The sequence below is a fragment of the Osmerus eperlanus genome, chromosome 26, assembly GCF_963692335.1.
Source record: "Osmerus eperlanus chromosome 26, fOsmEpe2.1, whole genome shotgun sequence".
Lineage (NCBI taxonomy): Eukaryota > Metazoa > Chordata > Actinopteri > Osmeriformes > Osmeridae > Osmerus > Osmerus eperlanus.
Genome location: NC_085043.1, coordinates 8,608,313 through 8,678,851, shown reverse-complemented (window position 1 = coordinate 8,678,851; position 70,539 = coordinate 8,608,313). Strand labels below are relative to the sequence as shown.

The 70,539-nt window shown below is 44.4% G+C and overlaps 5 protein-coding genes across 11 annotated transcripts; 1 reads left to right on the top strand and 4 right to left on the bottom strand.

The window, feature by feature from the left end:
• Positions 1–25,994: 25,994 nt before the first annotated feature.
• LOC134012818 (volume-regulated anion channel subunit LRRC8D-like) lies at positions 25,995–33,731 on the bottom strand. 6 transcript variants are annotated; one of them, XM_062452428.1, is made up of 4 exons: positions 33,560–33,731; positions 31,426–31,536; positions 30,925–31,008; positions 25,995–30,818 (listed from the first exon to the last, which is right to left on the bottom strand). In XM_062452428.1, the coding sequence occupies exon 4, from the start codon at positions 30,814–30,816 to the stop codon at positions 28,282–28,284; it is 2,535 nt and encodes an 844-aa protein (XP_062308412.1). In that variant the 5' UTR covers positions 30,817–30,818; positions 30,925–31,008; positions 31,426–31,536; positions 33,560–33,731; the 3' UTR covers positions 25,995–28,281. The 6 variants fall into 6 exon arrangements, with proteins under 6 accessions (XP_062308412.1, XP_062308413.1, XP_062308411.1 ...); XM_062452429.1 differs by lacking the exon at positions 30,925–31,008; XM_062452427.1 differs by lacking the exon at positions 31,426–31,536.
• A 1,328-nt stretch (positions 33,732–35,059) lies between these two features.
• LOC134012866 (volume-regulated anion channel subunit LRRC8C-like) lies at positions 35,060–42,711 on the bottom strand. The gene is made up of 3 exons (XM_062452522.1): positions 42,553–42,711; positions 40,257–40,399; positions 35,060–38,907 (listed from the first exon to the last, which is right to left on the bottom strand). Exons 2-3 carry the CDS (start codon positions 40,392–40,394, stop codon positions 36,637–36,639), a joined length of 2,409 nt encoding a protein of 802 aa, XP_062308506.1. The 5' UTR covers positions 40,395–40,399; positions 42,553–42,711; the 3' UTR covers positions 35,060–36,636.
• Positions 42,712–42,812: 101 nt separating this feature from the next.
• On the bottom strand, positions 42,813–47,087 carry LOC134012865 (volume-regulated anion channel subunit LRRC8B-like). The gene is made up of 2 exons (XM_062452520.1): positions 45,002–47,087; positions 42,813–43,570 (listed from the first exon to the last, which is right to left on the bottom strand). The coding sequence occupies exons 1-2, from the start codon at positions 47,081–47,083 to the stop codon at positions 43,199–43,201; spliced, it is 2,454 nt and encodes an 817-aa protein (XP_062308504.1). The 5' UTR covers positions 47,084–47,087; the 3' UTR covers positions 42,813–43,198.
• Positions 47,088–47,958: 871 nt separating this feature from the next.
• On the top strand, positions 47,959–52,640 carry LOC134012648 (kynurenine--oxoglutarate transaminase 3-like). Of its 2 annotated transcripts, none has more exons than XM_062452175.1 (14): positions 47,959–48,116; positions 48,378–48,460; positions 48,554–48,618; positions 48,709–48,853; positions 49,084–49,233; positions 49,572–49,658; positions 49,772–49,897; positions 50,006–50,126; positions 50,231–50,307; positions 50,436–50,525; positions 50,681–50,867; positions 51,612–51,685; positions 51,824–51,910; positions 52,009–52,640. In XM_062452175.1, exons 2-14 carry the CDS (start codon positions 48,380–48,382, stop codon positions 52,066–52,068), a joined length of 1,350 nt encoding a protein of 449 aa, XP_062308159.1. In that variant the 5' UTR covers positions 47,959–48,116; positions 48,378–48,379; the 3' UTR covers positions 52,069–52,640. The 2 variants fall into 2 exon arrangements, with proteins under 2 accessions (XP_062308159.1, XP_062308158.1); XM_062452174.1 differs by having other exon boundaries at positions 47,959–48,120.
• A 1,630-nt stretch (positions 52,641–54,270) lies between these two features.
• LOC134012647 (serine/threonine-protein kinase N2-like) lies at positions 54,271–64,854 on the bottom strand. The gene is made up of 22 exons (XM_062452173.1): positions 64,553–64,854; positions 62,216–62,516; positions 60,660–60,814; positions 60,100–60,223; positions 59,781–59,935; positions 59,102–59,315; positions 58,619–58,801; positions 58,383–58,492; positions 57,727–57,870; positions 57,515–57,590; positions 57,253–57,427; positions 56,783–56,921; positions 56,535–56,665; positions 56,377–56,446; positions 56,196–56,287; positions 55,868–56,044; positions 55,716–55,778; positions 55,536–55,612; positions 55,297–55,439; positions 54,966–55,073; positions 54,741–54,821; positions 54,271–54,652 (listed from the first exon to the last, which is right to left on the bottom strand). The coding sequence occupies exons 1-22, from the start codon at positions 64,574–64,576 to the stop codon at positions 54,449–54,451; spliced, it is 2,946 nt and encodes a 981-aa protein (XP_062308157.1). The 5' UTR covers positions 64,577–64,854; the 3' UTR covers positions 54,271–54,448.
• Between the last annotated feature and the right edge of the window lie 5,685 nt (positions 64,855–70,539).

Sequence of the window (70,539 nt, the reverse complement as noted above, 5' to 3'; positions counted from 1 at the left end):
TTAGAATGCTGGACAGCTGGAATGCACAGACAGAATGGCTGAACTGCGATTCCATATTCTACCCCACACGACATGCGACACAGAGTAACCTCAGTAGATGGCAGGCACCATTTGCATCAAGTCTTTCAAGGTGGAACATTTCCTTCTACCCAGAGTGAAAGGCTCGTTTAGGTAGCATCCTTTAGGAGCTTGTCTCTGGCTGTGGCTTTGGGCTCCCCTGAAGCTGAAACACAGATCCTTAGCCGACACAGTCAGGCTCTGTGTTTAAATGGTGCTCCAATACCAGGTTCACTCTCTGCTGTGGAGGCTCCTGTCTGTGCTTGTGACACGGGGATACTTCCCTCGCATCTATCGAGCACTGTTACCAGGCCCGCCTGCGACTAAGTGCTGCGCAGTTACCCCAGCTTTAGTGCATTACCCTCTGCACAACCATGATCTTAATGAACCCTCCGGCTTCTTACAGCAAATCAATAATTAAACGACCTCGAAAGGAGCTTTTCTCCAGAGCTATTTGAGGAGTGACAGAAGGTCGGAAAGTTTACCAAGCTTCTTACAGCGCGCGATGCGAAGCACACATTTCTACAAGTCCCGTTCACAAGGGTGGAAGCATATTTGGAACCGGATTTTTTTGTTGCAGTTGACGGTCTTGGCAGATTTCCCCACACATATATACTGTAGATGCAGACATGCATACTAGTATGTGATGTATAATGTATAATAGCACAGCCACCCTAGCAGTAGATGAACACAGCTACATTTTGTAAGTGCACGGTCTCAACGCCATCACACGCAACAGGAGCGACACACAATCGCAAGGACTTGCCCAGGTTTAATGGACGGTCTCAGCCGCGGTGAGCCGGCCTTCATTTTCACCTCCTTCACACCTATTGATGTATCTGACTGGCATTAACATGAGGTCGGTGCCCTGGCCTCTGAGGCTGCCCCCTGCGGCCGTCAGGAGAGGCGTCGGTCTCATCCCCTGGATGAAAGTAGAGGACATCCTCCTCGCTCAGACGCGAATGACACTTTACAGGGGATGATTACAGAGCTATGGATGTCAAATGCCTGTATTTCGACCGATCTTCACAGATCGACAACAACACAGTGAAGCTGCACATGATACCATACAGTACTGCATGACGGATAACAGTGCAAAGAACCGTTGATTTATGAGCCTATATGCAGCATAGTTGTTGATAATTTGGCATTATAAACAGAGAATGCATGCTAATGTAAAGATTGCATACTATTTTAAAGCTTTACGTACAGAAAAAATTCAAGATCAATATAATTTGTGATATTATAATGTGAAATACATTTGACCAAGCCAGCCTTAGCCTGTTTATATATGAGTCAAACTGGTTTTCATGATGTTATGGAACATCCAATCTGCTGGACCAAACACAGACATACCTGCTTCAGAGCGTACTAGGAAGTGATAAATTGCATCCCTGTGTTTACATTGACAGTTCTATTCAAATGAAGCATGAACATAATGAAGACTTCACGTTTGAGTGTGATACCTGCACCGTCGGTTGGCAGCAAGCAAGTTCTCTCGGTGCTTCCAGTTGAGGAGGTTAAGGACACCGACTCCTAGCCGGTATTCCCCACAGGCACGGCTAGGTTCCTCGGTTCTGTTAGCCCTCTTTATCCACGTACTCTGACGGACCCAACCTGACCCAGCCCTCAGCACCTCTGTGTGCCGTCATCATCCAGTCACCAGTGACATGCAGATGCACAGGATGGGAGAGGATCTCCGCGTTCATCCATTATGGATGAACACGCGGTAAGGGTATAAACGCTACCGCCTTGTTGCGGAGTACTTGGCCTTTCCTACCCCATCCGCAAGACAGTGAGATGTGCTTATGGATGGAGCTTTCGGGGCTTTTGTTGCTCAGGTTTTGAATGTATCGTCTTGGTGAGAGTCTGTGGACAGGAATGAAGCGGGTTAAAGTTGCTCTTACACGTCGAATAAACTTCTTCTCGTTCACGTGCAGAAGCATGATGTCGTGAACGAGCTATAGCGCTATCTTCCTTCAGCTTTTGTCTGAGTGGAGTTTCCCAGATGTGCACCTGTGTCCCTGGATGAAGTATTATCCTGGGTATGGTTTGTCCTCTGTCCCCCCCTCCACCCCCCTCCACCCCCCTCCCCTCCTTCCTCCTCGAGGGAGCGGCAAATCCATCTCCACACAAACTTCCCCATAATTAGCTGGCCTGCGTGTAGTGGCAGAACAGGAGGGATGCTGTGCCGGGAGTGGGAGTTTGAATGACAAGGTCCTGCTCTCGCCTTTTGTTGAATTAAGAGAGGATCGCCGTCAGAGGTTTTGGTAATATTGAAACGGCCATTTGCATATTTGCGGCTATATTAAAGGGATCAGTTTTAGCCAGTGAGACACAACAAACAGACCGAATGAGGACAGCACGGTTTAATATCACAAATGACACCCAGAGAGCAACCCCCAACATTCAAGCCTGATTACAGCTACTTAATTAGGAAGACTGCCCAACGCTCACATCTCTCTCTCTCTCTCTCTCTCTCTCTCTCTCTCTGTCTCTGTCTCTCTTTCTTTCTCGCTGCTCCACCATGTATGCCAGGAGTTTAGTCCTAGATTCAATATTTACCCTGCACTCCTGCACTTATACCAGGAGTTTCTACTGAGAGGACTTTGGGGGGGAAGAAGGGGTGGTGGTGGGGGGGGTAATATTAATCATAAAATCTACTCCCCACATGCAGGTGCAAACCAATTAACTAGCTGGCATTTAGAGGACTTTAATTAATATTTTGTCACAGATGAAATCGGATGTCTGATGTGTTTAAACGCCTTAGCCATGAATAATCAGACAGTGAGTGCTGAGTAGTGCATTGGCAGCTGGGGGGGTCAGGGGTCGGGGGTATCAGGCTCCTTCTGTTGAAAGCTGGTGCTCTGTGTGTTCCACAGGCATGAGGAGGACAAGGTCTGGACACAGTTCAACAATGATACATGAATGTCCTTTTTTTTTTTTAAGAGGCTCCATTTCTAGGTTTGAGGACCGTTCTGAGCCTTCCAGATGTCTGGTTCTTGCACGCAGTGCGACCTCAAACCCCGGATGAGAAACAGGAGGAAGGAAAATGAAGTGAATTGTCTTAATCGATGTCTGTTAGTTGGTGACCCAGTGCTGTTCTGATTCCTCAACATACCTAAACTTACTACAGATACACCCTCCACCAGGGCCGTAATCATAATATATATTGGGGGGACACATACCCAATATTCAAATCTGGTCTAAATGTCCCCCCCAATATATTGATATAAAAATATAAATAAGATATAAATGTGCTACGCTACGACAGGCAACCACGCACGCTGTCCGAAATTCTCTTAAAAAATGTAATCATATTCGCTACTAAACGTAGAGTCTGAGGGGGACGACCCTCAGACTCCCCAGCAGATTTCATCCCCCCCAATGTTGACTCCATGGTTACGGCCTTGCCATCCACACCATAGTGCGGTCTTGGGTGGTCCTTCAGATGAAAGCTTCACCGCTGCCTGCTCCTGTCTGCTCCTGTTCAGGTTTGAGCAATCGGCCAGGAGCTGCAAACTCGCTAGGATTGGATTTGAGCGGGGGGGGGGGGGGGTGCTAAGGGTCATAGGTCAACAGTCACAGAGGCCACGAAGGACTCTCCTGAGTAAGGATCCGGGATACTTTCCCCTTAAACAGACACACTATGGACAGGTTTCATAGGCCAGCCCTCCAGTCGCCCTGGGGCTTGAATGCATTGTGAGGTTCATGAGATACTGGGCTGCTGCTGTCTCAAGCCTCTCTATCAGTCAAGAGCTCTTGGGCTACCTTCCTTGTTGATGTCTGCTCGATGTTTCACCCGGGAAACACGAGTTCTGTGTGTCTTGCTGTGTTCAATGTTTACAGTAGCGACATCAACATTCTCCAAGTGTTGATGTAAGGTGTCTGGTTGTGGTAATGAGCCTCATGGCTTCGTTTCGTGTGATTGAATGGATTGTTCCCTTGGTCCAGGCCTTGCTCTGTATTCTGCTTGTCAGAAACCAGCTGCTTAAAGAACTCAACAGTGCCTGAAAATGTTCAACGTATGTGAGGTAATATCACAATGTGTTAGCCCTCAACATCCTATCTCACCAATGTACTAATTGCTAAGCATCTTGCTGGAATGACCACAAACGACCATTCATTAAGTGTCTAATTCATTTAAAGGACAGTTCATTTGCATGTTGGTCTGTGTGTGTGTGTAATGCCTGCGTAAGGACTGATTGGGAATCCACTCAGCCAGAACTAAATCGTATTTGCTCTATACACAGTAGGAAAAAAAAATCGTATTAGCAAAAATAAATGTCGGTGGGTTGTTAGAGAGTCTGATTATGTGTGTCCCTGGCAAATTGGCGGTAATGAGTCAAGAGACTGCACTCGTTCACATACATTAAAACAGCGATCATTACGAAATTAGGGCCTAGATTAATCCTGTTAATGACACGCTGGTGCTCGTGGGAACAGAGACGGCCCCAGATGGCAGGACACGCCGTCGTGATGGAGCATACACTCTGCACCGAGGCTCCTCCTCTCCCGCCCCTCTCTCCCTCTCTCTCCCTCCAGCCCTCTCTCCCTCGCTCTCCCTTGCTTTTCCTCTCTCCCTCCATCCCTCTCTTGCCCGTCTACCACCATCCCTCTCCCGCTATCTCCCTCCTTCTCTCTTTCTCTTTCCACGTCTTTCCCTCCCTCTCTCTTTCTCTTTCCACGTCTTTACCTCCCTCTCCCTCCCCATTCCTCTCTCCCTCCCTCTCGGTCTCCCTCTCCATCCCTTTCCCTCTCACCCTCTTTCTCTCTCCATCCCCCCTTCTCTCTCTCTCTCTCTCTCTCTCTCTCTCTCCCCCTCTCTCCCCTCTCTCTGATGCTAATGCAGGCCTGCTCCTGCGCTGCGCCGCCACTTGAAATGCAAACGAGGGGTCCTCCGTCGACTGCTAATGAGAGCATATCCCCGCGATAAGGAGGGAGAGGGGGAAAGTGCATAAATTAAAAAAAGGAGAGATCTGAACTGGGGATAAGAAGCGGCATCAGGAACTATGATGTCCCCAATTAGGAGTGATGTCACCCCCTGTCTGGGCCGCAGTAATAAAGCCCTCACTCTGTATTCCAAATCACATGGGCTCCCACACTGTTAACATTCTAATGTCTTGGGCGTGCGCGGTAACATTAATTACTTGGCCATTTGGATGACTCTTGAATCTCCTTTATGTTTGCCACCAAATGGAAATCTGAGCTCAGGCTTAGGACTGTTACATTGAAAAATAATAAGTCATATTTACCCAACTGGCGAGCAGTCATGCCTACGATGCGATTGATTCAACTTTTCTTATTGACTGTTTGGATATACTGGCACACAAAGTACATTATTCTGTGAATTCTAACAAGGACGTGATCTCTGCAAATCGAGTAGTTTCTGTATTTTGTGCGTTTGCTGCTGAAACTGAAGCTCTATGTTTTAAGTGAGGCCATGGCACATTTAGATTTCATTACAGGTGTTTTAAATCAATGCAAATCCCGCTAAGCTATGCTTAACAGGCAATTCCAATAATTTAAGTCAATCTCCCAAAACAATTTCCACTCACATTAAAATTTATGGTCACTTGGAGAATTCCAAGCACATCATGAAAGGCATGTGTGTGTCTGAAAACCCCATCTTTCTTGGCGCTTCTCTTTCTATCTGTGTCACTCTGTGGAACAAACCCTCTTGTCCTGTGCTCGCTTCTCTATCCTAGTAGATACGAAATTGCACGGGAATGGACATTCTTTGGGATTCACTGACTCCAAATTGACAACTTTCATCTGGTGGAAGTCACGACTGCTGTTTTCAAAGTGTGGTGAACCCAAACAGAAAAGGGTAAACCTATTTTGCTGTGTGGTATATGCCAGAGATGTGGTCTTTGGGTGGTAATATACAAGAGAAGACCTAGATAAAGGAGAGAGATTACAATTCCTCCCCCTGTGTTGCGCGCAGTGGCAGAGTCAGCAGCGAGGCGCTGGAGAGGAGAGGGAGAACGTAATGGTTGTATTACTGCATCCGGCCATGCATTATTAATGCTAACGTGATCAAGGCAGGTGGACAAGCCCAGGAGAGATAGCACTGCTTAATGAACAGGCCTCTCTCTCTAGGCGGAACAAGGCCTGGCAGCTGTTAGTGTTGCACTGTGAGGTGTTGGCTCCTGTGCCTTTGTGGCTGAGGTAGCCTCTATTTAATTTACAAATAATCTACAGCCGCTCCTAATTGACTCTGTTCATGTGTCAGTTCTGCGGTCATGCACTCGGCCCATATTAAATGAGGAAGTAATCAGGTTTGGGGCTCTGTTTGTATATTTCGTTTTAAAAAGCAGGAGAAAACACGTAGAAAATTGTGCAAGTCAATAAATTACCCTTCCATGTCTGATGCTCACTGTTTTCTCACTGTTGTGACCCAATGCAATTTTCACAGCTTTTACCTCACACTAGACTTTTTTTGTTGTTGAAAGCACCATTATACTGTTTATCCAGAGCTAGTGTTCAATAGCTCAGAATTTCTTTCTAGTTACATCAGCAAGTTCTAAAGAATGACATTTTGTCCATTTACCGTTGTATTTATTTTTTATCAAACCAATACATGGAAAATAACTGCAAAGTGTACCAAGTCATTTGAAGATGGAGGCAGGACAGCTCACATACTGCCTCCATTTTCAAATGACTTGGTACACTTTGCAGGTTCGGGACAATGCTTGTCTTCGACAACAGTGTCAAACACACAGACACGACAGGGCTCACTGACAATGAAATATATTTTATGGTAAAAGTAATTGTTGTTGTATGGTACCGTTCCCTTAAAGCTTGGCCCAAATATCCAGCAGGCCTTGTTATGATATCAAAACTAAGATCAGTCAGATTAATTAAGAACCAGTGAAAAAAATAACGTGATGATCCAGGTGTTTCGTGTGGTAAAAACGCTATTTAAACATCAAATTACTCTGCGAAGTGCCGGATCCTTCCAGATTCTTTGTGAAGGCAACTGAGCAGAGGAAGTCAATGTGTAATCTCACTATTTTAAATCGTACTAATTTAGGAGACTTTATAGTCTAATTCATTCATCAGTCCAGAAAATAAGGTATCATAACAAATATGGATAACTGCAATTCTTTCTGAGTAGCCATGTTAGCAGTACACATCAGATACTCTGATTTGATCCTTCAGAGCCTATTGAGTGTGTTGTAGTTTATGTTTTTAGGTCACATACTGCCCCCTGGTGTACATTGGCCTTATTTCAGGCATAAATCAGTGCTTTTCAGTGATGGCAGATGGCATCTGCAAGTGTTCTGAGGCACAGAGCTGAAAGAATGAACAACAGCAAAAGGGTTGGGCATCTGACACGAATAATTATTTTTTCGAAACAACTGATGGACGGGTGAAATTAGACTGAAAGACAGTCCATGTACATACTGTTGACTTTATTATTTATTTTTGTTTGACAATTAATCATGGCTTGTTGTCAAACCCTAACCAAATGTCCCTGTCTTTGAAGGGTATTCCCTACTAACCACAAACGAAAGTAAAAGCAGCCCTAACCCGTCTTACCCCCCAGCCCGTAGCCTCCCTGGTCAGGGTGAGAGTGATCGGTAGTCGGGGCCTTGGAAGGAGGTCTCATCCACGAGAGACATCCGCCATTTTGTAATGCAGCTCAGTCCCTGGTTTACTTCAAGGATCTCTATTCTGATGAGGAAGGCAGCAAACATAATGCATTAGGACCTAGGGATGGAGAAGAGCTCCAGTCAGGTGTACACACACGCGCGCGCGCGCACTCACACACACACGCACGCACATCCATTGATTCACTCACGTTCAGCTCTTCAGACAGGTATGACTGGGGTTAATGTAATACTTATTGATGTGCTATGTTTGAGACTGAGAGAGAAGGATGGGGGGGTGGGGGGGGAGGAGGGATTTGGGGGGGGGGGGGGTTGTGATGCCGCTTGGCGCCTCGGCCGAGCCCCCGCTAACCGGCAGAGCGGCGCTCCTCGTCAGGCCAGATTAGCGGCACGCCCCGGCCGGAGGAGTTGGGCGGGAGCCCGGTGCGTGCGTCACGCAGGTCGGACACACTGCACCAAACCTGGAAGAAAAAAAAAAAAAAAACACTTCTCCATTTGTGTTAGGCTTTAGTCACGGCGCCGCGAGGTTTCAGAAGCGGCAACGGGGTGGACGTGAGGAAAACAAGGGCTGGGATTAGGTTTGCTCTCTGTCAATGTTCTGAATCGGGCGATCGCTGATGGAAGGGATGCAACCGCTCTCCAGAGGTCGTCTCTGGTAGGATGCCAAAGCTACGGTGTCTGTCGTACAACATGTCAGATAGCTTATAAAAATTGCACTTTCAACTAGTTTAATCAAGCTGGTACTGACAAGCCGGTGCAAGCGCTGGGCGTACCAGTCAGATCTGTTCGTTGTGCTCTAACTTGAGGTACAGTCAGGTTTCTGTAGTGTTTAGGTGTGGGGCCTTACTGTCTTGTTATGAACAACTAAGAAAACGATCCAGCATCATCACTCAGAACTATTTAGAAATATTTACCCGGAGAACTATCTTCATATTTCAATAGTTGCAAAAACCTAAACATTACGACTGTGAAGCCAGGAATTGATTGTAGCTTTCAGGAGGGTAAGACTGTAGGTTTGCCCGAGGCGGAAGCTTACCACTGCTTTTATACATACTTTATTCTTACCTGTTCTTTCTCCATGTCTTGGGTCTGTGTGAGAGGCAAGGCTTCTATTCCCAGCCTGAACAATCTGTTTGAATTCACAAGGTTGTGAATAAAACAAGTCTGTTTCTCGTGCTCAGCTTAGTGTATAATTCAGGACCTTGCCATTGGTCATGAATTGACAAAGTCCACATAGAGCTGTATACCCACATACCTGGTAAACAACACAGGCTGCGCAAATCGCGATGGCCGTTGACCGAGTTAAGGAGTGGGATTTTGTTAATTGGGAAAATGTTACAGGTGTACAGGAAGTGATTTGGGAGTGGCCACCTGTCAGTGCCGTGTGGTTTGCGGTGAGGAGAGGATGGTGGCGTGGAGCTGGATGTGGTGAGCCGTGGGAGAGAGCTGCCATGCTAACAAAGCCACCGCCACCACCCTGGACTCGGGGAGACGTCGATCCTGAATATTTTATGACTCCTCCGAGCTCAAAAAGACTACAAAACTGGGCTGGCTCGATTGGAGAGAGGTGTGCTCACTGAAGGTTGGGACCTGGAGCGGAGGATGGGAGGCAGAAGGCTTGTCCAGGCAAAGGCAAAAACAATACAACCATTTGAAGACCAGCACATAAGACCAGGAAAATTGTGAAGTTAGTTTTTTTGGTGTGAAAAATGTATACATTCCTAGCAAGTACCAAAAAAAAGACATATTCCACCTAACACCACCACCGGAGAACGTTAATTTGCGTTACGTGAAGTCGGAGAAGAAAGAAGACAATAACTTAGATATGTCTTGATGAGAGTGTGTTAAACTCACACGCATCGCACAATTCTCACCTCGAAAAGAGAAACAACAGCGTGGGCGCCAAGCCCCACGGGGCCTAAGAGAAGCCTGCAACGTTTGTGTGCAAAACCATCCCGTCTCGCCACGCTCCAACATGGCGGAGAACAGCGGAGAAACTCGAGGGCTGTCGACGGCGACAGGGAGCTGGGCGTAGAGCTTCCTGGAATCCCTGCGTTCCTCTTCTCCTCTTCCCTCCCCTAATCAATATCAAACACAACCAAAACGCAAGTGCGAGGAAAGACGCACGCACACACACACACACACGAACCAGGCAAAAGCAAACAAATTCCTGTTCAGTGGGGGGAGAATATTAGAGCTCTGTGGGTGTCTTTGTCTTACCTGTCGTTATCTGCTTTAGCACTTAATGAGAGCTCCTCTATTGTCGGTCACATCACATTTGTTTTATACAAGTCCCTTTGAACAGCTTAGATATTGAGCCGCCTTTGATCATGGAATCCTTCTGAATTTAAAATCAGAAAGGAACCCCCCTCCCACCACCCATCTCAGGCTAGGTCGTCTTCCCTGTTTGCTGTGACTATTTTGTTTGTTTACACCCCAACCAATGCCAGGAAGAAGGGGGCGAAACGAGAAAAAGAGATGAGAAAGAATGAATCTAACGAAGAAAGGAACGGGGGGAGAGAGAGAGAGAGAGAGCAGTGGCAGAGAGACCAAGGAGACGAGGCGGCGTGGGTTGTGTAAATTTTCTTCATTAATGTTTATAAATTTAACAAAGAGAGAGAGAGCAGGGTTGGAAAAGCTGAAAGAGAAACATTGCCACAAGACTCTCTGGCGCATCGTCCTTTTTTTTTTTTTTGAAGCCAGACGTTTTCTAATGATGACCCTTGGCGGCCAGTGGCACCTGGGACTTCCTCCCCCCCCCCCCCCCCCCCCCCCCCCTGCGTGAGGGAGCCTGATGAAAATTAGCCCATTCTCATTTCAAACAGAATTTCTCCCAGCCCCTGATCACAGTGGAGGAGGGGGTGGGGGTGGGGGGGGACCTCGCGGTCCTGGGGAGAGCACACGCACCACCAAGAAGCTCCCCTCCCCGCCCCGGCCGAGGCCCCCCTCCCCTGGCCATTGTGGCGGGGAACATGCGGTGACATGACTGGGGGGACACGAGGGGTCTGGATGTTCTCCGGCTGTTATTCCCTGTTAAAAGATTTAAACCATCGGGGTATGATAGGTCCCTTTGATGTTTGTTAAGCACAGAAGCCAGGGAGCGGGAGAGAGAGAGAGAGAGAGAGAGAGAGAGAAAGAGAAAGAGAGAGAGAGAGAGAGAGAGAGAGAGAGAGAGACAGAGGTTGAGGGAGAGAGAGAGAGAGAGAGAGAGAGAGAGAGAGAGAGAGAGAGAGAGAGAGAGAGAGAGAGAGAGAGAGAGAGAGAGAGAGAGAGAGAGAGAGAGAGAGAGAGACAGAGGTGAGGGAGAGAGAGAAAGACAGAGGTTGAGGGAGAGAGAGAGAGAGAGAGGTTGAGGGAGAGAGAGAGAGAGAGAGGCATGAGGGAGATAGAGGTTGAGGGAGAGAGAGAGAGAGGGTGAGGTGGTGGGCCATGGGTTTCTTACCAGAAGGCGATCATCTTTTCTTTTCTTTTTTTTCCAGAGCCACAAAGAAGGAAGGAGGGAGGGGTTGTTGGGGGAGAAGTGCAGCCACTTCAACAGAGGAGAGATAAAAGTACAGAGGTTGAAGCAGAGGCCAAGGCCCACTGTGAGGCAGAGATTACTGGCAGAGACGAGAAGTTGTGTCACTTCTACCACTCGGCAACCTTTCGCCTCCTTGTAATCCGACTTTGACTTTATTTTGGTTGTGTGCAGCCCTGTGATGGGTTATTAGCATCGACCCTGGTTTATACACATAAAGAAAGTAGCCAACATCTAATGAAAACGTTGAATCCCCCCTTCTCTTTGATGTTCCACATATATCAGTTGCATGAATACGCTCTCCTCCTGACCCACCTTCCCTCGAACCAGTCAGAGAGTGGAAGCCTCACCAGTCGCCTCTTTTATGAACTCACCTGAATCCAGCTTGTCTACTCCCTCATTGTGTCATTCCCCAGGGTGTGTTCAAACTACGTGCATGTGTGTGTGCACGTGTGTGTGTGTGATCTGAGTCCCGTATCAGTGTTCAGTAGACAGATGGAATCCAGTCAGCACAGGGAATACCTATAGGGAAGCGTTTTCGAAACAATTAAAATCTTTGATGGTTTAATCTGTTCACATCAAAAGCAGCAATCCCTCTGTTTGATTTCCTTTTGATGACACAGAGTATTCAAACTGATCCTTGCCAATTGTCAGCAAACACGGAGCTGCCGGGAGAAACCCTTGGAGAAGAACGATCCACACATTGAGGAACATTCTAAATGACGACGAACCAACTACACAAGAGCTTCTGCACGTTGAATAACGTCTACGCAACTAGGAACATCTAAACGATGAAGAACGCCTACACGCTGAAGATCGTCTACGCGATGACGAACTACACAATTACAATTACAACGTAGTCGTTGTGTAACACATTATTCAGGTTAATCGTTTTTTTCTTTTGCATGATATATATGTTTTAGGGTGGGTAAGAAGCAGGGATACACATATCTGATCTCCCCGCTAGGGAAGGACAACATGATAGTCAAATGTTTGTCTAAGGGGCGTAGCTATGGAATTTATAATCTACAAAACATTAGAGGGCAAAAGTCTCTCAAACTGCCTGACGAGCGTTATTCTGACCTATTTCCTTGTTCTCTTTTCTGTGCATGCTCATTAGGAAGGTAATCACAGGAGAGACTACTTCCCAGTCCAGAGGATTAGTTGAGTCAGGAAGGCTTTCTGACATTCTGGCAAGGCTCTGGTGGGATCACCTCTCCTCACTCTCTCTCCTCCAGAACTCGACTAGGTCTGCCCCTGACTCTGACTGGGCCCTCTCCTCACGAGAGCGGGAATTCATTTACGCAACTGGCCTTTTAATTGAGCGACACGCACGCCGACAAAAATCCATCCATGCCGTTTCATGTGCATACATATTTTGTGTCTGATATGTGTAATTGAATTCCGACAGCTCTTTCAGAATAGTTTGAGCTTTACGCCGTTCAATGAAATACAGTGTTTTCACAGCCGTTGCTTCCAAAAAAAGATATGCATTGGTTTTTTTTACATTTCCATTCTAATTTACACATCCTTTGTGTGGAGAAGCATATCACACTGCAGGCCGCTTGGGTTCGATGCCCCTCGCGCTCTGGAGGTTTGCACTTGATTTCAGTTGCGTGCAGTATGTTTACATTTGTCTAAAAGCAGTGTAAATTGAATTCTCCTGAACGTTCCCGACAGTGACTACAAGTGTAAAGTGGTGTATACAGAGTTGTATACACCCCCTTTGGGACCGAGCCCCCACACCCCCACACCCCCGTCATTCCATCCAGCTTTGGAATGACGGCTCTTACAGAGGGGAGAAGAATAATCAATAACTCACAAGGCATCCAGCACTCCGGAAAAGTCCATTGTAAATTAACTTGACAACAGGGACGTGAAAGAAGGGGGAGGGCGGGGGGGCGGGGGGGGGGGGGGGGGGAGACTCCTCTGAATATCTGTGTGTCCGCTTTCTCCTACACATGTGGGGAGGAAGAACTACCAGATAGGGAGTAATTGAATGCAAAGTGCTCTTTTTCTCCCAGTCTTCTCTGCGAGCACAGCCCGCCACCGACCCCTTGAGGCAAGACCAGTCGAAACCCGCATCAGATCACAAGGTGACATATCAAAAACCGTGTCACTAAAAAAGGCAGTAATGGCTGCCAAAGATGTGGCAGCAGTTGGAGTTTTTTTTTCTTTCTCTTTTCATTTTTCGGCTGGGCTCTTCTCTATCGCTCCCTTGCCTATCGGGGTTGTAGGGTATCAGAGGGAAGCCAGCGCTCAGGCCTGCCGTGGAGCTGTGGGATTTGATCTGGATGGCTTTGTGACAGTTGGGATGAAGGATAGCGGTTAGCGCTGAACAGCAGCCTCAGAGCTGATCAATGGGACCTCTCAGACAGGCCTGTGTGCAGGAGAGTTATGGGATGATGTTTCTGCGTTGTTCTGAAGCCCCCCCCCTCCCCCTACCCCCCCCGCCCACCCCTTCTCTCCCCCCTTCTCTGTAACCGCTCCCTTCTTTCTCCTCCACCTCCAAAAGCAAGTGGATGACAAAGTCATACACCAGCACGCTACATGAGAAATGGGGCCTGCTGTCTTGTACGTCTCTCGCTGCAGGGGTTGGCCTCGTGACGTTTGCGAAGCGGGCGTGGAGTACGAAAGCGAACACATCAGCTGCATTCTAAGTATTTTGGAGAAACCCCAATAGATTATCCATTTGTCAGGGAAATTGATGTCCGGTTATAGCTTTTCGTTGTTGTTTACGAATCACTTCAGATCAACTGACCTTTTTAGACAGGTTGTACAGCATTGCTCTTTGTGCGGTGTAACAGAAAGTTGAGAAGGTAGTTAGGTTAGTTTTCCCCCGAATCAAGGTCGTGGCCTTCAGCTATGACAGATGAGGTTGTGATAAAGGTCTTTAAAATGGGACTCTCTTTCTCGGTCAGAGGCCTTCATCAAAGAGCCGCGGAAAAGGGCACGGATGTATCTAGAAGGACCAAAGCATTCCAGCGGGCCACTCCGCCTCAATGGAGGGTCCCCAAGGGGCGGGCCGCGGCGTCCGAGAAAGAAGAGAAACGTTATGGATCAAACGCCAGCGACCATGTGAAATCAGAGCGGGGAGGAGGATCGCCGAGGCACCTTTCGCCATTTAGAGGAAGGGTGCCAGAAGAAGCGGAGGCTTTCATTATGGATGTAATGGAGAGCCAGCCCAGGTCAGGAAGCAATCATTGCCGTGACACCCGGCCCAGTGGGTTGCAACTCTCCTCGGGGAACCAGGGCTCTGGGCGAGGTGTCCTTCCCAGAGACACCCGGAGGAGGGTGGGGTCCACAAGTAATGTCACAGGTCACTCTTCCATCCATGGGAGTGCAAAGGACCTGTAAGAGTGTTTTCCCAAAGCAAGGATAATAGGGCCTGTCAGTGTGTGGGGGGATTTCAGGTGCTTGGTGTCAGCCTCAACATTGTCCAACCTGAGTCGGGCTGAACTCTGGATAAGAACGGGACAACATTCTTCATCAAAGTATCGTTTGTTTGTTTTGGGGTTTTATACAAAAAGAACTACGTTCAACCGTCCAACAAGTCGAAGATCCGTCTCCAAGCTGATACCAGAATGGCGGGATCTAGTCAGGTGGCTGAGCAGTGAGGGAGTCGGGCTAGTAATCAGAAGGTTGCCAGTTCGATTCCCAGCCGTGACAAATGACGTTGTGTCCTTGGGCAAGGTACTTCACTCTACTTGCCATGGGGGGGGGGGGAATGTCCCTGTACTTACTGTAAGTCGCTCTGGATAAAAGCGTCTTCTAAATGACTAAAATGTAAATGTAATCTACGTGGTCCCCTTCAGGACACACGAGACAGTGCGGCTAGAGGCCAACGTCCAGCCGTCAGTTGGACTCCCTGTAGAGCCGCCCCTTCATTAGCAGGGCTAATGAAGAACAGAAGTTAGACTAATGTCCCCTCTTACCCCTCCCGGGCTCAGCCGGGCCTTTTGGCAGGGTGGGAACATGGACCTCTACAGTGTTGAACATGATGCCACTGTACGGCCATTAACCCTGACCCTGCAGTCCCCCCAGGGTTACATCTGGCTCAGGGTTGGACCGGTACCAAGTCTCAGTGGGCGACTGCAGAATACCAGAGTGTCTCATTTGAATTCTGAGAGAGCAGGGACAAATTATTTCCCCAACCACCACCTCGAGATTCCCACACCAGAAATAACAATTCATGGCTTCTTCCTCCTTTTGTTACAGCCAGGAAAAAAAAGAACCCATGACGATTGAATATGTTATGCATTGCTTTCACATAGTATTTTCTGTTTTGCCTGAGCTATGTAAAACTATACATTTCGTTGTAGGGCTGGCGAATATGGTCACGCTGTACCGTGAGCCTGTTAACGTCTCCAGCGCGACACACACCTTCCACCACAATTGTATGGAAATGGATTCTGGCTTGGTGTTAGCAGGTATAAATTAATTCTATGATAAAAGACGCCCCTGGACCCGAAAGCAATTGTCCCACAGGACAGCAGTGCATGTGCCTCTGCAGGAAAAACATGATGGGGGGGGTGGGGGGGGGAGGAAGAAAAACAACAGTGTGCAAGTCACGGCAAGGAGACCAGCCTCTGTGTATCTGTTTGATCAGCCCTGGTAGCGATAGAAGGAGCAGATAAATATTGTATAAATGAATTTATTGTATAATGTGAGCAATCAAATTAATTAAGGGGGTCCACAGCTGTTGGAGGCCAATAAGGCCCATCAATTTTTCAGCGCTACCACTTCTGCCTAAGATTTCATGCTAAATATTTCTGGAGGTCTTGGATGAATTTTTCATGGCTGAGTGTGGGAGATGAAAGGCGATAGAGGATCCAGGGGACGGCTGCTCTCAGCTGCTGACATGCCACAGAGAGGTGCCTCAGCTCCAATCTTTATCAATGACATCCGACCAGCAGCATTGCTTTAATTACCCTGCTTTGTCAGGGTCCCGGCGCATCATTACGGGCGGCACCCGGAACAAGAAGGAGCCATATGGTCGGCGGGTGATTGGTCGCACTCGGTTCAGACACTTGCATGTCCGGGCCCCTTTAAAAAAAAAAAAAGGAAATGATGCAATAGTGATCAAACGGAGATTCTAGAACAATGCGAGGCCCCCTCCTCCTTGTGTGTTTGCAGTCGACATAATTAGAGGTTCGTGGATGATGCCCTTCAGCGTGAAGCTTAAGAAGTACCTCCCCTGATACAATACCTACACAGCAAGCCAGACAGCTCCAAAAGTCACCTTCAGATCTCATCTGTAGCATTTATGACAGTCATTACCAAATTAATTAAGATTTTGAACGATACAAATCTGTTGTCTGTAACTTAAACGTGTTTCCTGCATGTTTCAAATGACAGAATATTTTATCTGCCTGTCATCTTTTCTCCTCTCAGTTTGTGCTCTGGGGTTGAATAAGACCCCCCAATATTCACCCCCCGGTACCTCGGTTTCACATTGAGGGGGTAAGTTAGGTAAATACTTCAGGAGAGGAAACATCTGGTACAAGGGCAGCACAACAGCTAAACCCCATCTGGGACAGCGTTCACTTTGAGCATTTTCAAGGCCTGTCGAAGCTTGCAAACAGCAAATGAGCTCCACAGTGAATTGCGTTTTTGGTCAACTCCTAGTCACTAGAATGTTATTATTTGAAATATTTTCATCCCGGTTCCAACAATGAAAACCATGTCACAGTCTGCATTGGATTTAAAAAATAAGAAATTTGGAACCGCAAAGTCTGATTGTATGAACCAATTTGTTTGTTGGATTGCTATTATTTAGATTTTGTTTTTTGTACTTATTTAATAAATCTTTAATTAAATGGAACAGAAACTTCCCATGACAAAGATCTCCACTTTGGAGGACCAATTGTTTAATTCCTCTATATTCTCTACGATCAATGCATTCACTTCAAAGCGATGGGAAGCACTCGCATCCAAAGCAGATTGATCAGTTCTACAACAAGTCATTAACATACAAGATGTTAACAAGTAAGGCCCTCTGTACTGTATCTTAGAATCAAGTGATGCATCGATGAAGACAACCTGGAACTGTTAACGTCTTAAAACCTTTAGCGCACACTCTTCCCGGCTGCAGTGAGGGATCAACCACCATTAAACTGATCCCTCACTTCTCTCTCTCCCTCTACATCGCCCATCCCCTCTCTCCCATGCTTCCTCCCTCTGACTCTGTTGCTCTCTCGCTCTTTACTCAACATTGCCACTTAGCTTCCAGTCAGTGCCAAGGCATGAGACCACTGGTATACTTTACTGATGTTAAATTTATAAGCCAAACTGGGGGGGTGGGGGTAAAAGTATTAAACAACCTTGTGAATAGCCGGGGTTCACTTTACCAAGGCAGTGTATCCTTTTCATCAACAAAAATAACTCTTCAAAGGCAGTAAAAGCATGCTTGGAAAGTAAAAGGGTCGTTTTAGCAGACGAGGCGAATGGTAGGAAGAGTGGCAACAGAAACAGTCCACCCATCAACTTCGATAGCCCATAACCACCCCGCTGCCCCGCCCCACCAGCCCCACCCTCGGAAGAAAAAGAAGAAGCTAAATCAAGCCTTTGAAAAACATACAGTGTCTTCAATAATTCAGGCTTTAGTGGGTTTGAATAGCTTCTTTAGCGTAGAAATATGCAGTCTCCTGATATCAGCCCAGTTCCCTAAGGAGACCTTCTCAGCATCGCCTGCATGGTCTGCAGTGTACCTTCACGTCCATGATCTAGAATGCTCTTTGAGTCACACACACTACCTGCAACATTACAGCAGAGGGGGTATATGCGTCATATGTGCTCCTGTATAGTTTATCAACAGGTTATTTACTTATTGTTGATTCCCAACAATCCCAAAAATAAAAATAAACATGCATTTTAATTGTGCTTACTGCATGCATATACTGTGCGATGTGAACCAATAAATTAAGTGCCAAGTTGTGCAGCACAGCAATTATTGCAGTTGACTAGCATATTTACAGGGGTTGTAGACTAACATAGGGTTGTAAATATTTAACTATCTTTGCACCCAACACGCATTCATATTTCATCTGGTTTTATTCTCAAAGCAAAGTGTTGGACTGCATAATTATTTCAGTTTAGCATTTATTCCAACCTATTACTTTCATAAATACAGGAATTGGAGTTATGGCTCCTCTGAGGGCTAATTTAAGAAAAACATGCATTAATTAAAACAATCTAGATAGAAAAGAAATAAGCTGTTGGTAGATAATCAAGGATGAGTTCACTCTTCAAAGGAAACGGGAATGATTATCCGAGGGACTTGTCGTTTCTGTTTCACCAGTTGCCGGGTGACCGTTCTCTCTCCCTGGTAGGCACATAGATATATATAAACACTAGATGTCTCGTCCGCGTTGCCGGACAACGGAGTCGAACGTCCGCACATGGCGGCCATCTTGCGACAGTCAACTCGCTCACCCATAACATTGTGTTGAATCTACATGAACTTTTTAAATGACCATAACTTGCTCAATTTTCAACCGATTTTGAAACGGTTTGGTTTGTTATCAACGTCAGAGATGTCGGTATGCCACTGCATACTTATGAATAATGATGTTATTTAAAAAAAAATAGAATATAAGTATGCAGTGGCATAACGACATCTCTGACGTTGATAACGAACCAAACCGTTTCAAAATCGGTTGAAAATTGAGCAAGTTATGGTCATTTAAAAAGTACATGTAGCATCAACACAATGTTATGGGTGAGCGAGTTGACTGTAGCAAGATGGCCACCATGTGCGGACGTTCTAGACTCCGCCGTAAGACATCTAGTGTTTATATATATCTATGGGTAGGTATCTCTTTGGGAGCTTGGGGAGAACTAAGCTTTCTTCCACCAGGTTCCAGCTTGACCGCAGCTGGAACCTGAGTGTGTGAGTGTGGGTGGGGTGGGTTTTCAAGACTACCTGGATATTTCCAAGGTCAGCTTTGATCTATTGATAGCCTTAATAGCCGGCTGCATCAGATTATTCTATGAAAGATAGCGTGGCATTTTGAAATATTAACTTGACCTTTGCGTATTTAAACCATACAGTGTATCAAATCTTCAATATTTTGTTCTGCGTTCATCCTTTTGTGACTGCCCCGGTTCCTGATCTGGGAATTCAGCGTGTGGAATAATGAAATAAATATCGAACCGATTAATATTTCAGTGCCAACTAGGAGTAAAGTGGAAGTGTTTTTCTGCCAGACCTTGTTTTTTTTGTGTCCCCCCCCCACCCCCCCACCCTTCCTCACAAATGCATTGTGTGCAATGGCCGGCCCAATCCATCACTCTGTGTCTAGCGAGAGAAAAACCACTTTCCCAGGGTGGGTGTTTTTTATTTCTGCCAGCGCTGCTGTTTCCATGGGTACCCGTGAGACCTTGCTGATGGACACTCTGGTCATCACAGGCTGGGTGCTGGGGGACACTCTGCTACCTCCTCCTCCCGCCCGTCCCTCCCGACGCCCCCTCTCTGTTCCACTCCTGTGTGTTTTGCCAGGGCCTTCCTTTGTCCCGGCAGTGTTACACTCTCCCATGTGACAGCCGCACCTGCCCAGGCCCTCTCTGCTACGTGACTCACTTACCAGAGGCGAGCGCACTAGGCTGTGAGGGGTGTTAGGATTGGCAGGCTATCAAACTGTGACAGTACAGGGACCCGAGGTGTGGGTGGGGGCTGGGTGGGTGGGAGGAGACAGTGACATTAACAAGACACACACAAACCAGTAGCAAATTAGTCAGTAATTAGCAGGTGAGTGACAGGTACTAAGACGGTGTTTAGGCCGTCGGAGGCCAAGTGGAGGATGGATGCCTGATAGAAGTGTATGTAGCTTGATAATCAGACACTAATGACTGTTTTCCCCCAAGAGACTGCCTTACGTTTCTGCATTTTTTCCCTGGTGACAATTTTATTCCACACCAGAGCAATGAGGAGGGGGAGGTACTCCCAGGCAAAAGGATTCACACTGTTTTACATTTGGTTTGGGAAGATGTAGGGTGGGGGAGGGGGGGGGGGACTGTGTGTATGAATTATGTGCTCAAAACAATTATGCTGAGGCAAATCTATTCAAATTGAAGTCTGCTCCAGTTTTACTCAGACAAACTGAGATTTGATTTCCAAAATGCTCGCTCGTCTTTTTCCTACACAAAGAAGCCAGTGGGGAGAGAGAGCCCTCGCTGGAGAGATGTGGGCTGGAAGGCAAATGTAGGTGATGCGTATGTTCTTTAAGCGCCCCTGGGTCTATCATGAGTAGGTAGAAACTGACAAAGAGATCTGTGAGAGATAAAAAATCCTCCACTCTGCTTGAGCATGGGAAATTAAGCCAATATAAAGACTCTCTCTTACATATACTCCAATCTTCCTTTTTTCTCTTCTTTTTTGTCTCTCTGCAGTGGCAGGAGAAATTACTCATTGTACCATTGGATAAACCCAAACAGCTCTCTTGATAAGACCTCCGGTTCGTCGTGAGGTCCCAGCTTGGAGTCCCTAGGGTGTTCCTTCAAAGGCAGTGCTCTGTGGAGCCTCCCAGGGATGTTTAACTCATTGCAATGCCAAGTATTTAGAGAGACTTCAACAAGTTTGGGCCTGTCAGAGCCAAAACCCAACTGTCAGGCAGCATTATATCGCTGAGGTCCCTGATAGGAAATAATGAACGATTGCATCACTCTGACAAACGCATTGCCCATGAGCACTGGGACAGACGGCTACTGCTTTCGTACAAGCTTTTTTATTTCTATTTGAAATGCTACTGCTAAGTGTATTAAATGATGAAGATTAGCTGAGATTACAGCTGCAGTGAAAATGTGATTCCCTGTTTTGATATCAAGCACAAATTGAGGCAGAGCAAACAGATTTTTGAAGGGTTGCTGAATAATTTAATCAAGTCAGCAGAGGATACAACAGGAATGTGGTAATGAAGCATTTGTGTGAAATTTTTAATTCAGAAAATTGACACTTGGCACATTGATAGTTGATACACTTGTGATACACAGTATAAGGTTCCTAAAAATTCAAAATAGATTTAATTCATTATCTACATTTACTTTTATTTAGCAATGGCATGCATTCCAAACACAATGCCTTTGAGAAAAGGAAACACATTGAGAGATGAATTTAAATCACACAATTATGTTGATTGACGTTCCTTACCTAAAACACTTTCACCACATCTACCATGATGGTTATAACTACACTATAAACTACAACTACAACTAAAAACGGATAATGCCAATAACGTTACTTTTTATCCATTAAATCTGTGCTTTTCGATTCAGTGCCATACACTCCATAATTGGAGTTAGGGCGCCCTCTATCTTTTACTGGCGAAAATGACTGAAATGTTATTTCTTAAATATCTCAATGAGGGATAGCTTAATGCTTGCTCTGAAAATTTTAAAACTATTGGATGATATACAGAATTTCCAATCATGACCTAGCCACCGAACATCCATCTAAACATTATTCAGTCTTGTGGCAGCGTGCATTAAAGCAGTGAAGGCACTACCGACTGTACTACGTTTCAAACCTGCTGTGATGTTCAGTGTTGTTGAATAATTCATTTTTAAAAATGTGAAAATGTAAGAAGCTGTCTCACACCTTCACTTTTTTTTCTCTCTCTTTCCCCGACAGTTAAGTCTACAGGTCACCCTTTTTGGTCTAAAACTGTTTCATTGTTCTGTCTTTTTCTTGCACTGTTGCAGCTGATGTTGTGTCCATCAGGAGTTGTTGTTGACCTTCTGCAAGGCAACCGGGTAGTTAAAGAAGTCAATTTTCAAGGCCCTTGTAGCTCAAATCAAAACTCCATTATAGATTTTACCTCCAGGGGAACCCGGGGCTCACAAGGTCCTTGGCAATTTTACCTGTGGAAGAAGCTAAAAGGATCGGATTCTCCGAGGACGGTTGAGAGGGGAGGGTGTGAGGACGATGATGTGTGAGATCCATACTACGGGACCCTAAGCCCTAATCTTCCTCTGCCAGGCATGGAGCAAAGCAAAGGAAAAAATTGAGATTTGAAAAATTCTTCAACGGCAGCAAACCCCCGAACGTCGGGGTCCGCACCGCAGGGAGGGGGGGGGTGGAGAAACATCCAAATATTGGGGTAGAGATGAAGTCCTCGGAGCGTGGGACTGAGGGATCGCCTCGGGAGTTTTCGTTCCCCTCTCCCAGGGAGAGAAGGGCTCCAAAGAACACACTTAACAGTTATTAGCGGATAACACTGGACTCCCTCCCCACACCCACACCGACCATGTGTACTAACAAGACAGTCGGAGGCCAAAGATGCAGACGGATCACATCAGGACATCTGTCACTTTACAGCAACAGTCTCCTTAATAAGTGACAAGGCTTCTATGCCCGTGGGCATAGGGCCGGGGAGGGGGGCACGGATGGGGGAGGGGTGTGTGTGTGTGTTGGGGGGGGCGGTGACCCAGAGCAGCGACGAGGCAGCGCAGCCGTCAAAGTCATGCGATGCCCTTTTTTAAACGACTTGTCCCAATTACGGCCAATCAGCATCCCTCTGTGCCCTCAACGATCGCCCTGGTCAGCAGGCATCAAAGCCGCCAGACCGAGAGTGCCAACGCGAGGTGCAGTAATTAGTGTACTTCACAGAGCACAGTTTCATCACCAAATGTTTTCAAAATACTCTACATTTTAATTTGAAGAGGGAGGAGGGGGTGGGGGTGGGTTGGGTTTCACACTGGGAGAGAAAGATGCCCTACAGAAATCATTAAAAGATAATTGCAGCTCATCAGCTGTGCAAGTGCTTACAAAGTGCCATCGCTGGAGATCTGCTTCCTTTCTCCAGGCAAACCTGAAGGAACACTCATTCAAACACTTCAAGAAACCGAGCATAACACATAACCAGAAACTGAGATAACCATTAAAGAAATGCTTTCCTCTCAAGTTTACAATTACATACAGTTACTTCCCTCCCACTCGCGTTGCATGTGACTTACTTAAACAACTGAGTCCTGTGTGCTTCTGTCGAGATAGTTTACACAGTTTGTCAAACCTATGACTGGATTGTCTTTATTAGTACTTATGTGGCCGCAAACACAGACCTATTTCATGACCATGCATGTCGGATCTGCAAATATCTCAACGTGTCACACGAAAGTGTCGTTGTTTTAAGGACAGAGCCCTCTCAGGCTCCATCGTGGTAAGGCCTCCAGTTTTCCATGTACAACCAGGTCGTTAAAGCAGCTTTGTCTCCAGGCACATGTGTCAGCCTCCATGTTGCCGGGATAATGGAGAACCACAGACTGAGGCCCCCGGTAGACTTTAACACTTGTCATGCCGTCTCTGTCCCCAGGCCTCGTCCTCAGCCGGCGTCCACGTCCACCCTGACGGTCACCTCACGAGCACAGACGCCAGCCGTTTCGCATGAGGGAGAAGCGGGGTGACTGTTTGTGACGAGTGGCTGGGGACGCTACTCGATTCCAGGGAAATAATGATGTCCACCCCTACGCGGGATGTTCTCCGGCTTCCTGCACGTACAGTCTAATGACAGATTCCCAACGACCACAACCGCAGTGTCGGGGCTGGTCAGGGTCACCCAGGCATCGCCTTTCATCCCTCCACCTACGTCATCGCGGGTGACGCAGCATGCGTTAACCCTTCGAGGCCATGCGGCGCGATCACTTCTGTTCGGGGGGGTCAGGAGGCTGAGCGGTTAGGGAATTGCGGCAGTAATCTGAAGGTTGCTGGTTCGATTCCTGGCCGTGCAAAATGACGTTGTGTCCTTGGGCGAGGTGCTTCATCCTACTTGCCTCGGGGAGAATCTCCCTGTACTGTAAGTCGCTCTGGATAAGAGCGTCTGCTAAATGACTAAATGTAAATGTTATGTTCAGGGGTACACATGTCATAGTTTCTGCCCCTTGTAACCAGACACCCCCACACCATACACCTGAGAACCTTGCTAATAAAGTAAAGACAGACACAATATTAAAGATATTCGTTAATAGTTATTATAGTATTAGTCATTATATATATATAAAATAAAAAAATGTGTTGAATGACCCAAGGTATAAAAGGTGTAGGTGCATGCCACAACATGCCTGGTAGCTGAAATAGGGTTACTTCACACTGTGCCTGGTAAGTACAGACCATTCGATAACTCTGACCATCAAAATACGGTTTGAACTATGCACTTCTGATCCTTGATATTCTGCTGTACTATGTGCACCATTTGAATGTGTTGCACTTACATTATTGTGCCACATGGGGGCGCTGTCATGTAAGAGATATCACCAGCTTTAACGCTGGCCATAATAAAAGGGTGGAACTCCTAATCCCGTACCCATTTGTCAGGTTTATAAAATACATATTAAGTTTTCACATGTAAAAATCTGCAACTTGTTATTGATTCCAGACTAGCATTGATTGTTTCTTAATGACTATTTTATGATTTAATGGTGTAAGAACAGACTACACCTTCTCCTGAAAATTAAAGACAGACATTTTTTAATTCATTTGTGTTTATTGTTATTGTAAAAAGCATACTTCTTGACTGCTGTACATGTTTAAAATCAGATCTACAATGTGGATGAATGTGAGCAAGACTAACTAAAATAAAATGTCAATGCCATAATCTATTCAATTTTTGCCAATATTATTCTTGTTAAGAATACAGCATGAAACTTTGTGCCCTGTTAATGATGCCCACAAGAGGCTAGCTAGCTATAAAACACAATGTGCAGTTGTTCATACAAACAGGATTCTACCCCAACACTGAAAGCATTGTGTATTTGGAATGGTATGTTTGGACACAAGAATAAGTGTACCTCTGTGTATATCTTTCACTTTAAATTTGGTTTAAAAGTTTACAAACCACATTATATAAATCAGAATACAAACAAAAGTTTCATTGAAAATAAATATGCAAAATCATCAATGTAGTACTTGGATGGTTGTTTATCATTAGTTTGTTTATTAAATGGTGCATATTAAATAAAACCCCTGCTTTTACAAAGGGAGACTTGAACCTATGACCTATTGATTGGCAGTTAAATGCTCTAACTGCTCTAACTAATCCTGCCTCCCACAATAATAAATGTGAAAAGTCACACATAATCACTACTATCACTCTCTAATTTGTGAATCACACCTGACAATAATTTGTCTTGATTAATCTAATGATTGATCTAATGCAACAATCCCCAGGATAGAAACAGTTAGCAGATCTAGCTCTAACATTGAGTCTAACCAAGTCCTCAAAACTGACTGCTTGTTTTAGATCTGTAAGTGCTTTTAAAACTGGATGGGCCTCAGCATGATCGTTCTTTACGTTCACATGCAAGGTCCCTGCTGTGTGAAAATGTGTCTTTAACCAGCATATCCTTAAGGATGTATTCTCAATGTGTTCACATTTGGTGAACACATGAATGCTTGTGTCCCTGATGGCTCAGTGGATAAGCATGTGTACCATGAACGCTAAGGGTTGTGGGTTCAAATCCTATAGAAGTTTGCAATGCTCTTTCCTTGCAGAAACTGTCTCTTTAATGACCTCACACTTAACCTTAAGGATGTATTTTCAACGAGTTCATGTATGCTAGTGTCCCTGATGGCTCAGTGGATAAGTATGGGTACCTTGAAAGCTAAGGGGCTTGGGTTCAAGTCCCATGGAAGTCTGCAATGCTCTTTCCTTGCAGAAACTGTCTCTTTAATGACCTCACACTTAACCTTAAGGATGTATTTTCAACAAGTTCATGTATGCTAGTGTCCCTGATGGCTCAGTGGATAAGTATGGGTACCCTGAAAGTTAAGGGTCTTGGGTTCAAACCCCATTGAAGGCAGTGTGGTCTGTAGGCCACAGATGTAGAAAGTTTTATATTAAAATGTATCTTTAAAATGTCCACACTTAACTTTAAAACCATTTTTTTTTTTATCATCTTCCTGTTCCATTTCAAGCATGATGGAAATCAAGCATGATGGGAACCGGGGTGCTTGCATGTCGGAGACCTGGCTGTCCAAGCATGATGGGAACCGGGGTGCTTGTGTGTCGGAGGCCCTGCTGTACTCCAGGCATGATGGGAGCAGGTGCCCTGCTGTATACCTGCTGTGAGCTGGGATTCGATACCATGCTGCTGCTTCTGACCGGCCTACCTGCATGGCTCGCATGCTTATCCGTTACGCCACCGGGGCCCCACTTCCCCTACCTGGAATAGTAACATTTATCCTTAAAAACACCACTAGTTAAAGACATACTATCATGTTTTACATGACAGCAAGGAAGCAGTGGGAACATTGCACATAGAGTCCGCCAGCCAGATTCGAACACGGATGAGCTGCGACCTGAGACCCACATGGTACCCATGCTTATGCCCTAGGCCACCAGGGACTTGCTTCAGTTTCCTTCAGAATTCAATATATCTTTACGAAAAGCCCACTTTAAAGATAAAGGTACAACAGCACCTTGGGGGATATGAACCTCCAACCTCTTGCTCTGCAGTCATACACTCTAACCACTGAGCTATCCCTTCCACCCCAAAATGAGGATGTGGAAAGTCACACTTGCTCATAATCTGTCACTCATTTGTGAAACACACCTGACAATCGTTGGTCTTGATTGGCAATCGGATCACATGACCAATACCACCTTCCCAGATGAATGAAATCTAATGCAACAATCCCCAGGATAGAAACAGTTAGCAGATCTAGCTCTAGTGGATGCAGATCACCTGCTTTATTTAACGCTACTAATGGAATGATTCATAGAATTATTGTAAATTTTATTGTCATGATTTGATAAATGAGCATTAAATACATATGCTAATGTCAAGCATTACCAGTCAAAGTTCTAATGTATAAAGGTTGGCGAATCATAACAAAGGATCATCAATATCCCTTAGGTTAATCATTTGGTTAGGTGGTCATGCTATATACTAATGTACAAACTATTACAGTATATAAATATATTATATCCTGATAAATATCTTGGGAGAAAATCACAATCATGGCCAGCCAGCTATCTCATTCCATTCCATTCCTTGAACAATACAATATTATTTATCCTCTAAATTAATGCACTGCTGCCTTGTGAGAATGTGAACAATTTGAGGATGTGGCACACAATGATTATACAATTTGGGGCTCCAAAGAGAGTCATCTGGGTCTAAGAACTGCAGCCAGTCATGCAATACTAACTGTTCTCATCCAGAACAAAAACAATAGGTTGAAGCAGTTGTTACACAATGCATGCAAGGCAAAGTGGATATAATTTGGAGTCAAATGCATCAATAATCTGTGTCATTAGGTCTAGTAGACGGAAGTCTGGCTCTCGTTATGCATATTATGTTTTCATGTTATCCGATTAATATAACAAAAAACACTAAGGACATTTGACATTCATAATTCGATTTTAAAAAGTTAAATTAAAATACTTGTTATAAAGGTATTGATTGTTTACTTCAAAGACCAACATTAAGATATTCTATTTTAGTTATTTTGGGAGCCCATAGAAAAAGGAAATCTATGCTAAATATTGTTATTATTTCCATTAAGATTAAAGTAATATTTTCCACTATTATAAAAAGTTATGACCTGTGGCATTTTGTTAGAGGCAAAGATATTTCCAGCTACCCACTTGACAAAAGTGCAAGTTACAGACAAACCTTTGGGAGATGTCTTTCACTCTTGGTCCAAAGTATGAACAACATACAAAAAGGTAAAACAAGTTAAAATAGTTGTATTTGTAACTGCTACATTTTGACATTCATGGAATCAGGTTAACAAGCTTAAAATATCTAGAAAAAGTTATAGACAAAACAAAAGACAAAAAGGAAAAAACAGTAAAACTTGAGGCAGAGCCAATCTAGGCATCTATCATTTCTATCACTGCCATTTACAAGTCTGTCATGAGCATCCCTACATTTCTCTTGAACACCTGCAAACACCAACAAAATCACATAGTTATTGCACAAGCATTTGGACATTCCCATAGTACCCAGGGTCTACTCTGCGCATGGACACAGTGCTATTTTCTATCAATACGTTTATTAGATCATCTGTTCATTCAAGAAGAATCAGCCCTGAGCAAAACCTTTCTTTCAGGTGACATGCAACAACCCGTCAACTCTTCCACTCATCAACTCCACCTACACTCCATTTGGAAAAGAGACATTCGATTCCTGATTGATGCCCTCCTTAACCTCTAAGGGGAGCGAGTCGAACAGATGATCTTCCACCACGAGGCAGTTCCTGCGGAGCAGGTGACACTGGCCAAGCTGGGCCGGCAGGCGGTCCAGGCAGTTTCCTTTCAGTTCTAGTTGTGTTAGCTGCACCAGTTGGCCTATTTTCTCTGGGAGGGCAGAGATTGAGTTGTGTCCGAGACATAGAGTCCTCAGTTTGGTGCATTTGAACAGCTGCTTGGGTACCACATCAACCTTGTTGCCTGTGATGGCAAAGTGCTGGAGGTTCTGCAGAAACCCGATATCCAAAGGGATTACCGCTATGGAGTTTTGACTAACATCAAGGTACCTCAGTTTGAGCAGGTTGAACAGAGGTAAGGGCAGAGACTCGAGTTTGTTGTGAGAAAGGTAGAGTGACTCCAGGTTTTTGACATGGCTTATGGACAACGGTATGGTTATTATTTTATTGTGCCAAAGTTTGAGACAGATGAGCCTTTTGAGGTGCTGAAAGCTGATGACCTCTTCAATCGTGCGGATATGGTTGGATTTCAGATCCAGCTCCTGCAGGTTGGTCAGACTGAAGATAGCATGAGGGATCCTCTCCAGTTCACAGTTATGAAGCTCCAACTCAGACAGGTTCATCATTTTCTTCAAGCTGTTTAAAACCAAGAGTTTAGTGCCGTCGTTGTGCACCACCAGCTTGAGCAGGTGTGGAGAGAGATCTGTGATGTTGGTTGGGATTTTCGTGAGGTTGCTTTTGAGATGCAGAGTCTTGAGATGCCTAAGATCTCGGAGGGACTCCAAGCCAATCATTTTGTTATTTTCCGAGTTAAGATTCCCCACCAAATATAGCTCCCTCAAACTTTTCAACAGGTACACCCATGTGGGAATTTCAGCCACGTCCGTGAATTTGACATGAAGGCACCGGAGGTGATCACGAAGGAAACTGAAAGCAGTCTGCTCCACTTTAGCAGGGCAGTGGTAGAAATGAAGCTCCTGAAGGTTTATCATTTGGGAAATCTTAGCTGTTATCCTGGCTTCAGGAATCAACTCCAGCTTGAGTATCTCCAGATCGGTGAGGTCAAACACCGCGTCCGGAACTCCCGACAGCATGAAAAGGTGAAGCTCCAACTTATCCTGAGCGTTACGAGTAACGTGTTGTCGCAGTTTCTCAAACGTCCATTCGTGGTTCAAGCTGATTTCGCGCAGCTTGTTCTCACTGACCTCCGACAAAAAAACACCGAAACGTTTGGAATACAGCTGGTCGTACTGATCAACCATGTGCAAGAGAAAAGCAAAGTCGTTTTTCACGTCTGGTATATCACTGAAACTACTCTCCTCTCGGACTTTTTCAAATGAATACTCTTTGAGAGGCCGCCGAAAGAGCCAAAACAGGGTGTAAACACAGATCATGCCATAAACACTAATAAGAGAAATATAGCTAATGTGTAGCTTCTTTAACATAAATGCCATGTTATGTGTACACTGGAATTTAGCATAGCCAATCAAGTGTTTTATGTCAGGCTCACATACATGGTCAAAATCAATGGCAGCAACAAATGTCATTGTGTAACACAAGATCAGAATGAATTTGATTGTTTTGATTACTGTCTGTGCAACATAGAACTTGTAAATCAAGTCACTGTCTTCCACATGGGCACGGAATTTCCTTACTTTTTCAAAAAGTGCTTTCGCCTGCTCACCGTCCTTCTTGTCTAGAATGGTCATACAGGGAACTTCGATGACAGGCTTTTCAGCAGAGAATTTGACGCCAGATTTGACAAGCATTGGGGTGGACTGGTTTGGACTGCCCTCTTCACTGCTGGTGGAGAAATGTTTTGGAAGAGAGGTGGCGCCAGTGAGTCTCTGTTTATTTTCCTCAGAGTCCTCGCATGCGGTTTCTGACAACGCTTTAGTTGTCCACGGAGACTCAAAACACTTTCCCAATATTGAAACGAAATGTTCAATTTTTGAGCTAGTCTTTGGGTATTTGAACCAAAAGTTGCTACTGACCATGAGTATAATAGTGTGGATGAGAGCAAGGTATGGAAAGTATTTGGAGTACCATGGGAGGGCCACGTGGTAACACATCTGGTTAACAAAAACATATTGCTGAAAGTCCAAGTTTGTTTGGACACCTGTTGGGCGAGGCTGGCCAACAGCACCTGCCTGTGCAAAGTGAATCTGATGGACAACGTTATCCGGTAGATCTCCAGTCATCCGGGGCGCTGCAGCCAGAGTTACCCTGCTTGCTCCGTTCCCTGCACCCGCAGTGGCCTCCGGGGGACGAAACGTCGTAAAGCCGCTTGGTTCCTCTGAGGTTTGCTCCAGAACAGGAAGGCAAACCACTTGGTCTTTGGTCAGCTGCATCGTTCCAGCAAATATCGCCAGCATTAGCATAACAACACCAAGATAATCCATAAACACGTCCCACCATGGTTTCAGGATGCGATAAGTTGGCTGGATGTCATTCAGGGAGGCTACCTCAGTGAGGGTAAACATTCCTGAAACAGAAAAACAGAATAATCAGAAAAATTGTTCTCCAGAAACAGTTCCTGGTGTCATTTAAGACTAACAAAGCATTTTGAAGTCACAAAAGTCTTTGCATACCAGACCAGTAGAGACCTGATTATTCTTCAGCTTCAAAAGCTTGTCTTGACACGAACCACCTCACCAACTCAATACCATTCCGTTCTTCAAGAAACACAGCAGGCATCGCCACCTATCCAGTTTTGTTCCTCTCTACAGAAAATGTATTTACCTTTGATATCAATAAATACATATGCACTTTAAACTTTCAAATCCTTAAGAAGTCCCACCCAAGACACAACATGGCTGTTATGTTTGAATGTTTCTAAGAAAACTTCACTGTTTTGTATAACTCCACTCCTACTCATTATTTGTAACACTGGCAATTATACCCTGAGCACATTTCATCACCTTCAAAGGTTCGGCATTCATTCATCCGGGACATCAACCCTGCCAACCAAAATAGCACATATTCCCCAGACAGCGAGTGCAATCCACCATAGTCTCAATGTCCTTCATGCCTAAACCCCAAAGCTTAAGAAAGACAATAGGAAGAACTCACATTCGTATTTACAGACTAACCTGTCTTAATGGCTTAAGAAGTGTGAACCCGACCCCATAGCATCAGCCGTCCCACCGCACTTCGAATTTATGTGGCTCAGCAGACTGCTGCCCTGGTTCAGTCAAACGTGTCTAACAAAAATTATGGTGAGAGTAGTCATGTGACAGAGACAGCATGCTTTCCTGACCCAATCAGTTCAAAGGATGCGGGGGAACCATAGTCAGAGGGGCCTCTTGAGAAATATATTGCTTCTCCATTTGAGAGTTGGCACATTTCTGTATGTTAGATCATGTGCATTATGAGAAATCCTTGCATCTCCACAAGATGGTGAACATAACATGCACTGTCCACATAACTCCACGAGCATGGCCTTAGTTGATCTCATACTGGGCACACATTTAAGTAGGTCAGGGGATGAGAACGAGGGGGATGTTAAGGTCAGACCAGATGATGATTGCCATCAAATGCATCCAATCATGTCTCTCGGTACAGACAAGCAGTTCAATGAACAATAGAGGCATTGCTGCGTGATCTCCACTGGTGAGCAAAAACAAGACTGTGACTGCAGACACATTCTGTGACCCGCCCGCCCCACCCCTCCCTGTGATTAATCACAACAGTCAACAAGGAGACAACGTTCTTCAAGATATCTATGCTTGAATGAAGCAATGAACCTAGACGATACCAAGAACAGTTTAGAGTGTATATAAGTGGAAATAGACATAGTTAAGTGGTACCATCCAACTGTATAGCCTATGACAGCATCACTGCCTCATGAGAATATTTACCCAACGTCTACCAGAAGAAAATAATCATACATACATCCTACTGCTGGCTTGGTTTAAACAAACACATACAAGTGCACATACTGTACAATAGTTATCGGATAATTCTGCTGATTGAGTGCAAAGTTGTTACACAAGATTGTAGCTACATAGAGAATAAGCACATCTCTGCAACTGGATGTAGCCTAAGAATCAACTAGTTAAACCAAAGACCATGGCAGAGTCCATGGCAAATCCCGATGTGATGAGAATGAGGTTTTATCATTGGCCCAAGTAAGATACTGCATAACATGACATCAACATTACACACACAAGGCATTTAACTGGTGCGGCAAAACAGATTATGACACATTGGATACATGCTGGTCCACTATAAGCAATTTCATAGTGACAGAGGAGCCAACGGATCTGTGACACACAGTCTAGCTGCAATAGTAGCCCAAAGACTATTACATGCAATTGACTCATCTGCAAGGCCCATTTGTTTACATGGTCCAGATTATTTAAACAACCACATATGAGTCAATCTCATAGTCTCCTTAGCCTTTACGTTTACTGACTGTGTTGCAAATATGTGCCCACTCCAAAGGCTATGTGAAAGTTGGCCTACTTCAACCAACAACGAACCAGCTACATAAATGAATACCGTATAAACTTGACAAAATACGATATCTGACTAGCCACAATGGCTATGTTAGAATATACATGTCTATTAGGTATTGCTATTCAACTGGACACGACGCCATGCCTGCTTTTTGACAACTGCATAGGGTCGTGGGTAACCGGCATTTGTGACACAGCAGTTTCATTCACAGTGAACATTGATATTGATCCAACTAATATTAGCCTATAAACTTATTCCGTAATTGATTTAACGTTTTGCTATGGACATGTTCTCTGTAGAAGACGTTCTGTTGGTCTGTGGATGATTGTTTTTTTCTTTTACAATAAACTTGATCACCGTAAACGAGATGCGATGAAACAGTTGTATCTCGGCAATGTTTCTTTAATACTTCCGATTCAAATTAATAACATCGCTAATCATTTCGTTGTAATTGTTTGGATATGATACATCTTGTGTCGGATAACCTATATATAAGCAACTATGATCCAAACAATATCAGAATTAATGTAGAAATGTCTAATAAACTGTGATTAGGCTATAACTATCCGCTTTGAAGATCTACTTACATGGGCTTCTATCCCTTTCCTGCCTACTTAATTTTCCTTACTGCATGTTAGTGTGATAAATATTAAGCAACATATGGTGCCGTTATTTATAGAAATCGTCTTACATAAAATAAAGCAAGTTCGTAGCCTAGCTGCCTCTGTCAGCGTCTAGGTAGCCTAGGCTATGTCGAATACGCACCTTCAAATGATTTGGTCCAACTAACCCGATACCTCTACCAATACATGACTAGCTCTATTCTTTGTACATCCCATGTTTCGATAAAGCAGGGTAGGCCAAGAACAAAGCGGTTCTCCTATCTAGTCAAGCGTGAACCGGAGCATGTACGGGTCGGGTATAAACAGATTAGAATGTCTTTCGGATGCTTCTCAAGAGCGACATGCTGCGGTGCCGGAAGGTTGTACAGTAACAGTTACATTAGCCATAGGCCTACTGTAAAATAGGCTACTGTGTGACAATATGTTTTGTCTTTAAGTAATGTTTTTTTTTTATATATATGTGATAAAGCTACACTGCTAGGCTTACAGTAGGCAAATGTCCACTCGCAAAATCTTCCCAGGCCTACTGTCAAATATTTGATGAATAATAGGCCTATAGGCTATTACATTTTTGTTTAAGAACTTAATTTTTAAGAAGTTATAGGCTATTAAAAGTGCAATATCATTTACTAGTAGGCTTTTGGGATCCAATACTCAAAACACAGCAGTGTCATCAAGCTTTTGTTGTACACCTGGCTGCACCTTCCGATCAAATCCTCAATATTCAATTGCGTATATTAGGCCTACTCTGTATACGCAACACTCACGCCCGGATGAGACCGCCTGTAAAACCAGTTGTTACCTTAGAAACCAGGAATGTATTGTTGCTTGGGTGACAGGAACTTGGGCCCTAGGGGCTTGAAGTAGGCTACTTGGATAACCCCAGTCTGCACTCAAAGGCCTACTAAATACATATAAAACATTCTCATTATTTTATCAAGAATATTTATCCAGGGGTTTTACTGTAAAGATGTGTTTGCGTTTTTGTAACAAAATATCCTTCCCTAGATTTTTTCTTACGTAGAAACTCCAAATTAAGGCCTATGATCCTGCAGAAATTCAACACAACTTCAGACATGGAAGTCTGCCAAGAAATTAAACAAAGGTGTCTGGAACATCTGAACGATTTAACTTTGAACTGTATTAGTCATTGGCCATTTTAAAGTCAGCATTCACTATTGTGAATATATGTTACTATAATAACTATGTTTCACTCTTAGATCATCCAACTGTCTTAACCAGACCAACTTTAGACTTGTTGCCTCATGCTCTTGCACTTATCACTTAAGACTAATTTAGTTCATAAAAATGTACGTGGTTCCCATCATATCACAGATGAATAGCCTACACAACATATAGGGACACATGTACACCATTACCATTTAAGATTGATGTCGATAGATTGGATTATATTAAAATGCCTTCGCACGTTCTCTGCTTCTACGTTTAAAACCAAAATTATTTAATTTTTGCACAATGCTGCCATCTTGAGTGACATAATAGACTGCAAGCTATCTGATGCCTTGTAAATATTGTAGGCCATCATCTGAGACTTGTACACTGACGTACAACTTGTTTCTGATGTCCTAATTGGGAGTGACAACTATAGGCTACTGGAACTATAAATAACACATCGTAAAAAAACTGTTAAAGCAGCTGTTTATTCCTTGACAAAGAAAAAAAACTAACAGAAAATAGTATAAAACGGTACAAAACATCACTATCCTTGCACCTTACAAGTTAAGCTTTACATAGTGGAAAAAAAGAAAACGTTTTTGATCCTTCATTGATATGCTGTAAGCGAAGCAACATTTTCAGGTGATTGACTCATGAATGACAGCTGGCGCGTCGCTGTTGACAAGAGTATTTGCACACGCGCACGGTGCCTTATGCCAATCGATTTAAAATTCCAGAAATACTTTTTGGACCCTGCAGGCGACGCTGCAAGCTTCAGCTGCTGCTGCTGCTGGTTTTAACTCTGCTAATAATAGACATGCGCGTTTACAACCTACTCTCGTGCTGGTTGGTAGCTGCCATCCCACCCCAGCCCAGCCCACATTTCTGGTTCTATTTGGTTCGTTTTAACTTTCCCTTATCAAGCAGATGTTGTAAGCAGACTCCACCAAAGTTGACATGGATCTGACACATCAACTATAAAAATTAAATGCATTGCAATGGACATACACATAGAACTTCACTTGGGATCAATAAAGTGAATTGAATTTAAGCATATAGCTCACATTTTAATTAATCTGCCAATCGAGGTGTCATAATTTGGTTAGTCTATTTAGATGCAGCTATAATGTGATTGAATAAAACAAGACCTCGTGATGAATAGGAAAAGATCGATAACAATAGTGGACAACTGCTCAACCTTTCACTTGACATTGACTTGACCTGTATTAATGGAAATACTGTCTTGATTTTTAGAGTCACTTCAAGAGCCTGCCTGAGTAGAGGAACACAGTCATTAATTTGATACCAATTGCCTGGTTTTTCATTCATTGAATAAAGACCACTTCGGAAATAACACAACGTCTTTAAAATGAATAATATCAAGCCTAACTATATACATCATGGTAAACAACGTCATAGACATAGAACGGTTTATTGGTTAGGCTTTGCGTGAAGGAGACACTGTATATTGGAATTGGAATTCCCAGTGCAATGTACTGTAAGCTTAGATTGTTTTTGGAACTTGACCTTTTTTAGAATACTATGCATTAATAGTTTGAAAAGGAGAAGGGCATACGATAAGTATGAATACACCGTGGCTGCCTTCATCACCACGGTGATTTCGTACCACCGTCACTACATTTGGAGTTGAAGAAGCTTGGAAAAGGCAGAGATTCTAGTGCGCTCTAGAATTACAATGCAATACATGTTGTCATTCTAAATATAGCACAATGACAGTTCATTGAAATGTCCTAGAAAATGTAACTGTAAGAAAATAAAGTCATAAATAAAAATTAAAAAAAATGCCACTACAAAAAAACCTTCATATACTGAGGTTGAAATCCTCGGAAACAATGAATCTGTTTTTTTTTTGTTTTTTCAACGTGCACAACCAAAACATAGTTCATTAGGATTCAAACTAAACAATTGATGTAGTACTTGAGTTTGTTGATGATTCATGTACTAAGTAAAAACTACCATTGTCACAGATTGTACTGTCGGATTAAGACAGTCGGCACTTAAGATCTAAGACAAAAGGCAGCATCACTCCGCCTTCATTTGGTCCCTGATATCAGAAGGCAATGTGTCAAAAAGGGGATCCTCTACCACAAGACCACTGCGCTTCAAGGCCCGACAGAGGCTAAGCTCTGGTGGGAGGACCTCAAAATGGTTTCCCTTGAGCTCCAAATGTGTCAGCTGAACCAGGGAGGAAATCTTTGGTGACAGCAAGGACAGGGTATTCCTACCCAGCTTGAGGGTTTTCAGTTTCTTGCAAAAAAATAGCTCATCGGGGAGATTCTCAATCTTGTTGCACGAGACAGAAAAGTACTGTAGGCTCTGAAGAACGCCGATCTCTGGTGGAATAAAGCAAATGTCGTTGTTTGACATGTCAAGATGGCGCAACTTGTTGCATAAAAACAGGTGCGAGGGCAATATCTCAATCTTGTTGTGGCTAAAGTAAAGGCGCTCCAAGCTGCCAAGCTTTTTGACATGCTCCGGGATGTAGGCGATGCTGTTGTGCCATAGCTTGAGGCACGTGAGTTTGCGCAGGTGCTGGAAGCTGATGATCTCCTCTATGGAGCGAATGTTGTTCTCCTTCAGGTCCAGTTCCTGTAGGTTCGTAAGGCTAAAGATAGCGTGAGGGATGCGTTCCAGATCGCAATGCACCAGTTCCAGATCGATGAGATTCACCATCTTCTTCAGGTTGTTCAGCATGACCAGCTTGGTGTAATCGTTGTGGATGTAGAGGCGCTGCAGATGATGGGACAGGTCTACTATAGACTGGGGGATTTTGGTGAAGTTGCTCTTGAGAGACAGAATCTTCAGGGACTTCAGCTCTCGCAGGGACTCCAGAGTGACAGTCTTGTCCTTGGTGGTGTCGGGACTTAGTGAGCCAATCAGGTAGAGTTCCTCCAGGTTGCGTAGGCCGTAGAACCAGTTAGGCAGCTCCCTGCTGTCGTCGAACTTCACTCGAAGGACTTTGAGGTTCTCTTTCAGGAAGGAGTTGGCTGCCGTGTGCACCTTTAGGCAGCACTGGTATAGGGAGAGCTCCTGAAGATCCTCCAGTTGGGATATGGAGGCGGGAATGGTGACGTTGTTGATGATCTCCAGCTTCAGCGACTGGAGCTCAGTCACCTCGAATATAGTGTCCGGTAGCCCAGACAGCATGAACAACTGGAGTTCGAGCCTGTTGTTGGAGTTGACCTGCAACTTCAGACGCAGCTTCTCCGCTGTCCACTCGTGGTTGAGGTTAAGCTGTTTCAGTTTGTTCTCACTGACTTCGGAGAGGAACACGGCAAACCGTTTCGAATACAGAGGATCATACTGGTCTATCATGTGGAGCATGAAGGCAAAGTCATTTTTCACATCTGGAATATCATCAATGCCTGTTTCTTGCCTCACATACTCAAAGGAGTATTCTTTGAGAGAGCGGTAAAACAGCCAGTAGGATGTGTAAAGGCACGTGAATCCATAGACAGCCACAAAGCACAAGTAGCAGTACGAGAGCTTGGAGAACAGATGAGCCATAGTGTGGTTACACGAGAAATGCTTGTAGCCTGTCATTTCCTGTATATCCACATTGCAGTTAACTGTGATCTGTACCTCAGACACGAGAGCACTGTTGTACGCAATTATAAGAAGGAATTTTAGCACCTTGATCACAGTCTGACGAACATACATCACGTAGAGGATGTCTCCTTCCTCTACGTGTAAGCGGAACTTCTTGACCTTCTCAAACAGAGCTTTGGCTTGTTCTCCTTCTTTCTTCTCAAGGACACTTGCTGAAGGCTTGTCCACCACAATCTTCTCTGGGATAGACTTGAGGGACTGTGTCTTCTCTAGATTGGCCCCCACAACCGAGTCGTTTATGTCACACTTGCTGCCCTGGTTCTGTTTCGGGTCCTTTTCCTCTGGGTTTTCACCGGAAACTTCCGATAAGGCCCGTGTGGTCCAGGGGGAGTCAAAGCACTTACCCAGGATCGAGACAAAATGCTCTATTTTAGAACTAGAGCCTGGAAATTTGAACCAGAAGTTGCTACACACCATGAATATGACTGTGTGTATGAGGACTAGGTATGGAAAGTACTTGGCGTACCAGTGCAAAGCCTTCTCATAGCACATCTGGTTGATGAAGCTGTACTGCTGGAGGTCAAGGTTGAACTTGAGACCCTTCATTTCCTTCGGCAGAGGAGACAGATTTGTGGCGGTGGGTAGAGATGACTCCATCGCCGACTCATTGTTATTCTGCATTAGAGTCGATTGGTTTGGCAAAGACGTTCTCTGTGGAAGGCAGATGATTTTGTCTTGCATCACCTAAAATGAAACACAGAACACGTAGGTTAGGATTTGAAATACAACAGAACTTGATCAATGTGTGAGGACGTTTTATGCCACCAGAGGGCATCAAGTTAGTACAAGCACTGTAAAACAAAATGTATTACAAAGTACCATGAGCCAGCAGCATTGAACACAGTTGAGTAGTATATCTAATCTTCACTTCCTGTGATAAACACGGATGCAAGGAAATGACTCAGACAGGAAATGGTCAATTAATTTCTTGGTGGCAAGAGACTGCAAAAATCAAGTATTTGCCCGGTTTGATTGGTAGGACATCATTTTTATTTTGAGCTTTAACAGAGGCACAACCTATATTATACATATTTTTCATGTAACGCTGATGGTGTATCTGCTTTGAACAAGACAATTAGCTGACAACGTGAAGGGTGGTGCTGTAGTGAAACACAGGAAGTGCTAAGTCAGAGGCTTCCAAGAGGGCGGATCAGCAGAATCTTGCACTCCAATAGCAGTTTCCCTGGACACGAGGAGAGCTTCTCCACCTTTCTGACACACTGATTCTGTCTAAATGCTGTTTACTGCCCTTTCTTGCATGAAAAACAACATTCTGGCAGGGCAGTGTAATGTTTACCCCGACCACTTTAGAGAGAGACACAATGCCATAATGACTGGAAATGTATTCATTACAACAATAATGCCTGCTTTCACAATGCCGCAGGTCATTATGTAAACTCCAGAGAGTCATCAACATAATGATAAATAATCCACTGTATTTACAAACCATGAAAATACATTTATAAACAGTACTGCTACTACAGTCCCCCAAGGCAAAACAAAGGATGTCATCACACAAATAAAGGGTTCCTGTCAATAAGGGTGGGTTTATAATCGACATATGAGATTTAAACTATAGTTGTACCCAAGGTGTACTGTCCCAGACTGGTCAGAGTGACAGGACAGTGGCCTTTACAATCAAGTGTTTATAAACTTGGGGTGGGCGGGAAACCAGTCAGTGGTGGGGTGCAGGAATGTGTCCCCCTTTCCGTCGGTAAACTCCCACTAAACTGACACACAGCTGGCTTTATTTTCACAAAGTTGTTTGTGCCTGTTTTGACACAAATACACTTTGGCGCTGTGTATCTTAATTTCTCAAGGGTTCAGCCCATGTGAATCAACATGCAAATCTTTTGAGGAGGAGAACTTTCGATGATACGCACATGATACATTTACTAAGTCAAATGAAGCAACACAAAACACAATTATACATACATACCTACATACTATATAGTACTGTGGATAAGTCAAGATTTTGCACGTGAATACTGTCTCTAAGTCTGTTTTTTAACGCATGTTTAAGCGACGCTGACCTGTAGAGTGCATCCAAACACACCGATCATCAGCATGACTACCGAGAGGTAGTCCGTGAACACGTCCCACCATGGCTTCAGCACCCGGAACGCGGGCTGCTGTTCAGTGAACTGACGGAACTCTGTAACCGGAATCATGGCTCCTGTTGGGACACAAACAGGCAAATTAGTCATCGTAAAATGTTCACCCTTCCTTTCCCTACCCCCCCCCCCCCCATCCCCGTTTTACAATGCTGGGATTTTTGTTGTTGTTTGCAATGCAAAGTTGTTGTTTACAAACATTGCCTGGTAGGAGGCAAAAGGCCTCATGTTGACGGATTGGCACTCCAACAAATTGAGGCAGGTGGCTGAGCGGTTAGAGAATCAGGCTAGTAATCAGAAGGTCGCTGGTTCGATTCCCAGCTGTGCCAAATGACGTTGTGTCCTTGGGCAAGGCACTTCACCCTACATGCCTCAGGGGGAATGTCCCTGTACTTACTGTAAGTCGCTCTGGATAAGAGCGTCTGCTAAATGTAAATGTCTAAATGAGGCTAAAACACAAAGATACTGCTGTGAAAACCAGAACACCAAAGACCATCCAAAACAGAAAACATGAGAAAAGACAACACACAACTGTAGACAAATTTTTGTGCAAGTGAACATCAAACCATTTAATGATCATGAATGCCAACGATGTCTTAAGGAAGCAAAAGACAGTTAGAAATTCTGTAAAGACATCCAGACAGGCCATGTGAGTCCAGTATCATTATGTAGCCTTCCCATCATGCCCACTATGACTCGTGAGTTTATGTCACCGATCCTGCTTCTCTGCTTTATCATGGCAATGTGCTTACTCGAAGCATCTTCTATACTTTCAAAAATGCATAATACACAAACTGTCGTGACAAGTGTGTTCAAGTTCTTAAACAACTATGTGCGTGTTTGGGTCATGATTGTGTGTGCCCCTGCTGAACCTACTGGGTTTTAACATACCATGACCAAACCTCATAAAAAGCCTTTTTTAACTTGCACACTGATTCAGCAGCCTGGCATAGCTCAGTTACTTTAGACTCAGCAGCAAAGTTTCCATGAACTAGCCTAATCTGTTATTTTCAAACAGGCTGTATATTGAGAGATTCTTATTATTTGGATTGGATACTTGAACAGATAAATGGTATCTTGAAACTTTACAGAGTCTTTCGGGAAAAAGAAAGACTGTTCCACAATGTTTGTCTCAAGCTGAAGTGCCCGACAGAATAGCACAGCTGCATTGGTTTATACTACTGCAAATATACAACTATACGGAGACCAATCTGTTTATCTTTTTGCATGGTCTTTTTGACTAAGGTGTATACTTCACCAAATTGCATTTTTTAAATGTTTGAAAACACATATATCCTTGGTTTAGGAATATTTAGAGGAGTCTGTCCTTCAACAGTTGTGTCATGACTTGCAGCTGACAACACTAATCAACACAATGGTGGTTTACAGTCCTTCTAGTGTTGATAGTACTGCACTTAAATACAGAGGTATAGCATAACGATGAGTAAATACATACTCTGAATATATTAATAAGGATTGTACATTTGATCCTTTTGACCTTCAGCATTATCACCATCAAACAAGACACATGTACCAGCCTCTTCCTGACAGGAAATGTTGCAGCCAAAAACAGAATACTCTTGTCTGGATCACACCCAGCCCCAAGGATACCCATACTTCCGATGAGACCATGGAAAAACACTGTATTAGGAACTCAAACCAGGGTCCGACTGGGAGACCACGCTGAAGAATGCCATGTTTCTGGTGGATCTCAAGGGTTAAGGACACAAAATCTTGTTTTTGTTTGTTAGAATGGGAAACACATCCCAATGTTTGCATTCGTTTGGAATATCCGGCAAAAATGACAAATCAATTTCTGATTAACTTTTATTCTTTAAACCCTGTCATTTCATTTTTATTTTCTCAAATAGATTGCCCGCCACAAATAACTGGGCAGTTTCATTTATCAATGGAAATCTTTTCACATTGATGGTCCTTGTTTTCCTGGCATATAAGGGAGGGCTCATGGTTTTCAAGACACGCATGCAGTAAACTGAAGCCGCACTTTTAGCTAGTACTCACACAAGACCATGATAAAACATACCTAATTTATGTGAGGTGGTAGCTGTGCATGAAGCAGCGCGGTTTTCATTGTCATGATAACATGTAGCTCACCTCAAAGGTATGTTGGTATAACTTCAAGCCAAATAGATGTTACAGTTCTCATTAAAAAGACTACAGCAACTAAATAATCAGGATAAAAAGATTACCTTACCTTATCAATGTTCGGCTGTGACGTTCGTAAGCGACTGGACTTTTTAGGGCAGTAGCATATTGATGTCCTTGTGGAATATGTGTTCCTTCCCGTCCCGTTATTGCTACGATGTTTCAGTGCTCTTGCTTGTGAATCACTGAAGACTGCTGTCTCGCATACGTTGTCAGGGCGGGGACTTGAGTTTTGGCAAGAGATTTTTAATAGAGAAGGTCCGCCTTGCAAATTGTATAACAACACCAAACACGGATTTATGTGTTTATAAAAAACCATAACACTTTATTTATAATCCAACACACTGTGCAAGGGCTTCACAATTCATCTTTGGCATACTATCAACTAAAAATAGCGCTTGGACGTTTCCTTGTAACCACGTGAGGGAATATTTCCCGAGGTATACGGGAATGTTGAGGGGTCTATTGTGCTATAAACTGCGCCAGAACATTAACATGTACCGGTTGGCTATTACAAATTAAACAGAACCATATAACAAGTATGACTGATTATGAAAATACGATTTGAGTAGTAAGTTAATTTTAAGGTGGAAAACAATCTTTCTAAATACGCTTTTGAACAATTCAAAATATACAACAGTCAACCATACAAAGGCTTACACAAAGGTGTGCGGTTTCAACAATGTGGTCACATATCACATAGAGTTCAAGAGACTGCTGTCTCCATAGCCTGCATTGCAGATTATCGGGTTGCAGTTCAGTGAATTGCTTGCACTCTCTGTTTCACACTTGCCCAAGTACTCTCTGTCTGACCTCTGGAAACCTTCCTTAACACTGGGGGGAAGAGAGTTGAGAAGACACTCCTCAACCACTAGTCCGTTGGGCATGAGGCACTGGCATGCTCCCAGGTCTGCAGGGAGGCTCTCCAGATGATTTCCCCTCAGGTCAAGCAGTATAAGGCCGGTCAGCTCACTCACCAGGCTGGGCACCACAGCCAGGCAGTTGTGGCTGAGCAGAAGGGACTGCAGGGTCTTGTTTTTGAAAATTTCATCTGGAAGCGTTTCAATCTTGAGAAGGAGAACAAAGGATTTTAAAAAAATGGGGGGGGGGGGGGGGGGAGCCACTCTTGAGTCATCTGTCGGCTGTTCTGAGGACTGGCGATCAGAAGTGCTTTTCAGACCACGTCAGAACACCACAGAATGAAAGGACGCTTCAAAACACCACTTTTCACATTTGCGCATAATAACGGATTCAGTCATTCAGACATGCACTCTCTTTCTCAATCACATTTATGACGTTTTCTACAAACATCTCAAGAGGTGAGAAAGCAGGGAAGATGACATGCCCAATGTCAAGCTAAATTGGAGCACTTAAATCCACTGTTACATTAGGCACTCAGCCTTTGGCCAAATTCCCCACAGAAAAGTGTAGTGATGGGCCTATTTGAATTTGTATTCATCCAGGTTTCCCTTTGTTGTGTTTATTTCTTGCATGTTCTGTAGCCTGGGTTGTACCTCCAGACTTGGTGTCGTTTTTGAAAGTATGGTTGGGTACTTAAGAATGGAGCTAACACACATCTGCTTGCGTTTAGACTGAGTTTTGACTCCTCTTAATGAGCCTTCTGCAGACTCCTGAGTAAGGCACACAGTATTGGAGTTCTGCTTTTTTCCTCAAATTTTTTAAAAACATGGTATTCTTCAACTCGATTAAGTTCAGTAGCTTCAAATAAAGGGTTATTATAATTATTATATCAATATAAAATAAGCGAGAATCTGTTTGTTTCAATGGAACTACTTTCAGTTAGAAAGACTGTTTTATGGAATAGATTTGGATAGACCATGCACTACATACACCCTCTACCCCTTATTTGTAATTTACACAGTTACATTTTTATAATTTAATCAGGTATATCTGCATAATAAAGGTGCATGTCGGTATTCTTGAGTAAGGAGCTGAATTAACATGTAGTTATTTAAATAGCAACGGGGCAGGACTTGAGGGGTATTGGGGTAATTGAATGCTCCTTTTTAGTGCTGTGTTTCATGTGGCTGGATGCCTTGGGTTGTAAAGGGGGATATTGCTGCCATAGTCTGGGTCTTTTTGTTGTGTTTAACTGTTGTAGGGTTAGATGGGGCGGGAGGTCTTTCCTTGGTAGGATTCAATAGGCTATGGGCGTGAGTATAGCCTATTGCTCTCAGCTTATAGCTCAGTTGGAGAGCATTTGACTGAAGACCAAGAGTTTGCAGGTTCAAATAATCCCCTGCACGTAGCTATGGATGAAAACGTCTGTTAAATCAATACATTATATACATTAGTATGATAAACAACCTCAAAGTTATCTGTCTTTCCAAATACTTGTGGACTGTGCTACATCATCATGCAATGCCAGACCAGTGCACTGGTCAAAACGCAAGAACTGTTATGAAAAAGTCAGCCAACGTTCATTTACATTTAGTCATTTAGCAGACGCTCTTATCCAGAGTTCACTGCATACTCACGTTGTTGTTCGACAAGTTTAAAACTTGGAGCCTTTTCAGGTCCTGTATTTCATTGGGAATGACAGAGAGGTTGTTGTAGCTAAGGTCGAGATGGCAGAGTCTGCTGCAAAGGAAAAGTTGAGAGGGTATACAGCTGATATGATTATGACTGAGCTGAAGATACTCCAGACCCTGTAGGACTCCGATGTACACTGGGATGTACGTGATGCTGTTGAACTTCATTTTCAGGGTATTAAGCCTTGGCAAGTGTTGAAAACTGATGATTTCCTCAATCGTTTTCAGGTTGTTCTCTCTCAGGTCCAGCTCTTGCAGGTTCTTTAGACTGAAAATGGGGCTTGGTATCCTCTGAAGGTCACAGTTTAGCAGCTCTAAGCTGGTGAGCTGCGTCATCATTTTTAAACTCTGCAGAACCGCGAGCTGGGTGCCTTCGTTGTCTATGAAAAGCTTTTGTATTGAAGGAAGTGAATTTGTGATCACTTTAGGCAATGCCGTGAGACTACACTTAAGGAATAACACTTTCAGATTCTTTAGCTTTGGTAAACCGTTGATGAAGGCCGTATTGTCCTGAGAAAACATGCTTCCATACAGATAGAGTTCGCACAGGTTAAGCAAGTTGACGATCCACCACGGAGTTTGGTCCACCTCCGTGAATTTCATCCGAAGAATCTTCAGCTTCTCCGAGAGAAAGGCCAGCGCGTGAAGGTCCACTGTCGCTGGAGAATGGTCCAGCCACAGCTCACTAAGTTGTCCCAGTTGAGTGAGCTTCTGTGGGAGTCTAGCGTCCGGGATGAGCTGCAGTTTGAGAACCTCAAGGTCCCTAATGTCGAACACAGCATCAGGGACGCCGCTGAGAGCAATCAGGTGGATCTCTAGCTGGTCCTGCGTGTTGCGCACTAGCTTCAGCGTTAGCTTTTCCAATGGCCAGAGGTAATTCAGATTGAGCTGCCTTAGTTTCTTCTCGCTGACCTCAGATAGGAACACAGCGAAACGTTTGGCGAACAGGGGATTGTATTGATCAAGGAGGTGCAGGATGAAGGCAAAGTCATTCTTGACGTCGGGAATGTCACTGAAACTGCTTTCTTCACGCAAAGATCCAAAGGAGTATTCACGGAGAGAGTTTCTCATCACCCACCAAAAACTGTAGAGGCAAGTGGAGCCATAGACTATCATCAGTACCGTGTACACTAAGGACAGGAGCCAAAAAATGGTGGCCAAAGAGTGAACACATTGAAAAACCTGAAAGGGCATTAACGCCTGTGTTTTAACCACGCAGTGCACATCAAACAGGATGCGCGAAGCTGCGTAGGGGCTGTATGCCAGGGTGAACAAAAGAAACACAATCTTTACGACAATCTGCATCATGTAGACGTGATAAATGGTGTCTTTATCCTCAACGTGCACTTTCAGTTTTTTGACCTTTTCAAAAATGGCTTTGGCCTGCTCTGCTTCCTTCTTGTCGAGTACGCTGAGCAGCTCGGTTCCCATTGGCTTCCTGCTCTCGTTTGAAGCTAATGTCTGAGAGACATCGGGAGGAGAACAGATGCTCATAGACGGCTGCGATCCTTGCTCTGCCACCGTCTCTGACAGGGCACGGGTAGTCCAGGGCGAATCGCAACATTTGTGTAGGATGGAGACAAAGTGCATGAGCCTAGAACTGGTGCTCGGGTACCTGAACCAAAAGTTGCTGATCATCACGAGGGCCAGTGTCTGTAACATCACAACGTAAGGGAAGAACTTGCCAAACCAGTGGAGGTGCTGTTCATAGCAGACAGCATCTACATACGCATACTGTTGAAGATCCATCTTAAGTGTTGCCATGGAGATAACTGAGAAACTAGATTCAGCAGCACTGTCATTCAATGAATCACCTTGGTTGTTGACTGCCCCGCAAAAGTCATTTGATGTGATTTGACAAGGGACACAGACAATCTTGCGTAGTGTAAGTTGGAGGGTACCTCCTAGAGTGCCGATCATGAACATCATGATGGTTAGGTAATGGCTGAAAACGTCCCACCATGGCTGAAGAACACGATACAGGGATTGCCCACGAGCAAAATCTTTCAGCTCTCCATCAGAAAGCATCTTGGTTGCCTACTGTAACAAGAATCCACAGATTAGGAAAATCCCTCACTTGTCAACTTTATTATGACTTGTATCTCTGATAACAATGTTGTTAATGTGGGTCAACTGTTAGCTACTCTATCTTATTAAAACTGGGTACAGCATATAGTAAACTGCCGGAAGTCAGCTAGTTCGCACTACCGTACTAGAGCTAGCGTTCGCTAACGTTAGCTAGCTGCCAACGTTTTAGACTTTGTGTATTTCTTACAAAACAGTACATGTACCTTCTGAGTTTTTTTACACTGTCTTGATGTTGAAACCTGTTTTTCAAGTGGATACGTATATCTAGCTTGTTTCAAAGCAGAAAATAGTGTCAAACGGCGTCTTTGGGTGTTAGGCTAGTCAAATGCCTCCTGCCTGGCAACCGGTTGAATGCAACATATTATTTATATTATCCACATAAAAAGGTAGAGCTAAATCAACATATTAAACTTTACATATTCCTGCCTGTTAACTGACATAAATATAACTAATTTGAAAAACATATGTAAGATCTAAGGTTAACTGAGCCTTAGTATAAATGAAAAATAAACAAAAACTAACATATTTGTAACCAAAACACGTTTATAGTCCTGACATTTAAATAAATATTTTTATTTATTTAAAATATATATTTTTTATCATTGGCCTTTTTGCCGAGAAGTATCTGCCCACCTAAAATCAATTTTAATTTGATGGGTTTTTATGAAAAGTCACGATCATCCCGACCTCGACTCTCCAACACAGTGAATAGGATACACATTGCATCAAATGAACATCATTGGTCAACCAGCTAAAAACAACCGGTTCGCGTTACTGTAAGGCAGTCATATGCTCTGGCCATACATAACTACAGCAGGGAAGTTGTTCTTGATACAAACTGGCATAATTCATTCAGTCATAATGAATACATCCTCCCCTCGAATGATACGTTGACGTAAAAAGTGCCACCTTATTTTGCACCTTGTGATTGGCCAGAAGTAGAGGAGGGGAGATTGTTTGTTTCCGGTAGACTGTAAGTAAGTGCTCGGCGTTATAAATCTACTTTTTAGAAAAGCCATTTTTTTAAAACGAAATGGGATTTGTCGTATTAAAGAGTCAGTATCTTGCAACATGCATTTTATGTTGAAATACTTAGTGTGTGACAGATTGCCCTCTGTTGCACCCTTTACGAAGATTAGCCTTTTGATAGCAGAGTGCAAATTAGGTCAATGAGTGTTGCTTCTTAGCAACGCGCTTTGTGTTGTCCTACAGTAATCGGGTTTGTAATTTGCAGACATGAACAGCCTAAGGTGCTATACTAGGTCGGCAAGTCATTTCATTAAAAGCAGCTGCAACAGAACATTTTCCTCCTCACAAGTACGTATCACACATCTAAACCAGACTTTTAATTCTGAATATAAATTTAATTGTATCATACATGTGTCATTCTTTATGTTCTTATTTCTTCAGGCTGTAATGGCATCACAGCGGCATAAAAACTCCAGAAGGATTGAGGGACTTGACAAGAATGTGTGGTAAGGTGGTTGTGTCAGTCATATAATTATGAGGAGGACACAGTAGTTAATTCCAACACAGTCAACTTGTAAAAATTATTTTAACAATAGGGTGGCCTTTACATCGGTAGCAGCCGACCCCTCGATTGTCAACTTGGGCCAGGGTTACCCAGACATCCCTCCGCCTCCCTATGTAAAAGAAGGTCTAGCCCAAGCTGCTCTAGTGGACAGGATGAACCAGTACACCAGAGGCTTTGTAAGTGTTTTTATTGTTTGAACCATCCTGCATTGAAATGCGATACCATGCATTAGGGTATCCATTAGCTACAGCGAGACATTCGAAACTGGCAAGCGAGGTTCATATTGAACCCATCACACATTATTCTCGCCGTTATCATGTGGAAGAATTGCATGCTCCCTCAATCAGGTTTCCGTTCTGATATCGCGTCATCCAGTTATGTAGCGCATTTGTGTTTGTCATCACAGGGTCATCCATCTTTGGTGAAGGCTTTGTCTCAAGTTTATGGGAAAGTCTATGGCCACCAGATTGATCCATTCAAGGAAATACTCGTCACAGTGGGTGGCTATGGCTCCCTGTTCAGCACCATGCAAGGCCTGGTAGAGGAGGGAGATGAGGTTCGTCCTCAGCCTTAATCTGTAATGACTGGTTAACCCTTGTGTTATCTTCGGGTCATTCTGACCCATCAGTCATTGTGACCCACCGTCGTATTGCGACAAATTTACCGCATACAAAAGCAAAGTGAAGCATTTTCTTTTAACTGTCGGGCTGTCTCAGACCCCCCACATTGGAATGGTTAAAATAAAATTATTTGTATTTGTTTTTGTATTGGGTAAAATTGGGTAAACACAACGATGGTTCGTTATGAACCTTTGGGTCATGTGACCCGAAGGCAGCACGAGGGTTAAGAGCCTGAGAGTGTTTTATGGACGCATGCTAACATGTATTTCCATAGGTCATCATCATTGAACCCTTCTTTGACTGTTATGTGCCCATGGTTCGAATGGCGGGTGCCAAGCCTGTTTTGATACCATTAAGACTTGTGAGTGAACTTCCATTCAACATATTGCTGATAGATGTTATGAATCACAGTAAACGTTTACCCCTATGCTTAAGTACGAAAACATAAGGCCACATTGTGTTATCTCGTATCAGAGGCCTCGTGATAAGAACAATGTCTCCAGCGCTGATTGGGTGTTGGACCCAGATGAGCTAACAAGTAAATTCAACTCCAAGACCAAGGCCATTATAATCAACACCCCCAACAATCCCATAGGGAAGGTATGTTTCAAACCAAATTTTTCTAACCTTTTTCCAAGTTCTTTTATTGCCAATACTCTCCTACTGTGGACACGTCAGTAGTTTCATCATGGTTTTAACCTACAACAGATATTCACCCGGGATGAGCTGCAGGTAATCGCTGACCTCTGCATCAAACACGACACCCTGTGTTTCAGCGACGAGGTGTACGAGTGGCTCATCTACAAGGGGCACCAACACGTCAAGATAGGTACTGAAGTGCTGTGTGTTGAAGAGGGAAGAATTCACTAAAGGAAGCAGGCTTCGAAGTCTCATTCAGCGGGCATGTTTTCTCTTTCCCTTTTGTTTGGGTAGCTACCCTTCCTGGTATGTGGGAGAGAACTATCACTGTCAGCAGTGCAGGGAAGACGTTCAGTGTGACAGGCTGGAAGGTTAGCAATGCCAAGACAATCCTGTTATATCCTGTTTAATTTTCAGTGGTAGACTATCCTATAAAGTCTGTGTGACAATACTGAAAATGTTTCAATTATTATAATTTTTTCTTCTTCTTTTGTTGCAGCTTGGTTGGTCTATAGGACCAGAACACCTGATAAAACACCTCCAGACCGTGATGCAGAACACCCTGTACACCTGCCCAACACCTTTACAGGTAAAGCCAACCGTGCCACCTAGGTCCAGAACTAGGAGTCAATCTTCTCACACGTCAGTGTACTCATTCCGTCTATGACATCAGACCCTTCGTTGATTCCGTGGGTCAGTTCAGACTAGTGTCCGTGTGACAGTTCAGTGTCTGTGTTTGCACAGGAGGCCGTGGCCCAGGGCCTGCTCCGGGACTTCCCTCTCATGGGCCAGCCTGAGTGTTACTTCTCCTCGCTGGCCGTGGAGCTGGAGGGGAAGAGGGACCGCATGGCGGCCATCTTGCGTGACGCCGGCATGTCTCCCATCATCCCGGAGGGCGGCTACTTCATGGTCGTGGACGTGACGCCTCTCAGTGAGTTAATAACTCATCGGGTTGCGAAGGAGCATTCACGGTGCAGTGCTTGAGAGCTATGTGGGAAAAAAGGTCTGGCTAAAGCTGCACTAGTGGAGAGGGATACCAGCACACAAGGGGCTTTTGTGCGTTTTTTGCTTGAGGTGCATTAGGGTGTGCATTAGCTTTCCCCATTAGCTTGTGGTGTCGACGTTTTAAACTGTCTAGTAATGATTTACGAAGCCACGTACGCTCTTCCTTCTGTTTGCTTGTTGATTACCTGCAAGATCCCTCAAGTTAGGCTTTCTGTGTATGCTGCTTTGGATAAAAGCGTCTGCTAAATGAATACAATTTAAATGTGTGTATTGGCATAACATGATCTGACCAGGTACTAGCATATGTACTGGAATACAAATGGCATATATTAGGCTAGCTAACACCAAACAAGTCCCCCCCTCCCTCTACTTACAGTTTTGTAATATTGGGTGTTCTTGGCTCGATAAGGATAATGATTTAGCTCCCTCTGCTGTCTGGAAGGCCCCTCAACAAGCTTATTGGGTGTTTTCTAACCTCACTTTGGCGTGTGATTTATCAAGGCATAACCACCAATCCGAATGGTTAAAACCAAAAAAAAATTGCCTTCATGACTGTGTGGTCCCTTAAACCTTGTTTTACATTTGAAACCAATCGAACAGATCTAATTCACAGTGATGAGGACTTACAATGTGGGGCAGATTTGTGATGGTCTCTCTCCATGTTGTTTAGATAAGGATCTTTCACACATGGCGGACGATGAACCGTACGACTACAAGTTTGTAAAATGGATGATCCAAGAAAAGGTAAGGAGAGTGAAGCGACACAAGGAATAATAGCCTATTTTATGCTTTTGTGATACAGAGAACATGCAGGGTAACGTTGGATACAGATTTGCCATCTTTATTGTGGGTCTTTAGATGTTTGTTTTCTTGTGGTTGTAGAAACTGGCTGCTATTCCTGTCACCGCATTTTGTGGGGACGCCTCCAAAAAGCAGTTTGAGAAGTACATCCGCTTGTGCTTCATCAAGGTAAACTCAGACCGGAGTTGGAGCAGAGTGGTGATTATGGACATTTTTACCTCCATCTCAATTTACCTTCATGCGAATTCCTTTTTATCGTTCTGCAGCAAGACGCCACTCTTGATGCTGCCGAGGCCATCCTGAAGACCTGGAACAAAGATGTGTGATGCGGTGGTTTGCTTTGAGGCCTTATCTGTCCATGCACAGTTCATAGAGAACCTTCCCCCTTGGAACATGGCAATATCTTAACTAGAGGAACAGGGATGTGACTTTCTTGATAGTGATTCTGTAGGGGGATAGTTTGCGTTGGGTCCAGTCACTGTTAGAATATGACAAGTACATCACTTTTATATTAATGGACCCGATCTTAAACTTTCTTCTATTTTATTGGTGACTTAAAGAGCATGATAAAGAACTTCTGGAAGTGATGAATGGACTGGCTCATGACAGGGACTGACTGTTATGAACAGTTTTCATTTTTCCTGTGTACGGTTTACCTGACTGGAAAGTTAAAAAGAATGAAAAAGGGAGATTTGATCTCTGATAGGCTTTGCTTGCCTGTTGCACCTCAAACAGTACAGCCATCCTTCTGTACCACTGTGAACCTCCACCAGATGCCCACTCAGCATAATGGGTTGTGTTCTTCTGAAAACTGTACTCCACATTTAATGTAATTCTGAGAGAAGTTCTAATAACGTGATTAAATACATTTTGAATGATATTTTTACACAGGAAGGTCCAGTGTCCCACACTGAATCATTGGTCTTCAGCCCTGGTACTCAGGATCCACTGTCCCGTACGTTTTCGATGTTAAGTACACAATTAAGAACACAACATATAAAGTGACACATGATGTACACCATTGAACACATTATATAAAGTAGCACGATTAAAAATGGATCTGCAGTTGACGAGGTGCGGGGGAAGATTTAGGTGTGATTGATGTGAGAACAAACCATGTTGGGCATTCTGGATTCTTCCGTCATGATTCTTACCTCATGAAATACTTATTTAGTGTGTTTGAACTGTGTTATTGTGGAGCTTTGTTTTTTCCTTTCAAACGAACCTTTTCGACCTGGTGGACCTGTTTGGCAGGCTCCATCACCAGTCTAAAAGACTGGAAAAACTCTGTCCTGTTACATTTAATGAGCAGTTGAGGTGAGGTCCTGTTACTCTGGTTAGGAGTTACGCAACAAAATGTATGAAACATAGAGGTGTGTTATGTTTTTACATTCATATGAACTCACGTATTTTAATTACTTGGGTCGGCATGACGATGAAGCAGTCAGTCAGGTCCCCTGAAAAGTAACCCATGGCTAAATGTGAAGATCTTTCCTTTGGCTTGAAGTTCAAGGTAGTGTAACACGTTTGACCAGAATTACTGGTTGTGCATTCTCCCATGAACCTTGTCACCTTTCAAATGTACTTTGTTTAATGTCTATCTTTGTGAAATGTCAGTAACCCTCTGGCAAAAGTAAATGACAGACCACAGACTTTCAAAGTCCACCATGAATTTAATGAGTTTTGGGACCATTTTGAAATCTGGTCTCACTGCAACATTTGTTTCCCAGGAGATTTATCTGACATCCCATAATCAGCCCCAGTGCTGGTAAACTGGTAAACATTTGAGATCATAAATCAATATAATCAAAAGCCAGTTTTTCTACACAGCATGGATTATTTATCTTGTTGACAAAAGTAGGCTGTCTGTCGTTCTACATAACCAGACTAAGTTGCATTTAAAAATACAGTGTCGATCTACTTATATTCTGCCAGTTTTAACCAGCCATATGATGTAAACATCTCTATCATATACATTCCTTTTAAAATTCTGAACTTGCAACATTGAGCTGTGCACTTTGCTTATTTTAAAATGCCTCCTTCCAGGAATTCTATAAAACACTATACATCCGATTCGAGATTCTGGTGTGCTTACAAAAATAGTATAAAATTAATATTTTTCCATTATACCAAAACACATAATGGAATGGTAATTCTTATTTCGACACCAAAGCTGGAAACCATCAAGTATTGCAGGAAACACCTGGCCGAGTCCAAAGAAATCGAATGAACATTTGGCAACTTTGGTAGGTTTTCAGTGATGGTTACTACAACGTTTTGTGTTCCGTCAATGTTTAAGGCATCTTTAAATAAAAACAAGAAACATAGGACCAGATTAGGTCATCGGCAGACAAACGGTTTTTGTCTGCCAATTCTTTAGCAGACACAATTCAAGCCATTCACTCGATCCCCAGTCCATCCTTTTTTCATATGAAAGTGGCCAAGAGCTGATGCAGAACAGGTTCATATGACAAGAGCAACATGAGTGATAGAAGACCTCTACCTTAAAAAAATGGTACACTTAAAAACCTTTTTGATGTCAAAACTTTCTGGAAAAAAAATCTGTTTAAATCCCTTATGGCACAGACAGCAGCATAGCAGGACCCAACCACGGGTGCTGTCATTGTTTCGTATCTGCTGGGTGCTGCTGCTGCTCTGGTGCCGTTCACAGTGTCGAGGAGGGCGCAGGGTGGCTGGGCGGAGGGCTTAACACCAGTCTGCAATGTAGTCAAAGTCATCAAACATTTCCTGTTCGCTGGACGTCAGAGCCCTGGGCTCCCTGGGCGGGGTCAGGACGGGAGCCTCCGAGGTGAACTCCTCATCAAAGTTGCTGACGTCTTCCCTGCCCTTGATGGTGGGGACAAAAGGTGGGCGGACCTTCTTGGCGAGCAGGCCGTCCCAGTCCATGTTCTGAGGAGTAAACGCAAGAGACAGGAGGTCAGGAAGATAAACACAAGTCTGTTTCGGCCAATGTAAACAACGTATGGGGGGGACGTACTCGGAAGAAAGGATGCTTTTTGACCTCCTCTGCGTCTCGCTCGCCCGCCCCGAGACGTCTCTCCGGGTTTCTTCTCAAAAGCTGGGGATGGAAATGGTCCGAAGATCACGTTACGTGCGTCAGTCAATCGACGGTAATATTTTCTGGGTGCAATCATGTATATCAAGTCCTAAGTTCTGAGTACGGTATCATAAACTAGACAGGATCCTTCTAATTAAAGCTCACCCGTCTCATAATAGAGATAGCTTCCGTGGTGAGGAATCTGGGGTAGCGAACTTCATCGTTGACGATGCTGTCAAATACTTCTTCTTCATCGTCCCCTGGGAAAGGAGACTACCACCACGGGGGGAAAAAATACAAAAATGATGATGTAAGTATGAGATATTTAAAGACTGTGTTTTATATGGTAAGTTCTGGTTTGTGAAAAGCCTCAAAATAAAATAAATCCAAACAGATAACAGACCATTACAACCGCTGCGGTTTCATTAGATTCAACTTGTCATTCTTTGAAAACAACAGTGGCAGGCTAGCTTAGTTACCATGGTAAAGCACTCACCTCCCCAACCAGCATCTCAAAGATGAGCACCCCCAGGCCCCACCAGTCCACAGCCCGCGTGTATGACGTCTCCGTCAGCACCTCCGGAGCAAGGAACTCTGGTGTGCCGCAGAATGTACTAGTCCGGTCTTGAAAGCCCATCCCTGCAGGGGGAAAAATATCCAAAAGATACGTAAAAAATTCACTACAACACTCGATACAGCGGCCTTATGCCGACAATATGAATATGTTTTACCGACCTTCTTTGCAAAGGCCAAAGTCGGCGATCTTCACATAGCCTTCTGTGTCCAGCAACAAGTTATCAAGCTTCAGGTCTCTGTTGAGGACATTCAAAGGTTAATCAGAAGGCCAGGCTGAGGGGCCAGGGGTCATTTTTAAATGACCAAATGTCTCTGTAAGGGTGCTGAACGTATAAACACCTGTAAACAATCTTATGGTCGTGAAGATACTGTAATCCGAGGACGACACAGCCAGCGTAGAACCTGAGGGGCAGAGAGATGGAGGAAGTTTGACACAGCCGGTTTCCTAACGGACTGTGGCGAGGATGAAGAGGATGGAGGCCTTTACTCACACCGCCCGGGGTTCGGAGAACACGTCGGCGTGGATGTGCATCATCAGGTCTCCGCCCGCCGCGTACTCCATGACGAAGCACACATGCTCGCTGGTCTGGAAGCAGGCAAAGAGGTTGACCAGGAATGGGTGGTGGATGCTGTTCACCGTCTCAAAGATCCTCTTCTCACACATGAGGCTGCGCGGAGGAGGGAAGTCAGATCAAGTCGCCTGAACGATCATCTTGGAGGGTTAATGATCACGGCCAAACGTATCACCGCTGAACACCATGGGTGGATCGAAGAATGTAACCGCAATCATATCTTTGCTCGTTTTAAAAGATGTCCTACCTGTCCACCTCATCACGTGACACAATGTCCCCTTTCTTCAAGGCTTTAATGGCGAACATCTCCCCTGTGCTTTTGTACTCTGACAAAAGCACCTGTTGAATGTCAAGGTGATTAGAAATCTGGTGACGGCATATCATCGTGTGACGTTAATGAGTCAGTCAGTGAGACAGGGTGACCGTACCTTGCCGAAGTGCCCCCGGCCTAAAACGGACAAACATCTGAAGTCCTCCAAACTGAACTGGGACTCTGGTCTAGACGAGAAGAGCAGTCACATTTAGATTCACATCCAGGTGCTTCACATCTAAAACACACTTGGAGACTTTAAGTCTGAGGGCAAACCTCGTTTCTGTGGTGTGCTGGGTAACGGGGGGCTCGCGTTCGGATGGCGGCTCCACTTCCTGGTCCAGATCTGATTGGCCCACCACGCTGTTCCTACTGTCATTCAGGAAGTCAAATGTAGACAGAGCAGCCTGGGGGAAAGCACGTCCAAACATAAGTTCAAAAAGTCCAGAAAGGAAAATCACGTTTGTATTTTAAAAGTATGGAATACTGCACATTCCTACAGATAAAATACATCCCATAACCACCTGAACTTCCTGTCCTTCCTCAGTTTTTCTCCCCAACACTGGCGTCTCCAGAAGCTCTGTGATATCCAGAGCCATAGAGTGTCGCTTCAAGGGAGTAAAGAGATCTTCGTCATAGTCCAGTCTGGACACCGTTGAATCACTTTGAGGAGAGGGAGAGATATATGAGAGAGAGAGAGAGAGAGAGAGATATGAGAGAGAGATGGAGAGAGAGAGATATGAGAGAGAGGAAGAGAGAGAGGGAGAGGGAGAGATGAGAGAGATATGAGAGAGAGATGGAGAGAGAGAGAGAGAGATATGAGAGAGAGATGGAGAGAGCGAGAGAGATGGAGAGAGAGAGATATGAGAGAGAGAGGAAGAGAGAGGGAGAGATGAGAGAGATCAGGGGGTTGTTCAAGAGCTGGCCGACAGACAACATACATCTTATATCTCCATCTGAGTGACAGAGGAGGCTGAGAGGTGAGGGTGGTCACCTGATGGAGCCGGGCTGGGGGGCTAGCTCGGTGTACGTTTCAGGGCCCAGGTCAGAGGTCAGCTCCGTGCCCTGAGGGCTGAAGGAGCTGTTGACGGACGGGATGGCCCTCCTCACCAGACGACCCCAGGTGGCTATGTTGATGTTCATCTGGGGAGCCCGCAGGAAGGTCTTACCTGAGGGACGCGGCACGATACAGGGTGAGTACAGGACGGTGGGAGAACATCTAACCTTCATGCAGTAAACACAAACACCAACCGCACCTTGTTGTTTTGAGAAGATTTTCTTTTGCCTTTGTAGCTTCGGTCTCCTCTCGATGACAGGGTTGAAAAACGTCACCTTGTCGGAATAAAACCACAAAACACGATTACAAATATCGAACATACATGCGGGCGCGTGGTTATTAGAGTGTACGTTCCATTACCGGGGTACATTTGGCGGGAATGGAAGATGAGGAAGAGAGCATGTGGCGTACCTCAGCAAAGAGTTTGCCCTGGGGCTCCAGGTAGAGACACATGCCATGACGCTGGTTATCCAGAAAGTCTTCTAGCCGGAGGAACTTGACAGCGCACAAGTATCTCCAGTCCTTCCAGTACACAGCGATCTCCAGCTCACGGGACTGTGGGCCACACACAGGATCCGTCATGATTCTATTGCGGTTTTCCGCGAAAGAAACTAAACTTTGGCCCCCTCAACGGCTGTATAGACGTACTGTAGATCCTTCTCATCTAGCAGGGTTAGTTTGGGACCCTGGGAAACTAGTAGGTTTTGTGTAGTTGTAGGGTAGTTGTAGGGTTAAGCAGAACTTTGTCCTCAGTTAAACACCCACTGGTTGAAAGTCATGTCTGACTAAAAGACTACTGAGGGCTTCAGAGGAGACTAAGGCAACTTAGTGGCGGCTGTCCCTGGCCTCTGAGGAGCTTGCGCAATTTCAGATTAGCTAGCAGCCCTCACGTTGCCTGTCGTGAGACAAACTAGAGCTGTTCCACAAAGAAATTTGCAACACCAAGCTGATAGCTTGAGGATATTTGAAAAGGTAAATCCAGATAGACCTTGGGCATATTTACCTATACTCTGCGTGCGCGTGGGTTTGTATCGTATGTGTGTGGGTGGCGACTGATAAGACTGTACCCTGTCCAGTTCCAGTGTGAACTTCTGGTCCCAGGCCTGGTTACTAGCTGGTCTCCAGCTGGTCTGTCCCACCATGGCGTTGTCTAGCTTCAGGACAGCGCTGATCTCATCTTAGGGAGACAAAACACCAGACGAAACTTAACATCGACCAGAGCTTTCCGTCACTCTTCTCCCATGAGCCAATCGGCAGTCACGGTAGATGTGCAAGAGGCGGGAACCGGGTGCGCCGACTCAACTGGATAGGTCGTCAGACTTGGAGAGGGCGCGGGCGCTGACCCCCCTGGTTTTGTTGGCGCGGCTCAGCAGGGAGGAGCGGTCGGAGGGGCTCCAACCGGGGAGGGAAGTGGACGTGGCTTTGGAGCGACCGGGCACGCTCTCCAGGAGGTCCTGGCACCCCATCAGCCTCACCTCCAGGGTGCCTGGGGGACACGGGGACCACAGCCCTACACATCAACCACTGTTTTCTGAGACGATTGTAGGCCTTTTTTTCGGTTGTATTTATCGATAGGACAGTCTGAGAGAGACAACCGCAGGAGTGCAGGGAGGGAGAGAGAGAGAGAGAGAGGGGGAAGACATGCAGGAAATGGCCTGAGCCGAATTCGAACCCGGGCCCCTGTGTTAAGGGCATTGGTTACCGGAGCGACACCCATCCTGAGAAGAACAACAACAAAAAAACAACAACAAAAATCCCCATTGTTAGCCATGGAGGGAGAGCTTACCTGTTAGCGCTGCCGGCTTGGTGACTGTGCTGTACTGGTTGTTGGCAGAGTAAACGCTGTGGCGCGGGCTGAGGGCGGGAGACACCACCAGCTCCAGCTCCTCCATGATGAGGGAGCTCTTGGGATGGTTCTTGGGCAGTTCGCTCAGCCTCTGCTCCAGGGAGAGCTTGAGGAGGTCCAGCTTCTGGCTGGACTCGATAAACTGGGTCTGGGCCTAGACAACGAGGGGGCGGAAAAACATGACGACAAGCACTCAGGTCACGTTCCACGCTGGCGCAACACCATGGAGTCAGGTGGCTGAGCGGTTAGGGAATCGGGCTAGTAATCAGAAGGTTGCTGGTTCGATCCCCGGCTCTGCCTAATGACGTTGTGTCCTTGGGCAAGGCACGTACAAGGCCCGGTACTTACTGTAAGTCGCTCTGGATAAGAGCGTCTGCTAAATGACAAAATGTAAAATGTGAAATACACACACAAACCTGAACCTGAGATGTTAGCTGTGTGTGTGTGTGTGTGTGAGTGACTGATGGTCACGTCTTCATAGAACTCCTCCATCTCAATATTTGAGTTCAATGGACCACTACATAGCGTATTCTATACATATAACTGTGATAACAATCACTGACTGTCCAGTGGTGAACAGTGATTAAGGCACTGGAGACAGGGATTAGGATGGGATCACCTCAGAATAAGCCTTCTTCTCTGTGATCTTGCCAGAACCCAGCAGCTTCATGACGTTTCTGGCACCTTCTGCGACAGCAGACTCGATCCGGAAGTGATGTCGCAACTCCTCCAACCTCATGTCCAGAGCACTCGCCATGGGTTTGGCCACAGAGACTGTGGGGTCAGAGTCAAATGATCAATGTTACGTGATCAATGTTATGTATATCGATTTCCTGTAACTGTACTGTAACTGTACTTGTAAAGTGTATGGAAACTTTCTGAGATCGCTTTAGAAAACATTCCGGGTGAACTGGGCCTTAGTTCAGACTCTACAGTACCATCACTGTTCTCAAAGGCCATGTCGTTGTTCTGGCTGGCTTTGAGAATCTGCATCCTGATAAACTCGATCTTCGTCTTGCTGTCCTGGAGCATCTGCTGGGCGGTTGCTAGCAGCTTTCGATCCTGCGGAGGCACATTTGAACCTTACACACAACGGCGCATATTCCAGGGACTAAAAGGTTGCACTGTCCTCTCATTTTGTCCAATGACCTTCACGGTAAAATGTGAAAAAGGTTCTGGAGGTTGAGAGAATATGTTTCGCTCGCGCCCACTCCCTCCCCGTGGCTAGAGAGCTGTATAGTATCTTAGTCCCTGCAGACCTCTCTCTCTGCCATTTAGACGGGAGGGGTTGAGCTCTTAAACAAATGACTGCTGCCTGCCTTTGTTGCAAGCAACGCGGAGGAACAGGAAATTCAAACACAACCAAAAGGGCAGTTGGTGCAGTATAGTCGGGCGGTAGGGAGCTGGCCTTGAAACTGGAATACAGTCATAAACCAAGGCTGGGCCATATGCAAACAAACACAAACAAACAGTCGCTAGGTGGGTAGGATGGAGGTACCTTGGAGGATCCGTTGGAATACATTTGGATCATGTTTTCCGCCCCTTGTTTCACTTTCAACTCGATGTCGTTCTGTTTCTTCAGGGCCGCTAATCTACTGCTGCTCATCTTCGACTCGCTGCAGGGGGTGTCTGGGTTATCCTGGCACATTGAATCTACACACAACACAACAGGAGGTCAGGGAAGTCCGAAGGTGGTTGGCCTCTGGTTTAGCTGCCCTGACCAATGGGATCACAGAGAAGAAGGATGGAAAGCTGATGCTAAGCTGCGTCTGTTTTCTCCTCCAGAGATGAGATCTGTGCTGCGCTGAAGCTTGAAAACGTCATGGCTAGATAGGGTTAGCGGAGAGGTTAGCAGAGAGGAGACCAGTCAGAAATCAGGCCTTGGAACATGAGTTCACACTGGAACAGGCCAGGTTACAGGCTTCTCAAAGTCATAACACGAGAACATGCAGAGAGCCTTGATTGTCTATTGTGAAACGATTTGTTCACACTCACATTTTTTATCAAGAGTTGAGGAACGCAATTAACGATCCGACTGAAACAGTGGGACATATTCAGGACTTGTGTAGACAAGCTCTGTTTTTGTGTGTGTGTGGGTACGATACAGGGTTCTGTCACTTTCCCAGGTGAAATGGAAAAGCATTAACATCAATGGCAAACTTATGTAACTGACAAACAGAGTCCTGTCCTGGACAAACACAATAATACAACACCGTTTTCCTCACGTGACCTCATGTTCAAAACGAAAGCATGCACAATCCTTTCCTTCAACGCAAAATCCTTTGGCCATTTTAAAGCATACACGATTATGACATTATCGCAAAAAGAGGAATGGAGTTCAAATGTATATTATTAAATGTTAAGAATAAATTAAACATTCAATCTGGGTTGCCCAATACTTCCAATTTGTCATAATCTCTTTATCTTCAAAAGGCCTCACTGATATGTAAATATGTAAACATATTCCCTGCACTCTAAGGGATAAATCAATATAATCAAATAGGTGACACCTACGAACCCAACTATTGGTTCCTCCTCACCAAATTAATTTGCTTACTGAGGCCATGTGATTTATTGTGGGACACTGAAACTCTGCCAAGCCTTTATAGGCTAACCAGCACTGGGAAAAGACTGAGTATTATGCAATGGTGATTGATGTGGAGCAGGGCAGGAGTCCACATGCAAAGTGTGAGGCAGTGCACAGGGAGAGAACAGCAGGACACAGATAAACCCAACGTGTCTGAATGGTTCAACAATAGAAAAAGTATGAAAAAAGAAAGTACGAAAAAAAGAGAGAAAAGAAAGAAAAGTCTGGCTATCGCCTTATCGTTTATCTCATAACATAACTCTCTCTCTCTCTGTGTGTCTCTCTCTCTGTGTGTCTCTCTCTCTGTGTCTCTCTCTCTGTGTCTCTCTCTCTCTCTGTCTCTCTGTGTCTCTCTGTGTCTCTCTGTGTCTCTCTGTGTCTCTCTCTCTCTCTCTCTCTGTCTCTCTGTGTCTCTCTGTGTCTCTCTCTCACACACTCACACACTCACACACTCACACTTGTAATACCTGGCAGGTCTTCTGGGTCCTTCACCACAATGTGGGCGTTGAGCTCCTGCAGTTCGTGGTGGAGTTCCTCCAGCTTCTTGTTGGACTTCTTCAGCAGGTTGTCCACGTAGGCCAGGCTCTTCTTATCGGTGGTGACCCTGCGCAGGTTCTCCGCCCCCTCCTTGATCTTCAGCTCCTTGCGGATCTCCCTCTTGATCTGGTCTTTGATCTCCTCCAGTCTCTGCTGCACCATGGTGTCCGACAGGTCCAGGTTCTGGCCCAGGCCCAGACGCTCACACACCATGAGACTCCTGGTGTCTCCCTGGAAACGAACCGGGGGGGGGGGGGGGAAGGGGTTATTTTGATCCCGTCTCCCGACTATTGAAATTGTCATAGATCAACCCCAATATGAGGTCTGTCACCTAATAATCCACTGTTTCCCCCCCTGTGATTTGCCTGTAGATCGGTAATCTGGCTGTGGCGTCATGTTCTGCTTACGTAACGATCTAAAGTGGACTCTAATCTGCGGCTGGAGAACACAGAGCCTCCCCAGTGGAGCTCCTTTTCAATGACCTCAAACACACCAGCTGACTTCAACAAAAGAGCACAGGCCAGCCAATGACTAGGAATGCCTGGGAACACATCACAATGACCCGAAGCACTGTTACGCACAGACGTACACACACACACACACCGTGACGGATTTTTATGAACGCTCCTTGCGTCGAATCACATCCATTCAAGAACTGTGTTCCGATTTCAGAATGTTGCTGGCACTTTGCAAGTCGACATTCCCTTAAGTGAAATCAAGACTTCAGTGGTGTTTTCTACTCTCTGGTTTGGGCTACAGCACAGCCAGACCAAAGCTTACTCACAACAGGGATTACATTAAGTTGGTGTGCTTCATATGATTTAGAGGCGTACGGCCACAGAGCTGGGTGTTCATAGCCTCTGCTATCTATGGAATAGGGTGACGAGACATCGCTATAACAACTAAGTTACATTTTAATATATGTTTAAAAACCTCATCTAAGATAAATTCATAGCTTTTAAACATCTACTACTTTGATTTACAAAGCAAGGTGACTGACTCATTTAGTTCATTCTGAGTTATGGGTAACCAGATCGGAATATTTTTTGTACAGACCACACCAGTTGTGCTTGTTCTGCACAAATCACTCAATGCTGAGGAACAACTAGGCCTGTAGAACAAGAAGCAGAGTCTGTCTGACTGTAATGCTCTGTATTTTCTCTCCACTGACATCAGAATAGCTGATAAGCAGTTTGGAGAGGGCAAATCCTGCTAAGCCTTCAGACTGGATAAGATCCCATTGATGTAAACAGGCAGGTTAAGAGTTGGGTTACCGGTAAGGGTCTTAAAATCAAAACCAATGTGGGGTCCAGACACCTGGGCCTGTGTTCTTCAACAGTCTTGAGTGTAAGACCTGATCTAGGGGCCTTGAAAGACATGTTATGCAGCATGGTCCTGATGTTGGATCAGCATCAAGGCCTTAGTCTTGATAAACAGTCCCTGACTTCTGCCACCGTCACGTTTAAATCAGACACCCATTCATCGTCTCAAAGACTGGTGTGTTTCCAGTGATACTGTATCAAAGATGGGGCCACAATATCAGAAGACAGTCCATTCGACCGTAACATATGAGGGATAGGCTAGTTTGAACTTTTGTTTCAGTTACCTCTCCCTCTCTCTCTTAAACCCTTCTGCCTAAAGCTGTTCTTGGATGGGCGAAGAGAACTTTTGTACAAAGTCATACTTTATTATCGCTTGACTAATGTTAACACTGTAACAGTGGACACACGTGGTGTTACTCCAGAGGAAATAATTGAGCCTACTGTAGGTATGTCCATGTATAATCCACTTAGCATGCTTTAAGTATCGATCCCAGTTTGAATAAAAGAAGGCTTTTAAATCCTAGGCTTGACCACAGTGTTTAAAACACGATTCTTCGCAACGGACAGCCTACGTTTCGGTGTAGGGAACTTAGTGTTGACAATCACCACAATTACCGATTCCACTGAATATCAGAATTGAGAAGTGTCGAGTCATTGATTATTTATTTAAGATGATAAATGTTTCAGTTGCGGTTCCTGCAGCTGACCAGGTTATAGGCTACCTCCATTCTGGTGTAGCACTACCACCGACCGAGGTACCGATTGGACACATTGGTTGTTATCTCCGGGACAGACGGAGTTTAAAGTAGAGTAGTTTAATTTAAGACACTGATGCCTCCAGAATGTATAGTATGTGCGTCTATGGTTTAACTGTATCGCAGACAAATATTCAGCAAGTGTAATAACCCGTTAAATCTATTTATCTAGTTGAAGGGAGTTGCTTACCTGTAGGGAATCGGCCGCCGCCATCTTCTCGCAACTTTCAAACTCGGGACAGAGGATGTTGGGACAGCAACAGTCCTACTGAAGGTAGCCTAGCCTTGATTAGGCTACATAAGGAAACCCACTTCGCCTATCCTGGATTTACAAATATAGAATATCTATGCTGTGACATGATCAGTAGTTTAAAAAAGCCCCGTGCTGTAGAATATTTCCTTTTCGAAGTGCTAGAGCTAATTAAACAATCACAACCATCTTAAAATCTTGGACGCACGAAATGTCACTACATAACCACCGGCTTCTCTAACGATTGAGAGACTTAAGTTTAACATTAGGTTCAGCAGTTGCACAGAATACACTTCGAGTCATGTGATCAATTGTACTACTGTACACGCCACCCCCACCGGGCATTTTCCCAGGAAGTCTCCTAATGGCATTGCCTATGTGGGTGGGTGGGTGGGTGGGTGTGGTGGGGGGGTTATAATCACCTACCAAATCAAAAAGGTGCCAATGACAACAGTAGATCGTTGGGATATGCCTTGTCACCTGTTACCTTATTTTCCATCAACTAGGATATCTTTGGGTTCATATAGGCTATCATAGGATAGGTAGTTTATATCCGTCCGGTAAAAGGCCTTACTCTACTTTGTGCATATAATCTGTTTATGTTTTCAAATCCTTTTATTCAACATAAACATTTAGTAATTAGCACAGTACTTTCAATTATGATGAGCCTTTAAGAGATTATAATTCTTCTTTCATATTTGTCAACAGATTTAGAAAACAGATATTTCAGCTTGTTTGCAGCATTCAAAGGAAGTCAAAAGTGCAAGGAGAGTTGTAACTAACTTCCTCAGCAACCTTCAGAACAATGGTATTATGGCAGATTTGACTACAGTGAGGTGAGTAACCTATTCCAATTGTATTCCAATTGTTGAATCTCTGTCACCCTGTGCTTTCTTAAACCATCTTTACATATACAGTGGGATACTAAAGATGCCTGATATCTAGTATTAATAATGAATCCCAAATCATTTTAATACAGTACATTAAATCCACACCGCGCTAGTATAGCCAGTATTATTGTCATCACTAGAGCACTGGGCAACAAGCAGAGGATTCCTATAGCATACTCCAGCTTCCTGTTTGCGCTGTGCTGTCACAAACAAATAATATCCCAGAGGCTAATTTACCGGCTACATATTGAAACTCTACTACAGTGACACAGAACCTGACTGTATCACACTCAATGGGCACCTGTTTTTCTCTCTTCAACCCCGATTCTCTGGGCCCACAGTCCGGCATGTTTCAGATGTTTCTCTGCTCCAACACACATGATTCAAATGAATGGGTGTCGCCATCAAGCTCTGCAGCAGCCTGATAACGACCATGAATCAGGAGTGTTGGAGCAGGGAAACATCTGGAACATGCAGGACAGTGGTCCCTGAGGACCAGGTCCCCCACCCCCTCTTCCCTTTATAAATTCCTCTCCCCGATGAGCAGTCCACACCAGCCAGTCAAGGAGAGTTTGAAGTGCTTACCAGCAGATTAGGTAAAATCATGTTGGTTAAATCCACAATCATACTTTCATGCTACAATGGCGCCCCCTGGTGGTTTGGTTGGGTAACAGCATGATTTAAAAGGAGGGAGTACAGGAGAAAATTTCTGTTAAAATACATTTGAGAAGCTTTATTTTATTAAGGGTTTATTATATTCTAAATGGTAATTTCTATCAATTACCATTTACACTTTTCTTTTTAAGTAGGTATTTTTTCAAGGCTGTTTCATAAAGTCACTAAAGGTGTGTTGCATTTCCATGAAAAACCACTTGAGGGAGACAAAGTATATCTAATAGATATCTAAATAATAGTCTTGACAAATCCATTAATGTAATTGGTTTGTTTTCCATCAGTCTTTGTATTGAGAATCAAGGTTCATCCAAGTTCATTGACTACCAATGAAAGGTCCTTACAAAGGAAATCTTTTAATATGAGAGTGTCTCATGCATATCTGTAAGAAGATTGTGGTTCCTGAGAGTGCACAGCATGCTGGATTGTCACACACATTTGCTAGATTGTTGGCTGTGTCTGTATAGCAGGATTATTCTGGACAGAATGGTAGTTGTTTTAAGAAGGACTTGATGTTAAACATTACAGTTAATTACTAACATACATTCATAATTATAATTTGAATCCAGGTCTATGTATAACCACAGTAACACGTGTGACAAAACAGTTACACCTGTTTGTGTGCGCAAGAGATTTATTTTACAATTAATAGTCATTTTTTTGCAACTGAAACCCCTGTTCACCTGCCACTCATTACTTTGGACTCATGCATTTGAAATCGTCCATCTTGGCCAATGTTAATTGATTCTCCCAGCCTTGTGTAAATGATGCCTGTTTTCGCGGTACATGTTGAATAGGGAAGACAGTGTTTCCTATCTGTGAAAACGTACAAAAAGACAGTGTTCAAAGTTCAAATGTCCTATTCAGTGAAGGATTAAGACCTAAAGCCTCTGTGTTTTTCCAGGGGATTGTCTTCCGAGCAGATCCAATCTCAGAGCGCGAACAGATGGCGGGATTCATGTTTGTCAAACACCTTATCGGAAGGCATGAAGATGGAGGTGCTCGGTCAGGGGCAAGGTGACACATGTGGGTTCTCCGTGACAGGGGCGCCACCCGAGCCACGACACACAGTACGTGTTGTCATGCTTTATGAGAACGTCCCTTTCGTCTGTAATGTCAGCCTCATCACTGGATTATGTTCAGGAGCAGAACATGGAAGGGATTACCAAACAACACCGTTGCCTTTACTAGAGTGGACGGCATGTTAGATGATTTGTGGTTGGTGAATATTGTGTTTGTTTGTGTTGTATGAAGTTGGCAATATCGTGATTCTGTGCTATGGTCTCAACCCACACAATCTTCCAAAAGCTACGTTGCACAGTGAAGTCCTAACCCAGCTTGCATTCTTAGTTTTGTGATTGGCTGTTGTTTTCAGACATCCCCCCCCCCCCAAACCGAACTGTGTCGTCTTACAAAAGACCAATTAAAAGTGACAATATTTTTAGGTAGGTTCATCTGTTTCGACTAATAAAAAAAAAAAAAAAATGGATGCAGACTTAGCAGTACCCACTATGCTAATCCCATGCTGTCTCATGCAGCACGTTGAACAGACGTACAGCATCGAAACTGTAAATAGGTCTGAGGGCTAAATATCCGTGAGAATAATGGGTGTGCAGCTCTGCCCCCCCTCAGACAAAGTCCTCTCTCACACAGGCCATATGGCTTGTGTGGCCAGCCCCCAGTGCCAGCCCTGTACTGTGCACACAGGCTAACAGCTTGGTGGACACATAATTAATTTGCCCGGGCGTCTGCCATTTATTTTCCAACCTACATTTTGTTAATTGGACAGAGGAGGTTAAAATCAAATGAATGTCTCGGTACGTTAAGGCCACTAATTGTGTGGAATCTGCAACAGAGCTGCCATGGGTTGGGGTTGCTTGCGGGAATAAGGAGTCAGGGGTGATATTGGAGGTTGCTGGGAAGAAATATCCCAGGGAAGGGTAACAGTAAAAACGCTGTAATACAATAAGCCTCTGAGGACCTTGAGCACTCACAGACGATCACAACTGTAATTGTTTGATGGTATTAATGGCATATGAGCTGTCAACATTGCAGTGAAGAGTGGATCTGTTTTTGAGCTAGAAAGTAGTATCATTGTGTGTCACAGATATACCCTTACAGTGAAGGATAAATCCTGAAATTTTCCCATTTCACATCCTCCTAAGAAGATAAGTTAAGTTTTGTGGTTATTGCCCTTTTCAGGGCTACTTAGTATGCGTGCACCTGTTAATGTGGTAACAAATTGAGCTTCAATAACTCAATACCACCGCACGTCTACCCAAAATATCAGTGTTACTTTTAATACTGTATAATCAGTATTCAGTGTTATCAATCAGTGTTATTCCTACATACGAACCGGAGAGTGCTTGGACGTGGGGCTCTGGGCGGCATGTCTTATGGTCAAGTTCGTCGGGCCTGTGTTGTTTACCGTGTAATGGGTTGTGACACAAGCAGTGTTGTGTGGATTCTGGAGTGCACAGTGCTCTCTCTGATTGCTGGTGCGTCATTTTGCCGGCTTTGCTCTTTGATTCACTTAAAAGGCCACTGAGCAATCTCTTCCCCTCCCCCTCCCCCCTCCCACTCCCCTCAACCAATGTCGGATCAAATTTCAAATATGAATTTAATCAAGTTAATTGACTATTAAATACAAATGCAATTAGGAGCATTATAGTCGGAGTATAAATCTAGATGATGCTCGGTTTTCAGACTGGGTAAACATTAAATGATGAAGATCATTATTATCTAAATGATCATAGAGATGGAAAATGCTGATTGAGACAAAGGCCTTTATTCTGAAATCTTGATTTGTTACAGTACAATGTCACACAAGCATTCGGATATTTGCCAATGGTGCAACAAACCATGATGTGGCCTGTGGCGTTTGTTCATTTGAACTCAGTGATGTGCAACGCTCATGTAGAAGTCACACGTATTCCTTTTTCAACCGCTAAATCTTTCGAAATTCCACGCATGCCCCTCCCACTGTGTGACGGACAGTTCTGATTGGTCGGAAAGCTGAGTGAGTAGATGGCTACCTGTCAGGGATATCCACAGACGATCGAAGGGATCCATGAGAGAGCCTGCAGAGAAGCAGTGTGTGGTCCACAACAGACATCATGAAAATGCTCATCACCCTTCAGGACGATGTGTTTACCGTTGCTATGCAATGCTGGTGACAGGCCTTCAAGCCCAGCTATGACTATCGCTAATGAGAGAAAAAGGTTCTCGCCTCATATCTTTGGCACTCCTCAAATAAGAAACTATCCAACTCGCCTTTTTCCCGTCCAAAACATGGGCAAAGGCTAATGAGTGTGCATGCTCAGAACTGGTGAGACAGGGGTTAACGACAATACAAATGATGGCAGGAATTTTGGGTTGCACTCATCCAGGGGGTGATTCTGTGAGCTAGTTCCTGCTGCAGCTGCAGGGAGGGGTGTGTTCCTGTGGAGGCGCCCCCCCCACACACACACACACACACACACATACACACACCCCCCCCCCCTCCACACACACCCCACACCCCCGGAGCCGAGCGAAGCAGGGCAGGTTGTCCGCCACAGCAGTCCCTGCTGTTGTTAATCACCTGCCTCCACCCTACCCTCTCTCTCCCTGCATCTCTCTCTGACTCTTTCTCTCTCTCTCCTCCGCACTGATTTGCAAGAGTAGATTAATCAGAAAGCGGGGGCCTTGATGAAATTTTGCTGTTATTGTTCCCAATTTTAGCAACATCTTTTATTGTCTTCATCATTCATTTACAGGAGGGGGAAGAGGGGGACTATGTCAATTATGCAAATGACGATGCGCACTTTTGCAGATTACTTCATTCAGTTGCCATTGTTTGTGGGAATTTAATTATTAAATATTATTATGCTCACGTTTCCTTCAATTTTCTAAGGCTTGGTTTCAATTTGATATCCCCTCCAGCTGTTCATCCCTCTTCCCTGAGCCAGAATCAAAGCAATCTGGCACACCAAATAGGCCAAATAAACTCCCTTCAATTTAATAATTTTTAAGTTAGCGCCTTGTTCTGTTCTGTAAGCTCAAAGCTATGATTGGAGAAAGGCAGAGAACGCTCAATTTAATGAACAGAAATTGAATTCAAGTTTGCTTAGAATTGACTTCAATTAGGCGGTGCCTAATGATATTTTAATCCTTTTTCTTTAATTCCCAAGAATTTGTTTTTCAAAGACTTTCCCTGGCAGCCACAGAGAGGGGTCTCATAAAGAATACAAATTGGTGTTAGATCCCTCAGACGATAGTGAAATTAAAGCTTTTATAGTTCACACATTCCAGAGACGTAGAATATACTTTAATAGAATAGCTAATTCATATTTATTGTTACCATCGTTGCCACATTTCTCCAGA

Bases quoted from the DNA above. Each gene is read 5' to 3' on its own strand.
- LOC134012818 (XM_062452430.1), bottom strand. From the start codon at position 30,816: ATGTTTACCCTCACTGAGGTAGCCTCCCTGAATGACATCCAGCCAACT.
- LOC134012866 (XM_062452522.1), bottom strand. From the start codon at position 40,394: ATGATTCCGGTTACAGAGTTCCGTCAGTTCACTGAACAGCAGCCCGCG. The intron at 38,908-40,256 runs GTCAGCGTCGCT...GTTTCATTTTAG, and splicing joins TGTTTGGATGCACTCTACAG to GTGATGCAAGACAAAATCAT.
- LOC134012865 (XM_062452520.1), bottom strand. From the start codon at position 47,083: ATGCTTTCTGATGGAGAGCTGAAAGATTTTGCTCGTGGGCAATCCCTG. The intron at 43,571-45,001 runs GTGAGTATGCAG...CTCCTTCTCAAG, and splicing joins TAAACTTGTCGAACAACAAC to ATTGAAACGCTTCCAGATGA.
- LOC134012648 (XM_062452175.1), top strand. From the start codon at position 48,380: ATGAACAGCCTAAGGTGCTATACTAGGTCGGCAAGTCATTTCATTAAA. The intron at 49,234-49,571 runs GTTCGTCCTCAG...GTATTTCCATAG, and splicing joins TGGTAGAGGAGGGAGATGAG to GTCATCATCATTGAACCCTT. The intron at 50,127-50,230 runs GTACTGAAGTGC...TTGTTTGGGTAG, and splicing joins GCACCAACACGTCAAGATAG to CTACCCTTCCTGGTATGTGG.
- LOC134012647 (XM_062452173.1), bottom strand. From the start codon at position 64,576: ATGGCGGCGGCCGATTCCCTACAG. The intron at 56,922-57,252 runs GTGACCACCCTC...CTCTCCTCAAAG, and splicing joins CCCCAGCCCGGCTCCATCAG to TGATTCAACGGTGTCCAGAC. The intron at 55,779-55,867 runs GTGAGTAAAGGC...TCTGCCCCTCAG, and splicing joins TTCTCCGAACCCCGGGCGGT to GTTCTACGCTGGCTGTGTCG.